The sequence below is a fragment of the Aethalodelphis obliquidens genome, unplaced genomic scaffold, assembly GCF_003676395.1.
Source record: "Aethalodelphis obliquidens isolate GAN/ISIS:26980383/991018 unplaced genomic scaffold, ASM367639v1 scaffold6, whole genome shotgun sequence".
Lineage (NCBI taxonomy): Eukaryota > Metazoa > Chordata > Mammalia > Artiodactyla > Delphinidae > Aethalodelphis > Aethalodelphis obliquidens.
In genome coordinates, this window is record NW_020837950.1 from 75,111,104 (window position 1) to 75,179,303 (window position 68,200).

The window sequence follows — 68,200 nt, forward strand, 5'->3', positions numbered from 1 at the left end:
TGACTCAGGTTCTAGAAGAATCACCCCGGCTACTGGCTTCTGCTTCACACCTACATTCTTGCAATGCTCTTAAGCACCAAGGAAATCGGTCTTCAGACTTGAGTTCTTGCTCTTCAGTGCTGTTAGTGTAAGCTGGTTCTTCCGTGTGAGTGTAACAAGGAGCCCATGGGCTGGGACTGAGGGGTCTTCATTCTTGACTCTCGTATGTTGAACCCAGAGGTGTCAGAACTCCATTACGTTTGTCCAGCATGATTAATTCTGCACGGTGCCAGGCTGGTCGCGATCTCGTTCCCAGTGGAGGTTCATTTTCCTGTCTCCTGAGTGCAGACGTGGGCAGCTTATCAGGGCTGTCATCCTCCATCCCCAACTCGCTTCCTTGCTGTGCCGTGACGTCGTCCTCTCCTGCCGGCCCGCCGGGATCCTGACATCAGGTTGCTGGTCCCTCGGCCTCTGAGAGGAAGATGGTGACAGGTCCTCCCAGGTGAGTCAGCAGCCCACCTGAAGCAAAAGGCTGCTCTTCCACCCGTGTGGGTGGCTCTTCTAGTTAACGGAGGGGTTACAGGAGCGTGGTTGCCCGTGTAGGCAAACTCGAAAAGCCGCTCAGGTAGAGTCATGTGACGCTACTTGACAAACCGGAAGTACCTTGCAGTTAATGTGTCTTCTTGGAACCTGGGTCGGGGGAGGGGGGACGTGTGCCTTTTCGATCGTCAGTCTGTATGTATATTTTACGTTTAAGCATCTTGAGGGGGGGACCTCCCTGGCGGTCCAGTGGTTAAGACTCAGCGCTTCCACTGCAGGGGGCTCGGGTTCGATCCCTGATTGGAGAACGAAGATCCTGCACGCCACGCAGCGCGACCAAAAAACAAAACAAAACAAAAGAGTCTTGAGGGTTTTTTATTTTGGAGTTTTGTTGCTCTGTCGTCATTGTTCGCTTTGTAACGTGCAGGCTTTAATGGGATCAAAGCCACTTTGTAAAACTCACATTTCGAAGATGCACATGAAGTTTTCCGGAAAAATGTTCCCTCAGTGTAGGGTGGAAGAAACAAAGCCTCTCGCTGGCACTGAGGCTCCGTGACTGACCTTCCAGAAGCCACCGACTCTGTACAGTGTAGCCAGAGCCTGTCGCCTGGCACATCACAGGCGCATTCAACGTGTGGCACGTGGGATGCGGCCCTGCCCTGCGGTGCCAGCTCTGCCTCTTCCGGCTGTGTGACGGGGCCTTCATGTCCCCGTGGATGAGACCTGGGTAGTGACAGCTACCTCCTAGGCTGGCTCTGAGGATTAGAGGAGAGAATGAATGCTGCGAGCCAATGATGCTGGGCGACGGCAGCAGTCGAGGTTGCCGAAGGCCCCATTTAAGGTGCCGACAAAACCCACGTGTCCGTTAACTCCCTCACTGACGGGAGGGCAGGGGTGGGCCTCAGGCACTGAGGAAGTGGGCGCCCACTGCACACGGGCATCGAAGCTGCTTCCCGGAGGCCTAGAGATGGTCAGCCTGCCCAGGGAGGGGCCCTGGAGCCAGTCCAGTGCTTGCCGCTCCCCTGCGTGAATGCCAAGCCATGCGAGGGGCACGTGGCGTGTGCGATCTTGAGGGGCTTTCCAGGTGTGGTGGCCATCGGTGCACTTGCTGTGCTCCTTAGGAAGAAGGCAGAGGAAGCCCCTTCCCTTCCCTGGGCGGGAGTGCCAAGTGGGGCCTTGCCACCGATGCGGGCAGGTGGCGCGAGCCATGTTGGTTACCTGCTGCTGTGGAACAGGTCACCCCAAACTTGTGGCTTACAAGACGGTACTTACCCCCAGCTTCTGTGGCTTGGTCGGGTCCTTGCATTCGAGGGGCTGCAGTCAAGGCGTCGGCTGGGGGGGGCTTCCCTGGTGGTCCGGTGGTTAAGTCTCCACGCGCCCAGTGCAGGGGGCCCGGCTTCGATCCCTGGTCAGGGGACTAGATCCCACCTGCCACAACTAAAGATCCCACGTGCCACATAGAAGACCCGGCGCAGCCAAATAAATAAATAAAATATTAAAAAAAAGAGGGCATCGGCTGGGGCTGGGTGTCATCTGAAGGCTCGACCTGGGAGGAGCCATGTCCACTGCTGTCGTCAGCGTGTGCCCCATGGGCCAGAGGTCGCCCTCACTCCTTGCCAGGTAGGCTTGCTTCACCAGAGCAGATGAGAGTACCAGCAGACACAGCATGGTGGGGGTCCCGTCTTGGGCTATGGTGCCAGCCCACCCTCAAGCACAGGGGCCATTGGAGCCACCTGGGGACATGCCGTGAGAGGCCCTGCTGGGCAGCTGGACGTCTGCCGGCACCTCAGTCTCCCGTTACATGAAAGTTAACTTAAAACGGACCGCAGACTTAAGTGTAAAGTGCAAAAGTATAAAACTTGTAGAAAACTGGGCTCTAGGGCGAGGCAGTGCTTAGACTGGACACCAGAAGCATGCGCCGCAAAAAGGAAAATGGTTAAACAAGACCTCATCACAATCAAAGACTTGCTCTGGGCAAGGCCCTGCTGAGAGGGCGGAAGGACAGGCGGTGGGCTCGGGGGACGTATCTGACAGGGGTTCGCCTGGGATAAAGGAGAACTCCCCAAAGTCACAGTGGAAAGCAGTCCAGCTAGAGGAGGAGCAGGGGGCGTGAGGAGGGAGGCAGGTCACGGAGAGGACACAGGGGCAGAGGATGTGTGAGAAGGTGTCCAGCGAGACTGCTCGTTAGGGAAACGTGGCTGAGAACCAGCCATCAGTGCTGACGTCAGCGAGGGGACACAGCGAGGGCTGGTGAACACCGGGTGGGGAGGTGGCGCAGCCCCTCTGGAAGGTACTCGGACAGTTACCACCCGAGCCGGTAACTGCTCCTGGGCATTTATCCCAGAACTGAAAACGCATGTTCACTAGAAACCTGGGTGTGAATGTTCCTAACGGTCGAGTGTGTAACAGCCCCAGACGAGAACCATCCACATGTCCTTCTACAGGCAGTGGCCAAGCAAACCCCGGGCCACCCCCAGTGTGGACGGGCGCTCACTGGTTCTGACAGTGCACTGGAGTTTTGCAAGACTTTATCCTGGGGGAGATGATCGTTCGTGACAATTTTCCTGGAATACAAAAGAGGCAAAATTACGTGTTGAAAGGGCACACCATGTTCCTGGATATATTGGCTCAGAATGACCAACACAGACACATTCTAGAAAAGTTACTGGACTTTAAAGAGAAAAGAAAAAAAAATCCTTTGGGCATCTTGAAAAAAGCACATTACTTATATAGGAAAGAATATTAGACTATCATACTTTTTTATTTTTTTATATTTTTTGTTTTTACTTTTTTAAAAAAATTCTATTTTTTGATTTTAGACTATCATACTTTTTGACAACAATACTTTATTCCAGAAGACAATGGAGTAACATGTTTCAGATATTTGAAGAAAGAAAGTGTACACCAAGGATTTTATATCCAAAAAACTCACTTGCAAGTACAAAGGGCACAGAAAAGTTGTCATCCATGTGGGAGAAGTCAGAATTCAGAGATCTTGTTCCTGTGAGCCCTTCCCGAGAATCTATGGGAAAATGATCTTCTGCAGCTGATGTGATCAGACGCGTCAGCGTGGGCACCAAGGACAGTGTCACACGTACAGCTACTTCGGGGCCCGGGCCGGCAAGGCTGCGATGGGAGAGTGGGGCGTGCAGCAGCCTGAAGGAGGGTAGGGAGAGAGGGCAGAGGTGCAAAAACACTTCATGTTTTTAGCGATCATATTGTTGGGAAAACTGAATGAGTAATTGTGGGATGGATCTTCCAGACGGCGCGTCTCCTGTGTGGTCCTCTGTGCTGAAGAAGAATGCACACGTCGAAAGTAGAGATCTTCCGGAACAGCTCTGGGTCTTGGGCTGCACGGGGAGCCCCGAGGGCACCATCGCACCTGTAACAGCCATGCCCGTAAGGACCCGGCGTTCTTTGTCGGGTGAGGGTAAATCCTCGGTGGCCCCAGCACCCAATACTCCACATCACAAAGGCACGGACTGTTAGGACAAGCAGCCCCGAGCACGTCTCCAGAGGGTCAGGCTGAGCAGAAACAGTTAACCTAAAAGGCTGTGTTCTATGTGCTTCCTCCTGTGTAACGTCGGGGGAGAGACAGTTACAGAAATGGAGCAGATCAGTGGTTGCCAGAGATCCTATGTATGTATTGTGTATCTATACGTCACCTATATTAACCGATATCTATATCATCCTTATCTCCCTCTAGCTCTGTGCTGAAGGTCTAGAAACAGTGAGCAACCTGGCAGTGCCCATCCCTTGCCCCCATGTCGTGGTTTTTTTTTTTTTTTTTTGTGGTACGCGGCCCTCTCACTGTTGTGGCCTCTCCCGTTGCGGAGCACAGGCTCCGGACGCGCAGGCTCAGCGGCCGTGGCTCACGGGCCCAGCCGCTCCGTGGCATGTGGGATCCTCCCGGACCGGGGCACGAACCCGTGTCCCCTGCATTGGCAGGCGGACTCTCAACCACTGCGCCACCAGGGAAGCCCCACATCGTCGTCTTGAAATAGCATTTCTCACGATGAGGGCCTCTTGGAGAAGTGGCCTGTCCGAGGCATGGGGCAGGAGTGTCCACCGTGAGCCTGGGCACGGCATCAGGCCGGGGGCCCTGCGTTTAGGTCCAGTAGCGTCATGTCCAAAGCAGCTGGCAGTGGCCTGGAGAGACCCCCTCACTGGCCAAGACTGTGACAACCTGATCTTCAATGGGGATAAGAAACGCCATGGATTAAAACCCATCAAAATGTTTAAGTTCACGAGTTCAGAATGGTACCTTGGAAAAAGAGAAACGGGCCACTTCTGGAGGCTGGTGGGAGCCACCTCACTCGTGAGAGCCGGTGGCGGGAGGGGATGATCCCAGCGTCTCTCCGGCGGCCACCGGACCAAGCTGCACCCTGCAGGGCCCACACTGGACGGTGTCTGCACGAGGACTCCGAAGATCAGTGACAGAGAAGGCAGTGGAGTGTCTCCCCTGGGACGGCCACTCAGACTTCCAAGTGACACAGCCAGGCATTTGAGCTGCCCCAGCCTTGCCCAGCACCACCTGTAGTTTGGTCAAAGTTACCGAAGCTGAGTCTGACTGAGGCTCTGGGACTGACTGCCGGTCGGCAGGAAACCCAGAGGAAGGAGCCAGCGCTGGGCTTTGCCCACAGGCCGCAGCAACCACATGCAGACCGTGGACCACTCCAGGGATAGCACGGTGGTCCCGGCTCTGCAACTGGGTGGAAAGGAAGAGAAAGGGATGGAGGATCTGGGATCAGAGATGCCAAAGGGACTCCAAGTAGGGAAACGGGCAGGACTGAGCTCCCGTGGGGTCTGGGCGCTGCCCCCAGGGTCCGTCAGCTGCTTCTAAAGTCCAGGAAAGGAGCGTTTCTGGTCCGGCTGGGGGAGGGTGTGCCTCTGGCCCTGACGAGCCCCCTGGGGAGGCTGCCTACGTCCCAATTTCTCTCTTTTTTAAGCAGCATTGTTGAGAACGGTTCACATACTGTGCAATTCACAAAGTGCACAATTCAGTGGCTTTTAGGGCCACTGAGTTGCGTGTTCCTCACCACAGTCAACGTTTCACATCCACAAAGAACCCTGCACGCCTCCGCTGTTCCCCGGCCCCCAGCCCTAGACAGCCAGTAACCCCCTTTCTGGTCTCTGTATGTCTGTCTCACCTCGTGATATTCCTCGAAGCCCACCCCTGACTTGGGGCTGGGCTGTCCCACCGCCGCCCCCAGCGCCCAGCCGTGGCCCGTGGTCTCTGCTTGGACCTCCTCAGAGCCCCCGTGCTGGCCTCCTGCCGCCCTGGCCCGATGACCGGCTCCACCCTGACCATCAGCTGCTCCCCTGGGGCTTCCCGACGGCCCAGCCAGGGGGGCAGGTCCCCCGCCCCACAGGGACACTCAGCCACCCCACGCGGCCTCCTCGCAGTGGCTGCTGGCTTGCCCTTCTCCCGACGCGAAGCCCAGAGCACCTCGGGGCCTGGGCACCGGCAGACCCCTCTGGAAGGAGGGAGGCCCCAGGGCCGCCAGGCGGCTCAAGGTGCATGAGCGGCACCCCGGAGTTGGGCTGCCTGACTTGCTGAGCCCCTCAGTCCAGACTACCCCGGTGGCTGTCAAGGCTGGTGCTGGGCCGGAGGAGGACCTGGACCCCAGCTCTGAGTGGCCGGTTTCCAGACCCATCTCTGGCACAAATGTCACAACCTCCCTGGGTCTCGGTTTTCTTATCTGAGAAGTGGGAGCTGAGCCTGAAGGGAAGGACTGGACCCAGGACTCTCTGGAAACAGGATGGCCGCACCCAGAGGCGGACACTGGTGGACGGCAGGCCAGGGCAGCCCAGGGTAGGCTCTCGCTACTGGAGGTTAGCCCCTGGGTCAAAAGAGGGGTTCCACTCCTGCCCTCCCATCAGAAAGCCATCCAGGCCCCTGGGGACCCCGAGAGGCTTGTCTGAAAGGCTCTCTCCTCAGCCCAGTCTGAGTGCTGGGCGTCAGCGAAGGGCACCCTGGGCCAGGAAGGCCAGGGAGGGATGGGGCGGGGCCCTGGGTGGAGGGTGGAAATGTCCCCTCAGGCTTTGGGGCCGAGAGGGGCCTCCTGGAGACTCTCCTTCCAGGGCTCACCTCCTGACTTTTGCCTGCTCCTCCTCTCACTTCCACTGGGCTTTAAACCCCCAAGGGACATCCCCTCCTCCAGGCCCTTCCTAGCCCAGATTAGGAGCTCTCCCACCAGCCCACCCGCCCTTGTATTCCTTAGCTCGCTCCACAGTGCATCGCGGCTGGGCGCCGGTTACTACCTTTTGTGCGTGGGTGTCTCCGGCCGGTGGCAGGTCCCGGGCCTCATGGCCCCTACGTAGGGCACAGCGTAGAGTGAGCATCTGCCCTCGTCCGCCCGTGTGCCCAGTGCCCAGCCCTGTGGCTCCTGGTGAAAGCATGAAAGCGCTGCTGGCTTTAAGGCAGCTCCGGCTCCGCCTCCTGGAGGGTGCCCCCGCACCTCCCACCCCCAGCAGAGGTCAAGAGCCGCTGTGCAAGCGGTGTGCCCCTTCTGCTGCTCTGGCCGCTCTGGGAGGGGTCATGGGCTGGGGGGGGGGGCTCGTCCTCACTCCTAACAAGGCTCCGGCAGAGGGAGGATGAGCACCGGGGTGGGACGAGTCCCTTTCCTCTGCGCCTCAGCCTCCTGATCTGAAAAGGTCGGTTCTAGCACCTTCCCTCCCTCGGGCTAATCCATGCAGGGCCTGACAAAGGGCGCTAGTGTGGGCCAAGCCCTCCTGATGGGACAGCCACAGCGGCAGGAGCCAGCAAGAGCTGGCAAGGACCTCTGGTCTGTAACTCCATCCCCACAACTTTGTCCCCGGTTGCAGGAGGGTTCTGAGATGCTTTTCAGTTTTATGTGAAATCATTAAATCCAATGAGAGACATTAATGGGGCACAGACTACCTCTCTTGATCCACTGGAAACCTTCAGTAAATATGCAGATAAGGGCTGAGCGGCAGGGGGATATAACTTAATCAGTCCGGAGGCTTCTGACAAACACAAAGGTGACCTTGGTGACTTGAGGTGGTCATCACGGGTCCAGATGGGCTACAGCAGAAGACCCAGCTCCCCTCCCCCCCCCCCCAGGTGCCCCCAGGTGTCTGTGTCCTGCTCCGTCCTGGATCACAGAGCCACTTGTCCTTGGGGAACCTGGCCAGCATCACTTGACTCTTGGAGGGGATTAAAGGATGGCGGTGTGGATGCCCGTGGAAGCGGCCTGGGCGCCCACATTGCCGTGCCCCCCGCCCCCGTCTATCGCTGGCCCTGCTCCCTGCACCAGCTATGCGGGGACTCCAGTTCTTCCAGGTGGCTGCAGGGGGACTCTTCCCTGCCAGTCCTGGTGACAGGTGGCTTGGCTCGGCTCTAAAACCTGTATAGGACAGGCCTCACCAGGCCCAGAAACTGCATGGAGGCCCTGGCCTGGCGCTTGGGCCACATCCCTGATGTCTCCCCCAACACCCAACCCCAGGAATGCCCAGGAGGCTTACATTCTCACCTCCTTCGGGTTTCTTCCCAATGCCACTCACTTTTCCACCTAAAAGAGCCACCACCCCATCCCTGTCATGCATTTGTCTGGCCTCAGGGCCCACTGCAGGGCCTGGTCAGCGTGGAGCCCCCTCGTCAATGCCCCTGCCCCCAGGCCAAGAGTGAGCACACAGGTGGCAGGTGGCTCTTTCCCATCTGACCCCTTCTCACCACCTGCACAAAGCTCAGCGCCTGGAGACTCAAGTGGGGGAACTGTGGACCACAGGGTCCCTAAGGTCTCTCCCAGCCCCAGTGACCCCTCCCACGGGTGAGGAGCGTTTGCCTGCCCTTACCCGTTTAATGAACCATCTCGTCTGAAACAAGCCCACGCAGACGCCCGGCCTCAGAGCTGCCCCCTGAGCTGGGCCGGCAGGGCGGGTCTGATGCGGGGGCCAGTGGGCCTGGGTCAGGACCCCAGCCGGCCCCCAGAATGGAAGGCTGGACGGCGAGGCAGGGCCCCTTCCAAGGGCCAGTACCCTGACCGCCAGCCTCACCTCCTGGAGACACCCCAGAGGTCCGGTCTCAGCCGCCACTGTGCTCGGACGAAGGCCCACCCTTCTCTCCTGCCAGGAGCGCTAACCACGGCCTCTGAGCCCCTGCCGCCCTGCCGGTCGCACAGGGCGGAGTCGCCGGGAGACCGGAGAAGGCAAGAGACTTGCTCGAGGTCACACAGCGGGTCATAGGCAGGGTGCGGTGGGCGGCGAGGCCGAACCAGGGCTCCGGGCCGTACGGTGTGGGGAGTGGGGACCCCGAACGGCCGGGCCGCCGGCGGGGCCGAGCCCTTCGCGCCGGGCAGGCCACTCGCCCCTGCGCCGAGCGTGCCCTCCCGCTGCCTTATGTCGCCGTCGCCGCCCGCCTTCGCCTTCCTGGACACTGGCTCACGCCCACCCCCCGCAGGCGCGCAGGTACGTGTGTGGGTGTAGCCCCGACCCCGGGGCCAGCACGGCGCACGCGCCGTTCGCCCGCCCGCTGCGGAAACAAGCCCCGGCATGCGCAGGCCCTGCCCCCTCAGCTGAAACCCCGCCCCACAAGGCACGCCCCTTCCGCCGTAAGTCCCCGCCCACCCGCCGACCGAGGCACCGCCCCCACGACATAGGCCCCGCCTCTCATGCGCTCGGAGCGGCGCGGCTGTGGGAAGGCGAGTGCCGGCCAGCTGATGGGCGGGGCGGCGGCGCGGGGCGGTGCCTGTGTCGTGGGGGCGGGGCGCCGGCCGCGGTCCTGTTGCCTCTGAGGCGCGACGTCCTTTGAGGGAGGAGCGCGGCCTCAGGGCCGGCGCCTCCCTCGTTCAGCCCGCCCGGCCGAGCTCAGGTGCAGGGCCCGGCGTGGCCCGCGAGAACCCGGGGCGTGCGTGCGCGCACCCGGGGCCGTGCGTGCGCCCGCCCGCGCGGAGCCGCGCGTGAACTTGGGCCAGAGGGTGCCCGCTCCTGTCAGCGCGCTCAGCCCGGCCCGCGCGGCCCGATGCTTTTCCACTCGCGTCGGTGCCGAGCGTTTTCGCCGCTGCACACGGAGAGTGCGGCGGGCGGGTCGCTGAGGGCGCGGGGACCCGGGGGCTCGCGACCTGGGGTTGGGACTCCTGCCGCGCGCACCACCCCCGGACCGGCCCGGGCCCCGGGCCCTCCACTCCCCGGTCCCCCTGCACCCCAAGACCCTGCGCACCTCGGGGCCCCCTGCGCGCCCCAAGAGCCCCGGGCCCCGGGCCCCCTGCGCCCCGAGAGCTCCGCGCACCCCGGGACCCCCGCGCTCCCCGAGAATCCCTGGCCTTGGGACTCCTGCGACCCGGAATCCCTGCTCCCCAAGAGCCCCGCGCCCCGGGACCCCCGCGCGCCCCGAGAGCCTGCGCACCCGGGGCCCCGTACACTCTACGCGCCCTTTGGCTGTAAGGGGCCCTGCCTGGGGCGCGCTGCCACTTGCTGAACCGACTTTGGGTGTCGCCTTTGCGAGCTGTCGTCGTTCCGGTACCGAGACGCGCGGCCTGAGCGGTTCCCGAGACTCATGTGCCTGTCATCTTGCAGCGAGAGAGAAGCAGGAAGTTGGACGTGATAAACTGCGTCAAGGGAGCCCAAAGGTGGACCCGCACGACGGGGGAGACCCGACCCTCCCCGGCGAACTGTGGAAGGTGATTGGAAGTGGATTCCGAAGCTGCTTTCTCTGCATAGACGAGGGTTGAGTCTCAGACTTTTCCTGGGAGTGGAGAGAGGTGCGTTAGGTAGACAGAGTGTGTTTTTCTTTATTTCTGCTTTATTTTCCCTTTACTCCAAGTACAGTCGCAGATCTGAAGTGTTATGTCTGTTAAATTGACTCTAGTTGTTTGCATTTGGTCACTCACTACTTAATTGAGTATAGGATGACCTCTCTGTATTGAGACCTTTTCTAGATAGGTTAGTTTGACTTCAAGAATGGCTTCAGTTTCACAGCACTTATGAAATTTAACTTGAGCTTATAGGTTCTGCTTCTTCATCTCACTGTCTTATCAAAGCAGGTCCGGACAGGAAAGCGCAGCCTTAGCAGTCTGATGGTAGAAGGCCGGGAAACTGTTTGATTTTGAAGTTCTGGAATATTACCCCCCAGTTGAAATTGAGATAGCAGTTGGTTAGGAACAGTGGCTTTTCTTTAAACTGGTCTCCTCCCATGGTTCACTGTCCAGAGAACCATTAGACCTTGGTTAAGGATCACGGGTGGGTGGCACGTGTGGTGTAAAGGGTTTGCTCTTTGGGTGGATCCCTACATTTTTTTGACTTACTTTGGATTTGGGGAGAGGAGAGGCGTTCTTGTAGCTGCTGGGAATGTGTAATGGAGAGGCTGCCAACGTTATTGTCTTTTTTTTCCTTTTTAAGTGGGTGCATCAGGACCTTTCCTGGTTATGGAGACATTTGCTCATGCGCACCTGGGTGCACCGGGAGCAGGCACATAGGAGGCCTGTTTGTTTGCTGGTAGATAAAAGAACCAGGGCAACAGTCCGGTGTTTTTTGTTTATTTTTGTGGTACGCGGGCCTCTCACTGTTGTGGCCTCTCCCGTTGAGGAGCACAGGCTCCAGACGTGCAGGCTCAGCGGCCACGGCTCACGGGCCCAGCCGCTCTGCGGCATGTGGGATCCTCCCGGACCGGGGCACGAACCCGCGTCCCCTGCATCGGCAGGCGGACTCCCAACCACTGCGCCACCAGGGAAGCCCCAGTCTGGTGTTTTTTACAGGTGCATTGCAGACATTCAAAAACAACTTTGTTTTTTTTTTTTAAAGCAAATTAAAATTTTTATATAAACCCTTTTGGCTTTTTCTGCTGTAATATTTTTGAAAGGCACGTGGACTTTGACAGTCTTTTAAGCGTTTGTTATAAGTGGTCGTAATTTAACACGTGTGCCGGGGACCCAGCACCTTCATGCGCGTTCCTTAATTTGATTCCCTGCAGCCTCATGATCTGGCTGGTTCTTTCCCAGAGAGGTGACGTCACGGACCTGGGAGAGCCCAGCTCGAAGCAGGCCAGCCGGGGTCTGACCCTGGGTCTTCTGTCCAGCCGATCAGAGCCCACCCTACATCCTTTCTCAGAACGAACTTTCTGGGTGTGGTGTCTCTTCTGCAGCGTGGTGCACGCTGCACGCACTAGCAGGGAGGTAACGGTCATAGTCTCCTTTTTATTGATATCATGTAAGTTTCTTCTCCTTGTTGCCTTGCAAAGGTCACAGTTCAAACATGGTTTCCGGGCAACTTTAAACTAAAACTCCTGTTGTCTAAACCCTCCAGTTGTGTATTTTAATATTAGCAAGATGTTGGTTAGTTAGGACAGGTGATTTCTGTCTTCTTTTCTCGTTTTGTTTTGAAGTCTTTTCGAAAAGACTTTGGTGGCCTTGCGCACAGTTTTTCGGTGGCACCGACACAGGGCTGTCTTTGCCTCAGACTTTCCCAGGGGTCATGAGTGTGGCACCGAATGTGCCCTGTTAGGGAAGGCACCGAACCCCTGACGTGGAGTCGTACCCCAGACCCCGCCAACTGAAAATCATCGGGCGTTTGCGGCGGCTGCAGTAACTTTTCCCTTGTGGCCTGTATGCAGCGTGGGGACATGGCCACTCCCCTTTCCTTCCCAGCCTCCATGTGATGCAGGAGTGGGGACCGTGACTGGCTCCAGCAGCTCGAGGGGGACGCTTGGCTCCCTTCGCTTTGCTAAGTGTCACTGCTTTGGTTACTATGACAGCACAACAAATTCACTCCAAAACTGGTGGCTTCCAACAGCAACGCTCATTTATTACTGCTCAGGGTCTCAGGGCCCGGAATTTGGAGGAGCTTGGCTGGCCGGGGGCTGGGGCTGAACGTCCCTTCGGGGGACAGCCTGGCTCCGGGGCTGGGAAGATGTGGGGAGCGGGGTGGCTGGCCTCTCCGTCACTGTGATCGCCCCGTGCGTGGTGCCTTCAGGGTGTGTCCCTAAAGGCACCAGGCCTCTGCAGCGCCCGGAGGTCACCTCGCCTCTGTCCGGTCGAGGGGCACCTCAGCTCCACCTTCTCCTGGGGGGCGCTGAGACCAGCACACAAATGGTGCTAGTTAATAACTCGTGTCCAGTCAGGTTCCAAGTTTTGTTCGAGTGTTCTTGGTGAGAAAATGAAAGAAAATCTCTGAGAAGCTGGAGGTGGTGCCGCTGTGCCGGCCTCGAGCTTGTGACTGCACGACGCGCCTGGAACTGGGGACACGCTGCTGGGTCTGTGGCGCCGGGGGCCCCGTGCTGTCTTTTCTGTGAAAACCCCGGAACCGATGCTTTTGGGTCTAAAGTGGCCTGGCTCTGGCCTCCCCGCGCTCTGGCACCACTGACTGAGCAGGTCCTGGAAACTTTTCTCCCCGTTTCGTGCGTCAGGAGCTGGCGGGGGAGCTGGAGCAGCCTGTCCAGAGCCCAGGCTCGGGCCCGGGGTCTGGGGTGCAGCCAGGGCTGGGTCCGGCTTGAGGGCCGGAGGGAGGCTGCATTTCCAGTGGCTCTGTCCCCCCGCCCCCAGCCCGGGCTGCTGCCGTCTGCAGCCTGCTGTCCACGCGGATCCACCTGTTCGGCGTGTCCTCACTGACCTCCCCGAGTGCCGGGTGGCCCTCGATGGAGATGCCGTGCAGGCCCCTCCCAGCGTGAAAGGGGAGCAGGGTGATGGGCACAGGGGACACCTCCGGCCTGATGCTGAGTCCAGCTGAGCAGAGTTGGCTGAGGGAACCGAGACACTATAGCAGGGACAGGACGAAGAAACTGTTAGGAGGAGAGCCCTGTGCTGGGTCAGAGCCTCATAGATGAGCACACACGGAGGCTCACGGCGCTCAGAGGCGCGCCGGGGCCCTCGGGTTAAACAGGGGAGCAGAAATAAACATGTCACTGGAAGGCGTGGAAGATGAGGTGTTGGCCATTGTGGAAACAGATCGACAGCAACAAAAACGAGACAGAGACGGACGATCAGGGAGGGCCAGCCCAGGAGCGCAGCGCAGAGCACCGGCTGTCCCTGAAACAGACCAGGGGCAGGGGGGATGGGAGGGGCTCGGCAGTGACGCTGTCGAACCTCTGAGGCCCCAGTGGCTCGGGTTCCTGGTTAAGAAGACCCTGCTCAAGGCCCTGTGTATGTTTCCCAGCCCTGGGAGACAGAAGAGTCAGAAAGTCCGGCAGGTATCCAGGGAGGAGAGAAGGGGCGCGGGCATCACACGCCCGCCAGGCACCCTGCTCAGGAAGCCACAAGGTGAGGGTGAGGCCCAGGGCCCAGCTGGCCAGCGCCACTCCGGCCTGAGCAGAGGCCGGGGGTCCAGGAGCACACGGCCTAACGGCTGTCCTGACATCTTTGACCAAATGAAGCTTGCTTGCCGAGTTGATAATTCTTTGGGGGAGTTTGAGGGAAGAGTTTGTATCGGGCAGAAACTTTGTGTAGGAGAAAAAGGAGGCAATTATTAACCTGAGGAAACGGGCTCCCTGTGTGGCTCAGCTGGGGATGCTGTTTACAATGACAGAGTGATGTCGGTGATGACTTACGGAAGTGTTGGTGGGCCGCACTGGGAGGCGGGGGAGGCGAGGGAGGCAGGGAGTTGGTGTGGGGACGTGCTGGCAAGACGTCAGCCCTGATGCTCCCCAAGTCAGAGACAACCAAGGACAGCTGTGCGCATGCACCGTCCAGCATGGACTCGGGGTACGAGTGCAGAGCTGCGGGGAAGTGCCCTGGCAGAGGCACTGCTGGTGCCCGTCCTCTGCATTACAGAAACGCAGCAGTGTTGGCTTTTAAACCTATGCGTTGCCGTGATACCATAGACGTGGCTTGTTGTAGGCTGAATTGTGTTGAAATCCTAAACCCCAGTGCCTTGGGAATAGGATTGTTGCATGTAATTAGTTAAGGTGAACTCATGCTGGAGGAGGGTGGCCCCTAGTCCGAAACGACCGGTGTCCTTATAATAAGGGGGGTTTCGGACACAGACACAGTGAGAGTGAGGCTGCCACAGGCCAAGGAGCGACCAGGAGCCGGGGCAGAGCCCGGAACAGACTCTTCCCCGGCGCCTTCAGGGGGAGCACAGCCTCCAGAGTCGGGAGACAGTAAGTGTCTGTTGCTTAAGCCCCCAGCGTGTGGCCGCCCTCAGACACTCATATGGCTCTACAAATGCTGTCTGACTCTATGTCAATAAACTGAAATGAAAAGAACAGAAAAGCAGAGCCACTTTGGCGCCCTTGTGGAGGGTGGAGTCCAGAGGATGAGATGGGCCAGAGCGGCCGGCCGAGAGGCCCTCAGAGTCTGGGTCGGGCCACGCGCGGGGCCGCCCGTTGGGCACTTACTGTGTGCGTGACACCCCTGGGCCTGGAGAGTGCCTGTGTGGGGACGTGAGGGGCCAGGAGGCCCAGAGTGAGCATTTTGGCCTCTGTCCCGCAGCCACGCAGGGTGTTTCTGGTGGTTGGAGCCCTGTGGCTACTTCTTGTTGCCAGCTGAGGGCTGCTGAGTGGACGGGAAGGGACAGCTTTGCTGCTGCGGCTGCCCAGGCTCACAGGGGTGGGCAGGCAGAGGAGCCCTGGGAGGTGGGCAGCCGGGTCACTGGTTTGCTTGTGAAGAAGGACCAGCGCCTTTGGAGGGAGGACAGCGGCTTTGAATTTCTCGCGGTAGGAAAAGTGGCGAGGCGTCCACAATCGGGCCTCCTCTGCGGCGGGTCCGCCTGACACGGGAGGAGACTGTCCCCTGGTCAGGGGATGCTCCAGTGTGTGTGCGCGGGGTCTTGGAGCTTCTGAACTGGGGCTGTGGGTGGAGTCAAAGGTCACCTGTGCTTCCAGGGGTGCCGAGGAGCCCTGGCCACACGTCTGCCTCAGTCGTCCTAGGGCTTGTGGGACGGAGCCTCTGTTCCCCGGTCCTCAGCGCCCGGCCGGCAGGGCCGGTTAGTTCTCTCACGTCTGGCGTCTGCGTCCACCTGGGCCCCCAGGGTCCTGGGTTTGTCCCTCTGTCCTGGTACCTCCTGCTCAGATTTCAGTGTTGGCTCCATCGTCCTCCCAACAGGCCACCCTGCCATGGATGGGGTCCTGCTCGCCTCCTTCTAGCACCTGCCACCAGCTGGCATTGTTCCCAAGGCGAGCTTGCCTCTCTCAGGGCCAGGACGCTGTCCTGAGCTGCTCCAGCCCCGGCTCATCATGCTGACTGTTGAGCAGGGACGTGCAGGGCATTATGCATTGTGCCCGTGAGGTTCCATCCTGATCGTTTGATTTCTTATAAGGGGAACTGGCGTGGCCTTGAGGGTTGACACAGTGTGTCCTTCCAAAAGGTCTGCTCAAGTCCTGACCCCACGACCTTTACATTAAGATGTAAATTAAGATATAGTCATACTGGGGACTTCCCTGGTGGCACAGTGGTTAAGAATCCGCCTGCCAATGCAGGGGACCCAGGCTCGAGCCCTGGTCCAGGAGGATCCCACATGCCGTGGAGCCACTAAGCCCATGTGCCTCAACTACTGAGCCTGCACTCTGGAGGCCGTGAGCCACAACTACTGAAGCCCGGGCACCTAGAGCCCGCGCACCACAACGGAGAGTAGACCCCGCTCACCACAGCTAGAGAAACCCTGAGCGCAGCAAAGGAGACCCGACACGGCCAAAAATAAGTAAATATTTTTAAAAAAGGAAAAAAAAAAGATGTAGTCATGCTGGATTAGGGTGGACCTCAACCCAATCACTGGTGTCCTGATAAGAAGAGATACAGAGATACAGGACACACAGGAGAGGCTGCCTGAGGACGGAGGCGGAGGTGGGTGTGATGCGACACAGCCGAGGATGCCAGGGACCGCTGGCCGCCACCAGAGGCCGGGAGGGAGACGGAGCAGACCCCCCCTGGAGGCCCCAGGAGGAGCCAACCCTGCCGACACCTCGACTTCTGGCTTTGGGTCTCAGAACCCGGAGGAAGTAGGTTTCTGCTGTCCTAAGCCCCCCGTTTTCGGTTCTTCATGGGGGCAGCTCCGGGGAGCTGGGATTTGAATCTGCATGTTAACAACTGTGAGTGGCACGCGTTCCTTCCCCAAGACGACAATGAAAACGTTACCCAGGACGGTCGTTCTCCTCTGCCCGGTGCTCAGCCCCACCCCCAGCCCCGGGCGGGCAGCTGGGCGTCCCCACTGGGCGGCTCTTGCTTTGTCCACAGCTGCTGCGCCCTGCGCGCACCGGCCCGCAGCAGCCGGGAGCCGTGTTTGCGCTGACACTGTTTTGTTGCCTTTCTTGCACGTCTGCAGTGGTGGCGGAGGACCATTCCACGTGGAAGCTGGCCGTGCCCCCTGGGGGCCGCGTGGCTCCTGGCGTCCGTGTCGGACGTGGCGCAGCGCGAGGGTCGGATCGGGACCCGAGGTGCTGTCTCTGACCGCTGTGCTGATGCAGATGTCAGGCGTTGTCCCCTGGAGCCCTTTTTCTGACCCAGGACCTCGTGTCCTCCCAGGGTCGTCAGCAGGGCAGGACCCCCTCGTGTGCGTCTCTCCCGGCCCTGACACTGCTGATCGCTGCCCGTCACTTCGCACAGTTCACCTCATTTGGGTTTGTCTGATTTTTCCTCACAGCTAAATCTAGCTTCTGTGTTTCTGACAGGAATCCCGTGTCCCATGCTGTCACTGTGCCCTGGAACAGGCTGTGCTCACCTTGGCCTCTGGCTTTCACGGTGGCCTCCAGGCTCCTGTGCTGTGTGGTTCACGACGGAGAGCCTTGCAGGGAGACCCTTTGGGGCCCCGTGAGGCCTCCAGGCTCCTGTGCTGTGCGGTCCACGATGGAGCGCCTTGCAGGGAGACCCTTGGGGCCCCGTGATACCCTGCCTCTCCTCGTGCTTCCACCCACTGGCTTTAGCTTCAGCGATGATTCTTGCCTGGAACTTTATGCGGTGCTTTTCAGGTGGTGATTTAAAAGACATTCCATCCTTCCATCTACATGTCTTAGTTGGCATTCTACCAAAAGGAAGAGCTTCCCCCTCCCCAATTTCCTTACCTTTTCAATTATTATTTATTTATTTTTTTTGCGGTACGCGGGCCTCTCACTGTTGCGGCCTCTCCCGTTGCGGAGCACAGGCTCCGGACGCGCAGGCTCAGCGGCCGTGGCTCACGGGCCCAGCCGCTCCACGGCATGTGGGATCTTCCCGGACCGGGGCACGAACCCGCGTCCCCTGCACCAGCAGGCGGACTCTCCACCACGGCGCCACCAGGGAAGCCCCCCTTTCAATTATTGACTTCAGCGTGGATTTGTGCGTCTTACTCTTCTGTGGAGTAGAGTCCACTTGCCTCGTTCGCTTCGCAGCTGCCCTGGGGGCCCTGTCACCACTCTCTGCTCCTGTCCTGATGCTCTGGCACCTGGAGATGCCCAGCCTCCTCTGGTCGTTTCCCTGCCCCAGCCCTGGACATCAGCCATCTCTCCAAGGACCGTGGGGCCTGTTTTTAAAGTACTAGTTGTTTTATTATTTTTTTCAAATTTTGCTGTGGCTGCTGTTCCCTTTCTAGGGTTTTGTGTGCCGTGGGCCACGAAGAGGGTTTGACAGGAGGGTCTGAGAGACCCCCGAGCGGTCGGCTCGGGGCAGAGGGCAGAGGAGGACGCTGCCCCCTTGCCGTCTGTCAGAGGGCAGTGCCGTGGGCGTCGGGGGGTTGCAGCAAGGGAGGCTGATCTGTCACGTGTCGGGATGAAGGGGCCCTCGTAAAGCCCCTCTCCTGTGAGGGGTTTCTGAGTGGGGCCCAGGTGGCTTTGTGGGGAGCGGCAGGGGGAGCTGTTCTGTGGCTTGGCTGGTCCTGCCCAGGGACTGGGGGCTGGCGGTGGGCGTGTGGTGTGGCCAGGTCTGATCCGGTTCCCAGGTTCGCAACGCATTGAAGCAGAACCACTGCCGGTGCAGAGCTGCCCCCTGGGGAACTGCTGGCCCTGACCCTCCTGTCTGGGCCTTGGGGTCCCCGGCTGTGCTGGAAGAGATGGCCATCTCTACTTAGGACAGGGGGAGCCCAGGGGTGCTGTCAGCGCCAAGCATGCTGGGTGCCGAAGACCCCGTGGACGGGCTTCAGGCTGAGGGGCACAGACGTGGGCGCTGTGGATGGAGAGCAGCTCTCCTGGCCTAGAACCAGTCCTGGGTGTGGATGGGGCCTCTGGTCGGGGCGAGCTCACGGCCTCTGGGAGGCAGTTAGGAGCCGGGCTCTGAAGATTATGGAGGTTCCATCACTGCTGTCGTGTTTAATTTCCAACAGCTCTTTGAGTTTCCTCTAAATGTTCCCTTTTAGCGATCTTACTGTGTAGATATGGCGCCTTCTCGCTCGGAAGCTCTCGTCCTCTGGCGTCATCTGTTTTCTCCAGCTGCTGGGGTCTTCCTGTCTGTCCGCCTCTGTCTGTGGCTTCCTGGGCTGGGGGCCCTCAGCAGCTGCTCACGGGCGGCAGCGGGCCACTGAGAAGGGGGTGCCTGCGTGGCGGGCGGGTGGCCGGCCCTCTCCCGTCGGCGTCTGCGGGGAGCCGGGTCCTCCGAGTGTCCCCCCCGGGCCGCCGCCAGCTGGGTCTGCTGCCAACTCTGCACCCCCGCCCCCCTCCCAGGAGGGAACCCCAGCTTCAGTTGGGGGCGGGGCTCTCACTGGCCAGGTGGGGCGGAGGGGTGTCTAACTGCTGCGGTCAGTGGTCAGCGGTGACTGGTCAGTGGCCAGGTGGGTCCGGCCGTTCATGGCCAGCTCGTTTCCGGGGTCTCGCTGCCGCTGGCTGAGGACTAGGTTTCCAGCAGCTTCTCGAGTCCGAAGCGTGGCGGTCGCGCCTCCTCCCGTCTGGCGCCTGTGTTTGGAGCAGGGGTGGGGAGGCCTCCCTCGCTGGCTCTCATGCGTGTCCACCTGCCATCCTTCACCCAGACCGCTGCTTTCATTACATTTTCCAGGAGAGAGCTCTTGTGGTAGTTTTCACGCGGGAGGGTCTTTGTTAGGCAGTGAGATGAGAATATTCACACACGCAGTCCTGGCGGGTGACAGAGTCATTAGCTGAATGGCTTTGCCTGTAATCCTTATGATGGTTTGTTTCTCTTTGCCAGAAACAGGCACGAGGCTCTGAAGAACCCTCGGGAATGGATCGCTCGTCTTTAAAATGGAAACGTACCCTTGAGGGTTAGCTCAGAGCCAGCAGCGGGCCGGGCCTCCTGAAGCCTGATGTTCCAGAACCCCAGGGCCTGTCGGCACGGACAGAGGGCACGGGCCCCGGACCATGGTCACCCTCATCACCGAGAAGCTGCAGAACCAGAGCCTGGATGACCTTGCCCGCAAGAGCTACGATGCCGGCCCGGTGAGCTGCCCGGCCCATGTTGGGGGCGCTGCCTGGGCTGGGCCCCAGCTGGGGGAGAGGATGGGGGGAGGTGAGGAGGGAGGGGGCGGTGTCCCAGGGAGGCTGCGGCGCCTTCGCAGCCCCCAGAGCCCGTCAGCGTCGTGATGGTGGGTCCTCAGCCTCATTAAAAACAAACTTGGAAAGCCTAAGCTACACATACACGCGTACGGTCCTGGGCGCTGAGTGGGCAAACGCCCACCCTGGTCGGCAGCCGGGCCCACCAGACGCTGCCCGTGCCTCCGGGCGCCGCCCCTCCTGAGAGCTCCTCTTGAATTCTGTCTCTGTGGCTTAGCTTTGCCCGAGGTGGAGCCGATTTCTGGGGCCGTGTTGCCATGACCTTCAGCTCACACCCTGCCTGGGTAAACTGGAGGTCCAGAGGGAGGCGGCTGAGCGTCCGCACCTGCCTGGTGCTGGGGGCCGTGCCTGAGCGTCTCCCCAGGCGGGTGCTCAGCGCCGTCGTGTCGCCCGCACCCAACCCTTGGCCTGTTGTCGCCTGTGGTGTCCTGCAGGGGAGGGGGCACGCGAGCGGGTTTCGCTGTAGAGAGAGCATGACAAGAAAAGTCCCACTTACAACTCTTCCCGTTGTGACACGTCATTTCACCTTGTGTGACTTCCCCACACGTCCTTCTGTACAGGATGCGCGTGTGTGGGAAATAATGCCTTTCTGTACCCGTGGGCATTTCACTGAGCTCCTGGTGAGGCTCCGTGGGGTTCCTGTGCTGTGGGTGCATAGACGTGGCTTAGAGCACCTGCTCTAACATTCACTTAAAAAAAAAAGAGGAGGGAATTCCCTGGTGGCCTAGTGGTTGGAATTGGGCGCTTTGACTGCCCCAGGGCCTCGGTTCAGGGAACTGAGATCCTGCTAGCTGCCCAGCCAGAAAAAAAAGAAAATAAGAGTGTAATTTACATAGTGAAAGACACAAATTAGTGTATCTTTCTGAGCAAGAAAGTCCCCGTCATCTCTATCACTGTTTGATTTTGGGCTCGGGGCGCCCCAGAGAGCAGGGCAGCTGTTCTCGATGCTGGGGTCGAGGCGAAGCAGATGATGTGCTGGGGACAAGTAGAGTGGGGAGGGGCATTGGGAGTTGACACAGGGCTGGAATTCGGTGGAGCAGAGGCTGTGGGCGGTGAGCCAGCTGGAGCCTGGGCCGGACGCGGGAGTGAGAGGGTAGCAGGGCCCACAGGCCCCAGAGCTTGGTGGGGACGCAAGCCCTGTGGGGACAGGAGCCGGTGGGGACACGAGCCTGGTGGGGACAGGTGCTTGGCGTCCGTTCTCAGTGAGGGCCAGGGCGGGAGCAGAGGCCATGACTCGGGTCAGGGGAGCAGGCCCCCTCTGCTGCAGGGCTGTGCTGGGGGCCTGGGAAGGGTGCCAGGTGGAGGAGTGAGGGGGGGTGCAAGGTCAGGGAGGGTCAGCGTGTGCTGGCCCCCGTGGACGTAGCCTTAGCGTGCTGTGTGTGTCCTCCAGCACGTCCGGCTGTGCAGGTATAGTTGGGTTGGCAGAGAGCTCAGCTTTTAAAGCCTTGAGTTTAAAAAATACTTTTTTATTGAGGTGTACGTTTCATCTAGTGAAATGCGCAGATGGGGTTTGGTGTGGATTGGGTGAGTTTTCCAGTCGTGTACGCGGTAACCTTGTCACCGTCACTGCAAACCTCTCCACCGCCCCGGGAAGTCCCCTGTGGCCCCACGTGGCTTTGCTGTCCCAGAAGTGCCGACACGCAGCGTGTACTCCTGGAGACTGGCTTCTCCACTCAAGGCGAGTGAGCGCCCCTGGGTTCACTGTGTGGACGGTGCATCAGGAGCTGTTCCTTCACTCTGTTGAATGGTCCGCGTCTCCTGTTGCCAGACACTTGGGATGTGTCCACGACTGGCTGTTAAGAATGACACTGCTGACTGCGTTCGCGTGCAGGCCTCTTGTGGAAGTCTGTTCCCACTGTGTTAAGCGAAGCCCTGCCCAGAGGCCCGTCAGTGCCCCAGCCGTGCCGTCTCCCTGGTCGGGAATGGTGGCGTCTGCTCACGACTCTGACCGCGTGTCCCTGATGACCAGTGAGATCAGGGCCATTTCCTGTACTTGCTGGGTGTCTGTATGTCCTTTTTGCTGTCCTTTTGCTCATCTTTCTTTTGGGTTGTGTGCATTTTTCTCACTGGTTTGTAGGAACTCTTTGTATATTCTGGATACGAGTCTTTTCTTGGATGTGTGTTTTGCCAATGTTTTCTCCTATCCCATGGTTTGCCTTGTCACTTTCTTTCTTTTTTTTAAAAAACTTTTATTTACTTTTGGCTGCGTTGGGTCTCATTGCTGCATGTGGGCTTTCTCTAGTTGCGGCAAGCAGGGGCTGCTCTTCGTTGTAGTGTGTGGGCTTCTCATTGCGGTGGCTTCTCTTGTTGTGGTGCACAGGCTCTAGGCGCACAGGCTTCAGTAGTTGCAGCATGCAGGCTCAGTAGTTGTGGCACATGGGCCCTAGAGCACACGAGCTTCAGTAGTTGCGGCGCATGGGCTCTAGGGCATGTGGGCTTCAGTAGTTGTGGCTCACGGGCTTTAGAGCGCAGGCTCAGTAGTTGTGGCACACAGGCTTAGTTGCTGCGTGGCATGCGGGATCTTTCTGGACCAGGGATTGAACCCGTGTCCCCTGCATTGGCAGGCGGATTCTTAACCCCTGCGCCACCAGGGAAGTCCGCTTGTGGCCCTCTATGTCCTTTACTTAACTGAATAACTGTGAGGCTTTTAAAAATCCTGATTAAGAAAAGAAATGTATTCGGGGCCCATGTTTTTCTTTTTAATCACCAAGAAGGACAGTGTTGGGGACAAACAAGTTTATTGCAGGGATAAAAACAGGCCTGTTTCTTGAGTTGGAACTCTTTCTGAATCCGCACGTGTAAACCCACAGTACTGAAACTTCTTTCTCTTCACTTTCAGTATTCTGCCCAGAAACTGAACACAAGTGGCCACTCGTTCCCTTCTGAGACCGACGGTAAGTATTTAAAAGCGTCAGCGGGTCTTCCTGGGCTGCTGTGGGCCAGGACCCCGTGAGCAGGGCCGGACGGGGAGGCTGACACGGAGCGCAGGGCCCCTGCTGCGCCCCCTCCTCTGCTGGCCTCTCCCTCCTCTGGGCAGTGGTGCGGGTTGGAGAGCTTCCTTTCTGGAGGCGGCCTGGCAGTGCAGACCTGAAAGGCCCGCCCGGTGGGGTCTTGTGGCCACCAGGGAAAGGACGGGGGTCCGGCGGTACGCACGGCCTGTGCCGCAGCGCTGGTGTGGCGCACACCCGGCCAGCGGTGGGAGCCGGGGTTGTGCGTGCCTGGAGGGCCTGGGTCTGCCGGACCCCTTCCCTGCACCGCACGCCCCTGCCACGTGTGCCCTGTGGTCTGAATGGGCCTAGGAGGCTTGGCCGCCCGAGCGTAAGTCTGTTTGCGTGAGTGTGAGTGTGGGCGCCGTGGCCCCTGTGACGAACTGTGGCTGGTGTCCGTGGTCGCCGTGAGGTGCTAGTGGTGCGACTTCAGGCCGGACAGTCCAAGTGGCATCCAGGTCTTCCCCTGCGGCCCTGCTCACCTCCACGGGGACGCTGTGCTCGGCTCCCTCCGGGCTGCTCGGGTGCAGCTGTCACCAGGGTCTCGGGTGGTATGGGCCCGCACGTGGCCCTGGGCACCGTCTCCGTCCCACACAGGGCCAGTCCTGGCTCAGAGCCCCTCGGGCTTCCCGTAGGCCACGGAGCCAGCCCTGCCGTCCTTTCTGACTGACTGTGCGTCCTCGTGACCCGGGGTCACCTAGGGCCTTTGCTTGTGCCTCTCCCAGCGGCGGGTCCTGGCCTCCATGCCAAGGCCCCTCAGCTGGGGGTGACCACAGAGCAGCTGGGCTGGAGGGGCTGCTGGCCGCCCCCGGGCCAGGTCATCAGGGCTCTGGGCTCCCCCAGCCCTGGCCCCACTCCCCTGGCTGCCCCCGTGCCCAGGTATGCTGCCTGCGTGAGCCCATCTGTGTCGAGCTGCTGACCCCTGTACGCTCGGCCTCTCGAGTGACCCTTATGCCCCCGTCTGATGACGAGGAAGCTGGGTCTGTGGTGTCGGGTTCCCGTGCCCCTAGGCGTCCCCACTGTGGTGTGAGCTGCGACTGTGCAGGGCAGGGGCGGGGAGGAGGGGCATCCCACGAGCAGGGCTGGGCCCACCCTGAGGCCAGGTAGGGCTGAGGGCGCGGGGGGCGTGCGCCCCTCACCCGTCTCTCCTTCGTGTTTCCCCAGAAGACAAGCACCCCTGGAAGGTCGTCGGTGGAGGACAGCCCGTTGGAAGCCAGGGGGCCGCGGGCCCTGCCATCCCCTTCCCTCCTGGCCCCTGCAGCCCGAGCGCCAGCCTGGGTGCGGTCAGTGCCAGGGACCTCAGGGACGGCGCAGGGCCGCCCTCAGCACCCCCCACCAAGCGACACTGCCGCTCCCTGTCGGAGCCCGACGAGCTGGCGCGCTGCCGGTCCCCGTGGCGCCCCGGCGGCTCCAGAGTCTGGGCTCCTGTCTCCAAGCGGCGCTGCCACAGTGGCGGGAGCGCCACGCTGCAGGCCGGGGGCGCCTGGTCGCCGGGCCGAGCCCTCCCCGCTGCCAGCTCCGCCTCACCCCCCGCGCCCCGGCCGGCCTCGGCTTTGGCCAGCAGCGGCCTCCTGGCCCTGGGCCCGGCTCGGCAACCCACCGGACCTTGCTGGCCCTCGCCGCGCCGCCGCCTGTCCCTGTCACAGGAGCACCTGTTGCCAGTGGACGCGGCCCCACCCTCAGCGGGCAGCACGCCCGCGTCCACGCCTGCGTCCACGCCCGCGTCCACGCCCGAGCTGGGCCGCCGCCGGGGCCTGCTCCGCTGCCGCTCTCAGCCGTGTGTGCGCGCGGGCGGGAAGGGCCAGCGGAAGCGCAGGCGTGAGGAGGATGCCCGCTGGCCGCGCCCGGCCCTGGACTTCCTGAAAATGACGCGGGTGAGGCTCCCTCTTGCATCCAGTGCAGACGCCCCCTCCATGGGGCGGGGCGCTTATGGGGGGATCCGCCCCCCACGCGGGCCTGGGCTGCCCTTTGCAGGGTGGAGACAGGAGCCGTTGGTCAGGGCGTCGAGGCTGAGCGGGCGCCGTCCGCCACCAAGCCTTTCCTTGCCGTCCTTCGCGGAGCCCGCCACCAATGACGCCTCTTTGGAGAAGGTGTTGTTCAGAGTTTGGGTTGTGAACCAGCTTGAAGATTCTGGTGTCCGGGGTCACCGCCTGCCCCTCCCATGCTGTTTTCTGATCGCGGGCAGTTCAGAGCAGAGTTAAAGGAAAGAGCCGGTTTCCAGAGGTCTGACCTGTGCATCTTTGCAGGGGGATGGCAGGACCTTCTGGGGGTGCTGAGGAGCAAGGACGGGGCTCTGGCGTGAGAAAAGGGAGAGGACGGCCTGCCAGGCCCCCTCATCACAGAGGCGGCTGTGCCTGGGGTCCTGGCGGGGGCGCAGGAGCCCGCAGGGTGGGACTGAGGTCTCCGTGGTCCACAGAACCCAGGTGGGATCCAGGCTGCACGATGCCGTCTACACCCACTCTCAACCTCACTGTCAGCTTTACCTTTCCTGACTGGTGGGTTTTCTGGAAGGTTCTTCCCAGTGGTGGGGTGGGAGCTCCCAACCTACACTTGCTGGCTGTGAAGCTTCCGCGGAGAGCTGGGGTTTAGGAAGGGGATGTTCCAAGCTTTGCCACGTGCCGCGGAGGAAAGCTGGCCGTGAGCCCGATACGCACCCCCCAGCTCCGAGTACTGCAGCGTCTGCGGGCCCCGAGGGGGCAGGACTGTGGGGACGTTCCCACCAGGGACTCCAGAGTAGGCAGGGGGAGCCCTCACTGCTGGGTGGGCGTGCCAACCCCTCAGACCAGGGAGGGGGCAGGGATAGGGTGAGGAGGAGGGTGTCAGGACCACTGACCACAGATGTGTGTGGACCCAGCCTGGCAACTTGCGGGTTGCTGAGCTCTGGGCCAAGCATGGTCGTGATCGCCTTGTGATGGAGAGGCTGCCGTGCAGGGCGGCTGGTGGGGGAGCAGAGAGGAGACGGGAGCTGGGGTGTGGGCAGGACAGGGACAAGCCTGGGGAGGGCAGAGGCTCCTCCTGTTACGGGCACGTGGCTGTGGTCCTAGAGCTAGCTCCCCTGCGCCCCTACCACGCAATTCCCGGGCCCAGCAGTCTCGTCCTGTGTCCCCTTCCTTCTCCAGCCATTCTGCCCCAGGCTCCTGGCAACCTCTCTCGTGCTCATGGGTGTCTGCCTCTGATTCAACCCTGATGTCCCCAGCAGAGCCATCTCTGAAATGAAAGCATAAGATAGTGTATCAGTCATCTGTTGCCTCGTAACAAACAACCCACATCTAGCAGCGTAAACAGCACACGTCTGTGCTATGTTCTCGTGGGTTGGGCACCCAGGAGCGGCTCAGCTGGCCGGTTCTGCTCAGGGACTCTCCGAGGTCACGGCCATGCTGTCGGCCAGGGCTGTGGGCACCTAAGGCTGGACTGGGGCTGGGGGAGCCACCTCCCAGCTCCCTCACGTGGCGGAGGTTTGGTGGGATTGCTGGAAAGCCATCTGGGCCTGGGGTGGATGTGGATTTAAACAGACCTGCACCCACTTTCTCCAGTCAGGATCTAGTAGGGTTTTCTGTTTCTTCAGTTTGTTTTGAGTATTTCTGGGGACTTGTCTGTTACAGTTAAGGTTTCAGTTTTGGGTACAAAGTTGCTCATTGTACTTCTCAGGCCTTTATAATTTGTAGTCTGTACTTTTTTATCTTTAATGTGAATGATGAAGTGTGTGTGGCTAGGAACATTGCAAACAGATCACAACGGCCACCTGTTGAAAAGCATCTGGTGAAGAACCTTCCCCCCGTGCCAGTTCAGATCCCCATTTTGAGGCGTGGGGTCAGTTCCGGGCCGGGTGCAGAGGTCAGTGCCCAAGCGGGCCCCTCGGCCGGTCGGCAGCCCCTCCGTCCCTCACCAGACGACGTGACTGTGACCTGTGTGGACTCACACCGCCTCTGAAACTGAATGCCTGGGTTTTCCCACCACACACCTGCTGTTCTCTGCAGACACCAGCCGAGTGTCCAACAACTCACTTCACTTCTGAGACGAACTACCTGGGGTTAGTGCAGACCCTGCAGGTCAACACTCAGCCCCACAAGACGGCCCCACTTCAGGCACCAGCCCCAAGTCCAGGGCCTCCTGTACCTATAAATAGGGGGCTCCCACGACCCCTCCTCAGGGTCCATCATTTGCTATAATGGCTCACAGAACTCGGGAAAGCACCTTATTTACGACACCCGTTTATCATAAAGGCTTCAACACAGGAACTGCCAGATGGAAGGGATGCGTAGGGCAAGGCATAGGGAGGGCGCAGAACCTCCACACCCTCTCCAGGTGCACCACGCTCCCGGCACCTTGACGAGCTCACCTAGGAACCCCACCGTTGAGGGGATTTTATGGAGGTTCCGTTACATCGGTGTGATTGATTAAGCCATTGGCCACTGGTGATTAACTGGGTCCCTGGAGGTGGAGGTGGGGTGGGCTGAAAGTCCGACCCTGGAATCCCAGGCTTGGTTCCGCTGGTGACCAGCCCCCACCCTGAGGCTGCTGTGGGGTCGAGTCGTGTGGCGTGAACTCGGGTGTGGTTGGAAGGGGCTCCCCCGCCCCCGTCACTCAGGGAACCCCGAGGAGTTTAGAGCTCTGAGCCAGGCACCCGCAAGAAGACCAAGTATGTTCCGTACTCCATCACGATGTTACAACGTACCTAGAAAACGCGATTATTTCAAACGTCAGGGGAGTGAGGTGACAGTGGCCAAGCGGTCACGGGGTCTGAGTGGCGAGGTTCGGGCCTCCCTGCGTTTGGGGTGTGGGGCCTGTAGGGTGGCAGGCCCGCTGTGGCGCGCTGCGCAGGGAGCGAGCTGAGTGTCGTGGGTGTTTGCTGCGGGGCTGCAAGCAGGAGGGCCAAGCACCGTCTGCAGGAGTGACTTGAGTCCCTGGTCCTGGTCCCTCCCTTGGGCTGGCCGCGGCGGTCACGGGGCTCTGCGGGCGGCTGGGGCATAGAGGACCCGCCGTCACCAGGCGTCCCCTCCGTGCAGGACGTCGCCTCGGGGAAATGCCCGTCGCTCAGCCTGGACACCTGGCGAATTCTGTCCGTTTGTACCTGGAGACCCCCAGGTTTCCTGTCCCTTAGTCTGTCTCCCTTCCACGAGGCTTCCTAGGCGCGGGAGGAGCCCCGAGAGGTCAGAGTGCACAGGCTCCTGGACACAGCGCTGGGGCTCCACGCTGTCCAAGGCCGGCTCCCACCCGGGCCTGCCGCCCGCAGCTGCCCGGAGCCGCCAGGCCTGGGAGCTTGTTGGTCAGCTGGTTCCCACTGCTTTCTCACAGAAGCAGCCTCTTGGTTCTTGTCCTTATTTTTGTGTCATGCACACAGTGCCTTAGAGATTGTGGCCGGAATGTGGCTGTGAGCTTTCCCTGGGGAGGGCCCCCCACGAGGCCAGGGCGCTGACGTGCCTCCCCAGTGGCCACAGGGACGGCCGGGCCCTGACTCCCAAGTCTTGTGTGGATGTCACTGGGCCGATGAGAGGGCGGGGGGCCCGGCACCGAGAGGTCAGGCAGTCGTGGCCTTTTCACGGCCTCCTGGACTGAGGGGGGCAGAGGGTGAGCAGGTGGGGCTGGGGGCCTCGCCCTGGCCGTCCGTCCACCAGCCCAGGGTGGGGGAGGGCACCATGGGAGGGTCCGGCAGAGGCGGGGAAGACCCGGGGCGGTGGTGGTTGACCTGCAGCTTCTGTATTTGTGAGGCTAGTTCCCTGTCCACGTGTTTCAAGTTCGTTTTCTGAGCAGCTCGTGTCTGCCTTTCATTTCGTCCTTTTTATTCGTGCTTTAGTTTCCCCCAAGTTGAATAAACAGACCGTGTCATGGTAGATGTACTGTCTAGTCTGCTTTAACCTGTTCGCTTCTCCGATCGACTGTCGCATGAGCGTGTTGCTTTAGACGGACGTGGAAGGTGATGCATGTAAAAACCGCGCGTGGCGGGTACACCCATCTCTCTTGCGGAGGAGACGCTGTGACCGCTGTGGGTGGCACTGTGGGTGGAGGTGTGCCCAGCGGCCTCGGGGCCACGCTCTCTCCCCTCTTCTGAGAAGGTCAGTGCCGGGGTCAGGCGAGGTGCCAGACACGCAGGGCCCAGGGCACGAGGCGTGAGAGAGACTGTGTGCGTAAGGCCCCCGTGCCCTGTCGCTGAGGTCACCACGGGGCTCTCGCTGGTGAAATGAGGGTCCCCGGGCACTGCAGGCCCCCCAGCAGGAGACACCGCAGTGGTACCATCCTGGCTGTGCGACCTGGTGACGGCCCCCCCGGCCGGTGTCTGGACCTCCAGAGAGACCCAGAGACAGATGGCCGTCCACTGCAGAGTGGACTCGCCAACCTCGAGACCCAGGGGTCAGCCTTCCTTGTCACCATCTCTTTCGCGCACGGCTTCTTGAGGAAGGAGGGGGGTGGCATGGATTCAGAGGGCTTGCACGTCCTCTCCCGTTGCTCAGGACCGGCCCCTTCACACTCCAGACGCTGCCCTCAGCTTCCGGGCCCCGCACCATCCCGTCTGGTCCTGGTTCCCCAGTCTCCTCTCTGTCCTCCAAGCATTTCGTGAGGACAGACCTCGTGTGTCTGTGTTTGTCGGTTGTGCCGGGTCCTTGGGGGTCAGTCGGGTGCAGGGGGCCCCCGCATTGCTGGGGAGATGATTTTGGGGTGTGATATTCTTCAGTCTGCCTTCTGGGGCCCCCGGCCTCAGAGGGTGGGCCTCCTGACTGGTCCCCTCTTTCCCTTTGCCGGTTCACAGATGGAGGATCTTATCCCTGGGTGTTGGGGGTCTGGTTTTGGGGACGTTTTCTTTGTCTTGCATCGCCTGTTTCCTCCAAACTGCTTCCTCTTTTGGGTTGTCCTCACTGCTGCCTTACATAGAAGATGCTGTCCCCGGGTGTTTGGTAACGTTGGGACGCCTGCCTGCGTTTAAGACGGGGACCCAAAGGCCGATCGGCGGCCCCATGTGCCTGGGTGTGGCCCTTCGGCCGTGAGCTTTTTGTGGGGTGCTGGGACCCCCCCAAGTCTTCACCCCCAGTTCCACAGGAGAGGCCTCTTCCAGTGCTGCCTGGGGAGGCTGGGAGTCCAGACGGGGTGCCGACCCTCAGGCGGCCCCCGTTTCCGCATGTGTCCTGCTCGTGGTGGACAGCCCCGTCCCCCCAGTCCTGTGGTGTCCACCGGGCCGGCCTCCGCCCGTGGTGGGTGAGGAGGGCCTTGGCTCGGCCAGGTCGGCCGCGGTGCGTGTCCAGGTTCCTCTCCTCGGCTGGAGCCCAGGCTGGACCTGCGCCTGGGTGCTGGGCTCCAGGGGCTCCGGGCAGCCGGAGGCTCCCGCCTGGGCTGTGGCCGTGGCCTGTGGGCAGGGCCAGCTCTGGTCTGGAGCATGGACTCCAGGGCTGTGCTTCCAGGAAGAGACCTGACGAGCCTGCGGCTGGGCCGGGCCGGCCGTTTGCTGGCAGGATGGTGTCAGTCTCACGGGGCCTCTTCACTCCAGCCGCGGAGGGTTGAGCGCGAGCTCTTGCCCGCGTCAGTTGGGTGGTCTGTGGTGGGCGCATCCCCCAGGCTGTTTTGCACACAAGGTGAAAGACCCTCTAAAACTGAGGGCCCCTGATTCAGAACTCAAAGTTTTGACCTTTGATTGTTTTTGTAAAATAAATAAATTTATTTATTTATTTATTTATGTTTAGCTGCGTTGGGTCTTCGTTGCTGCGCGCGGGCTCTCTCTAGTTGCGGCGAGCAGACCCTACTCTTCGTTGCGGTGCACAGGCTTTTCATTGCGGGGGCTTCTCTTGTTGTGGAGCATGGGCTCTAGGTGTGCAGGCTTCAGTAGTTGTAGCACGTGAGCTCAGTAGTTGTGGCGCACGGGCTTAGTTGCCCCACCGCCTGTGGAATCTTCCTGGACCAGGGATCGAACCTGTGTCCTCTGCATTGGCAGGCGGTTTCCTAACCGCTGTGCCACCAGGGAAGTCCTGACCTTTGATTTTGAAAAGATATTTTCTGTTCATCTGCTTAGATGCAGGTCACCGTCAGACCAGAGCAGGCCCGTCCGGCAGCGAGGGTCACACGTGTCAGGTCAGGCCCTCTGGAGCTTTGTGACGCCCCCTTTGGGCTCTTCAGTGTGGAGAGTCAGTGGCTTCGAGCTGTGCGTGGCCTGAGCCGGGAGTGTCCAGAGCTGCCGCATTCACGCTTGAGCCGCAGTTGTGGTCGTAGGCGGGCCTCCGTCCTGGCCACCGAGAGGACCTGTGGGCCGTGGTCCTCCCGCCAGCTGTCAGGTTACTACCGTCTGGGTAGGGCTTCGACTTCCGTGCTGTGAATCAAAAGGAGAATTTTGTAGGTGGAGATGTGAGGAAGGACACGTTGGCTTCTGCTGCTGTGGGTGCAGGGCTGGGCCCGCCGTGCTGTGGGGTCTGCGTACGGAAGTGACCTTGACTGTGGCGTCCACCTTGATTTGAATGAAGAAGAAATTATCTCACGCGTCCTCATTTTGTGACCAGGGCTTGTGGCCAGTTGTCAGATCTTCAGGGACTTGACTCTTCAGTGTTACTTCTTGGCGGCTCACTCTTTACAGTAGGACAACAGCCGAAATAAGGCCGTTGGTCTGGTGGACCTGAGTGGCACCCCCGAAAGCGCTGGTTCCAGAGGGAGCTGCGTGTGTGGTTCTGGGGGGCCTGTTCCAGGGAGACGTGTGTCCAGGAGCCTGACCGCGGGAGGCCTGGGGGCACCCTCGCCCCGTGGCTGCCACCCCCACACACACGTCGCCATGTCGGATTCTGCCAAAGCCCTGAGAAGCCCCAAAACACGTGGTGACGTGTCTGCGGGGCAGGGCGGGCAGCCCAGGGGTGACGCCTGGACGCGCCGTGGACAGCACGTGGCGCTGCACGAAGCTGCGGGACCAGGAGTTCAGGGAGGGACCAGGGGCAGACCATCGGCAGAGCGGCTCTCAGCTGGGCGCTCTGGGCCGGCCGTCCGGGGGCGCGGGGTGGGGAGATGCCCGCCAGGCTGGAGGGGTGGAGGCTCAGGGGAGGTCCCCTGTGTAGGGTGTGCGTCTCAGGCGTTCTAAGGTGAGGACAGTCGCGGCGTGTCGGTGTTGAAAGCGGAACCATTGGAAGAGGGAGGGCTGAGGGGAGAGGAAGGTGGGCACCGGTGGTGGCTGTGGGGCTCGCCTGGCAGGAGCTGGGGGCCCTGGCGGGGGTCCCCCGAGGCAGGCTGTGGAGGCGGGCGCCGGCAGGGATGACAAGCGGGGCCGTTGTTGCGCGAGGACCCCGGACCTCCGGCCAGTCCTTCCGCAGGTATTTGATGGGATCGTGGACACACCTCCGGCCTCGAGTCCCCGGGCCCCTGTCCCCCATGCGCCGAGTCTCAGTGGGGCCATGGCCCTGGGCAAGGAAGGGGCGCGGGCAGGCAGGGCTCTAAGAAAGTGGCCCCGAGGGTGGGAGGGCGTGTGGCGGGGCCCAGGGGACCGAGGACGCCTTCTGTGACCTCGGGGACCCCTCTTGGTGGGATGCCACCTCCTCTGTGGCCTCCTGGAGATGCTTCAAGCCCGTGTCTTTTCTGTTGCAGACGTTAAAGAATTCAAAAAGCCTTTGCTCCCTCGATTACGAAGACGAGGATGAGGAAGACGCCCAAGTGAAGACAGCCGTGTCCTCCCCGTGCGACCCGCACGGCCCCATGAGCACCGCTGCGCCCAGCCCCGGCGACGCCGGCCCCAGCCCGGGGGGCTGGCGGGGGTGGGTGGCCGGTGAGGGCGAGGGCGGGAGTGGCGGGGACCCAAGTGACTGGGACAGCGCTGGGGAGGAGGGCATCTTCCCCCTGGGCCGCGGCGAGCTGGACCTGGAGCAGATCGAGAACAACTGACCGGCAGGCAGGGGAGCCCTGGCTCTTCCCCGCGAACGCGCTGTTTTGAACTCGAGGTGTCGCTTTGATCCAGTCTTTCCTAAAGAAGTGTTCTGCGTTTTTACGGCGTTTACGGTTCCGAGAAAGCGTCTCTATTTTGAAGTGAATTTTCGTGAGGGCATTCTGTTAACAGGGTCTGTGCACAGACCCTGGGGTGGGTTTGGTGAAACGCCTGCTGTGAAGGGCACTGCGCGTGGTCAGCTGCTCGGAAACACCGGGCGCGTGGCCCGCCCCTCTGTGGACGCGGTCGTCGTGTGCCGGGCTGTTTGGAGCAGGGTCGCGTCGCTGAGGACTTGGGACGGGCCGTGAGGACGTGGTCCTGGCAGCCCTGCTCTGTCACTTCAATAAAAGGCATTCATTTGCTTTGCGGTGTGGCTTCTGCCGCTCGCTTTCCGCCCCAGGTCACGTAGGCCTGGCTGGCCTCGCGTCTCTTTTTGTTCATTCTAACAATAAAATCATAGGCTTTCTACCAAACACGTTGATCTAAGGAACTTTGGGTAAGAGGAAGGATTTGCGATAGCGAAAGGAGACGTTTATAATCTTTGGAGAAATATTCTTGCTTTTCTTTCCTGAGAAAATGGTCGTGGGGCCCTGTTGTTAACTGGAAGCGCCTTCTGAACTGGTTTGGGCTTAGCTGGGGGCCGGGCAAGGCTGGGAAGCGTGCTCTTCCCCATGGGCCCCCCATTGGCCCTGCCCTGCGAGGTGGGGGGCAGGGTCTTTGAGCGCTGCGCGGCTGCCTGCCGGGCACCCACCCACCTCGTGCCTCTTGGGAAACTCAGCAGCACCTGTTCTGACACAGTTACTTGCAGAACTGAAGTGGCGGTAAAGGCTTCTTTTCCCATCAGTGTCGAAGAGGTCTTTCTTCTCTTAAAACCTCGGCGGCAGCCTGAGGGCCCCGCTGTCCTCAGAGGCACAGTTCGGCTCCTGGTTGCTCTCCTGGGGAAGTAGGGGGATGGATGTCTGTGCCGCAGACAGATGCAGAGGGGCCTCCTGCCTTTTCTGAACAGTCCACGTGTCCAGTCAGAGGCCCCTGCCACTGGCTGGGCCCGTTTGGGGTGTCACCTGGACAGCAGGGATTTGGAAGCTGCCTGGGTTTTTTTGTTTTTTTTGTTTTGTTTTTGCGGTACGCGGGCCTCTCACTGTTGTGGCCTCTCCCGTTGCGGAGCACAGGCTCTGGACGCGCAGGCTCAGCGGCCATGGCTCACGGGCCCAGCCGCTCCGCAGCATGTGGGATCTTCCCGGACCGGGGCACGAACCCGCGTCCCCTTTATCGGCAGGCGGACTCTCAACCGCTGCGCCACCAGGGAAGCCCTTTTTTGGGCTTTTTTTGGCGACGCTGCGCAGCATGTGGTATCTTAGTTTCTTGACAGGGATTGAACCCTTGTCCCATGCAGTGGAAGCGTGGAGTCTTAACCAGTGGACCTCCAGGGAAGCCCTGGAAGCTGCCCAGGTTTAGCTGAAAGAGGAAAGAACAAAAATAAGTTGCCGAGGGGGCCGGGGGGGCGGCGAGACGGGAAGGTGGCTGCAGGGGACGTGGTGCTGGTGGTGTCGGGACGGCTGGAGAGCCCCCAGGATGGCTCTTCAGCAGGGGCTGGAGGAGGGGACCCTGGCCTGGCAAAGGCTACTGTAGGGCCCAGGCGGGGAAGCGCGGGAGAGAGTCGGCGACGGCAGGGGCAGCGCTGTGTGCAGGAGTGAGCCCAGCCAGGCCCAGCCCCGGGGGGCCCTGGGCAGGTGGCGGGCGGGCAGGGGAGAGCTCCCCACAACCCTGTCCAGCTGGGCCGGCCGTGGGTCTCCAGGCTGAGCACATCTGTGTCACTCCAAGCTGCTCGGGGTCAGCCTGCAGGTCTGGGCGGCTGCGGAGGGGCGTCTTAGGAGCCCAGGTGAGCACCGCTGCTCCGCAGCTCCCAGCCTCCTGACCTCTTCCAGGTGAGTGCCTTGTGACCCCCATGCTGGTTGCCCCCAGATAGTAAATACCTTGGATTTGGAGGGTCACGTACAGTCTTCTCCCCGCAGAAGTGGAAAATCCATCTGAGCTCTCTCGGGCGGTCACCGTTCAGGGGTCGCTTGCTGGTGCCTGAATTCAGGGAATTAAAGGATAAAGTCAAAGACAGAAGGAGGAATCGATGGTAAAGTAAGAGCAGAAACGATGGAAGCGGACAGAGCCAGAGCGAGGAGACGGGAGTCTTGCCTCTGATGGACTAAGGTGACGGGCCGAGCGGGATGGAGCCCAGAGGGACAGTCAGGGGCGACAAGAGGACAGAGCCTGAGGGCAGCAGGGCCCCTGCCGATGGTGAGAGGGCGAGGTGGGCGGCGGGGAGGAAAGGGCGAGTTCCCAGGAAAATAGTGCAGAAACCGGTGCCGCAAGTCAGAACCCAGGGCTCGTCCTGCAACCACTGAACAAGACGGGCTGAGCATCTTCCTGCAAAGACCACACCCACCCCAGACGACTTCGGGCAAATCCTGCAAAATACACAAGATGGAGGAGATTCCAGTTGGAGAAGACACGCCCCCGAGAATCCAGTGTGGCCAGGGAGGCCCTGACATGACGGCGTGGAGGGGCGGTGGGGGTGGGGTGGAGCTCGGCGGTGGTTGGGGTCAAGGGTCAGAGTGGTCAGGGTCGAGGGCAAGCAGGGTCCGTCTCCTGGCCTCCACCCCAGGCCTCCGGACAGCAGGGAGAGGGCCCTGGTCCCCTCACAGTGGCCACCAGCCTGTAGGTGCCAAGCCCCTCCTCCCTTTCCCCGGGCCCCCTGACCTTGACCCCCTCCCCCACCCCACTGCTCAGCCGGGCCCCCCTCCCGGGGTGCCCGCAGCCCATCCCGACCGTGGGCCTCTGCCCTGGTGTCGAGTGGGAGGGGAAGTGACTGCCCATCATGCACCTTTTCCTATTTTTCTGCAGCTGTGGATATAGCTTTTAAAAACCTATTTAAGTTGATTTTGGTAATTTATATTGTCTTCGAACGGTGTCAGTTTCATCAAGAATATCCCATGTACTAACCTGTTGCTTTTAATCCGGGCTCTCTGTCCCCTCTTCTGGGCCCGCACGGCGTCTGGGTTCTCTCGCTCTGTTGATTAGCCTGGCCAGACGTTTGTTTATTTTATTTATTTATTTTGAGGAACCAGCGCTTGGATTTACTTTTGAGTTCCCCCATTTTCCTCGTTTCCAATTCATTAGTCCGCCTTTATCTGTACTCCTCGCTCCTGCCTCCCGCGGATTTACTTTATTGTTCTGTTTTCCCTCCTTGTGTCGAATGTTGAGTTCATTTATTTTCAGTCTCTCTTGCTCAGTAATAAAAACATTTAAGGTTGCGAATTCCCTGACAACCGTTCCTGAAGCTGGCCCCGGGGATGTGCAGTCTCTCTCCCAACACCTGTAAAATCGTCTGTCACAGCTACTTTCATTTGCTCTCTGACCGAGGAGTTACTTAGGAGAGTAGCTTTGAATTTCCAAATCATCTGGCTTCCTTTTTAGATCCTTTTAGCAATTTTGCGTGTCACTGCATTGGTTTAAACAATGAGGCGTATAAATGTTTCACCGTTTGGAATGTGGTGAGGCATGCTTGCATGTGTGTGCATGTGTGTACCTACGTGCACACCCACGTGCCCACACATGAACCTGCGTGCACCCGCACGTGTGTACCTGTGGGCCCACGTGTGTGTATGTGCATGCATGGGTCTGTGTGCCTGCCCATGTACGGCCATATACATGTGGAATGTGTGTGTGCATGCATGGGCGTGTATATGCACGTGTGGGGCTGTGCCCACGTGCACGTGTGTGCATGCACACATGTGGGGAATGTTATGTGGTTTCTGGCCGGGCGAGGGCTGTCCAGTCAAGGGCGTCCAGGAGGGGACTCGGGCCTCGTCCACCTTCCAGTTTTGTCCACCCGGTCCTGGGTCTCTGGCTGAGGTCTGGGCGCTGGAGCTGGCTTCCCCAGATGCTCACGGCGACATCCCTGATCTCGCGCCCTTTGCTGGGTCTCGATGGCCAGGACTGCTTGTTAACAGGCTGAAAAGACACCTTGGAGGCCCCCGGGCGGGCGGCCTGGGAAGGGCTTGTTGGGGATCCTTGTGCTGGTGGCAGAGGGTGGGGCTCGTCCTGTGGCCCCAGGTCTTCCCTCCAACCCCAAAGACAAGGAGCAGAGCGCGGGGAAGACCCGGGAGATTCACAGGAAGTCCAATTTTATTCCTAGTTTGCTAATGATAAAAAATCATGAACGAATGTTGAATTTTCGTTTATTCGTCAGTTGAGATGATCATACGATGTTTCTCCTTTAATCTGTACATGAGTTTTCTAGGGCAGCTGCAGCAAATACTACAGACTGGGGAGGGTGCGTTGGGGGCCTCAGACAACAGGCATTTGCTCGCCCCAGTCCTGGGGGCTGCAAGTCCCATTTCAGGGTGTGCACGGGGCTGGGTCCTCCTGAGGCGGCCTCTCCTGGGCGTGCAGACGGCCACCTCCTCCCCGTGTCCTCACAGGGTCGTCCCTCTGTGTGTGTCTGTGTCCTAATCTCCTCCTCCTATAAGGACACCAGTCAGATTGGATCAGGGCCCACCCTTGGGACCTCATTTTACATTGTTCACCTCTTTAAAGACCCTGTCTCCAATTTTTTTTTTATTGTGGTAAAATACATATAACATAACATTTACCACGTTAACCATTAAAAAAATTTTTTTATTGGGGTATAGTTGATTTACAACGTTGTGTTAGTTTCAGGTGTACAGCACAGTGAATCAGTTACACCTATACATATATCCACTCTTTTAGGCCATATAGGCCATTACAGAGTATTGAGTAGAGTTCCCTGTGCGCTACAGTAGGCCCTTATGAGTTACCTATTTTATATATAGTAGTGTGTCTATGCCCATCCCAGTCTCCCAATTGATCCCTCCCCCCCTTACCCGCTGGTAACCATAAATTTGTTTTCTACATCCATGACTCTACTTCTGTTTTTAAGTGCACAGTTCAGTGGCATTAAGTACATTCGCGTTGCTGTGCAGCCGTCACCATCCATCTCCAGAACTTTTCCATCTTCCCAAACTGAGCTCTGCACCCATTAAACACTAACCTTCCGTCCCCCTCCCCCAGCCCCCACCATCTGCTCTCTGTCTCTATGGATCTGACTCCTCTAGGGACACATATAAGTGGAATCACACAGTACTTTTGTTTTAACTGACTTATGTCACTGAGGATACTGTCCTCAACGTTCATCCATGTTGTAGCAGGTGTCAGAATCTCCTTCCCTTTTAAGGCTGAATAACATTCCACCGTGTGAATGGACACTTGGGTCGTGTCTACCTTTTGCCTGTTGTGAGTAACGCTGCTATGAACATGGGGGTACAAATACCCCACTGAGACCCTGCTGTCAGTTCTTTTGAGCATGTGACCAGAAATGGAATTGCCGGGTTCAGTGGTGACTGTTTAGTTTTTTGAGGAACCTCCACACTGTTCTCCAGCAGCTGCGCCATTTCACGTTCTGCCAGCCGTGCACAGGGCTCCAGTTTCTCCACATCCTGGCTGACACTTGTTTTCTGTTGTTTTTTTTGTTTGTTTTGTTTTTTTTTAATGTTGAGCCTTCTTTTAATTTATTTATTTTTATTTTTGGCTGTGTTGGGTCTTTGTTTCTGTGCGAGGGCTTTCTCTAGTTGTGTCAAGCGGGGGCCACTCTTCATCGCGGTGCACGGGCCTCTCACTATCTTGGCTTCTCTTGTTGCGGAGCACAGGCTCCAGATGCGCAGACTCAGTAGTTGTGGCTCACAGGCCCAGTTGCTCCGCGGCATGTGGGATTTTCCCGGACCGGGGCACGAACCCACGTCCCCTGCATCGGCAGGCGGACTCTCAACCACTGCGCCACCAGGGAAGCCCTCGCCTTTATTTTTGAAGGATAGTTTTGCCATACATGGAATTCTAGTTTGTCTCGTTCCTTCTTTAAAGAAACAATTCCATTGTCTTCGGGCTTGCATAGTTTTTGGTGAGGGGTCAGAAGTGATTTTATGGTTGAATCCCTGTAAGTGGTGTGTCTTTTTTTTTCCGGAAGCGTTTGAGATGTTCTCTTTAGTTTTGGTTTTCAGCAGTTGGCCACGCCTGGGAATGGTTCTTCTTTGTCTTTATCTTGCACCGTTGCTGCTGTTTTAGCCAGCTTCTGAACTCAGTGGGCTGTTAGATTTTCTGCTGTAGTCTTCTCTCTTCTGCCCTCTGGGCCTCCAGCTCCATGCCTGTTAAACACTTGGTAGTTTGGACTGTTGACCAAGCCCGCTGACCCCCCACCGCTGCAGGCAGACCCACCGTGCCAGACAGGTGCCCACCCCAGGTGCCCATGAGGAAAGGCTCGTCTCTCTGTGCAACCAGTTCTTCAAGCTGCCCTGCAGGCGCTCCTTCTCCTGCATCCCTGGCTTTAATGTGATGAGTTTTCTTGTCAGGCGCCGAGGGTTTCAACATCCTCTGCATTCTGACCAGAAGCGGACGTCACTGGGTGTATATTTTTACATCCTTTTGTGTTAAATCTTTCAGTAGCCTTGTATGTTAGGTCTTTGGTGAACAGACCAGAGTGGTTTTCTTAATCCCACCTCCAGCTTTACCTGGAGAATTAGGTGTTTTTTCGCTTATTGTAGGTCTTCTGTCACTGGGTTCTGTGGCTTCTCCCTCTCCTGGTCGTGATGTTAGAGTTCTGTTTCTGCTCTGTAGTGGGTGCCCTGCCGTGATAATGAGCGTCCTTACCTCGCAAAGTCTGAAGCTCACCCAGGTCTTTGCCTCCCCCCAACACCAGGACCTTGGTCACTTTAATTCCGGCCCTGCCCTTTTGGCTTTCTGTCCTCGTCTTGTGCACGGGCAGCCTCGTTTTGCCCCCAGGCCATTGGCAGTCCTGTCATGTGCTGTCAGTGGCCGTGGGTGTCCCCACATACGTCCCACCCTGATGGCTCTTCGTCGCCCTTTGCACCGCACATGTTTCCTCGGAGTCACCCTCGGTCCTGCCGCCGGGGCTTCTCCAAGGAAACTTGCAAGCAGCCGGCTTCCTTCGGTGGGCCAGCTAGCCACAGCACACCCACCATCTGCGGAGCCTGATGGAAGCGTGCGTGTGGCCCACAGTGGCGTGAACCCAGGAGGTGGGGGTCATGGGGTGTCTCAGAGGCCGCCCTCTGCTCAATTAACACCCTTTCAGCTCAGGGGAACTTTCTCTGGGTCTTGCATGTGCCCCGTGCTGGGACCCCTCCCCAGGGAGCTCCCCTTCAGCTGGGAACTTGCTCCAGGAACAAGAAACCACAGTAACAGATGACAAATGAGACCCCACAGCATTGCACGGACTGCAGCGGAGAGAGCGTGCTGTGGCATCTGGGATGAACACCAGCCTTGCCGCTCCCAGGCCGAGACCTGGGACGTGTGGGGTGACAGAGACGCTTGCTGTGGGTGCCGCCGTGCAGGAGGGTCATGTCGTCCACACCTGCGCAGCCAGGAGCTCCCTGGGGCGATGCTGTGGGGAGCCCGGGCGGGCACAGGTGAGGGGGCTAGAGGGGGGCTGGGGCCAGGCAGATGCAGCGGCCCCAGGACCAAAGCCTTCCCTCTCCGGTGTTATTATTTTAAAGTCTTACACAATTAACTGCAAGCATCTTTTTACTGTTAGTGTATGAGATTTATTGATTTAGGTATTAATTTCATATATTACTATACATCCAAGTTATCGCATTGTCTTTTTTCTTTTAAATATGGAACGCTTCGCGAATTTGCGGGTCATCCTTGCGCAGGGACCATGCTGATCGTCTCTGTATCCTTCCAGTCTAATTGTCTTTTTGAAACTTGCTTTGAGGTGCAATTCACATGACATAAAATTAACCATCTTAAAGTGGCAGTTACGACATTGACAGGGGTGTGCAGCCACCACGTCCCTCCAGTTCCGAGGCGTTTCACGCCGTGGCCGCAAAGAAACGCCCTGCCCTTGGCCGCCACCCCACCAACCTGCTCTGCCTCTGTGGATTTACCCATTCTGGACATTTCACGGAAATGGAATCCCACATCAGGGCCCTTCGTGCAGGAGAGGAAGAGGCCCCGGGAGGCGGGGGACGGGTCCTGGGCTGAGTGTCCCCACGAGATCAAGGCTCAGCGCCTGGCAGCCCTCGGGCCTGGCTGTTTCCGAAGTGAGGCGCGTCGGGCGGCAGAGGTGAGCAGGGACCGCAGAGGCCGTCTGGCCCACAAGGGGGAAACGCTGCCTCTGGTGCTTTATGGAATCTGCGGACCCCGCCGTCGGTGCCCAGTTCTCCCAGTCTCCCAGCCCCGCCACCGACGCCTGGCTGGATGCGTGGCCGCCGCTAGCCTGGTTGTGCTCGCCGTCGACAGAAGGACACAGGGTGCTGGACCAGGGTAGGGAGGTCCAGGGCCCGGCCCCCGGGAGCCCCAGTTCTTTGGGCCCCAGCGTAGCATCCGTCCACTGGGGATTGACGCCCATTCTCCTGGCTTCCTGGGAGCACGGCCGCCTCGTGGGTGCAGCTCGGCTCAGGGCGGCTGGCAGGGGTGGCTGATGCCCTTGTACGTGAGGCGTGGGTCCTCTGTCGTGGCACAGACCTCCACCAGCCCTGGCGGGCGGGCGGCAGGACACCCTGTCCGTTAACAGATACCAAGGCCTCCTCCTTCAGGGGTGCTGGGGACACAGGGCGCAGGGGGTCCTCACTCAGGCCCAGGGCCTGGCTTCCCCTCCCAGCATGGTACCTCCTCTGTCTGAATGGACCCGGGGCGTGAGGGCGAGGCGGACTGAGCGGGGCAGGGTGTTGAGCGGCCGCGGTTTTTGCCCCTCTGTCGTGGTTTTGGCCTTTGAGGGGGGGGGCCTGATCTCAGAGCTGCCTTGGGTGGCCCAGGTGGGTCTGTGTGGTGAGGACAGCCACGGCAGCCCTGGGACTACCAGGGACTCAGGGCTGGCTCCCCCTTCCCGGGGGGCTGGCTTGGGCCTGAGACACTTGCCCTCCATGAAAGCCGGGTGTGGGCAGGGCTGCCCTGGGCGTTGGGCTCCCATCTGCCGAGGGTCCGCTCTGTGCCGGGCCCGGGTGGTTCTCCACGGCTCAGAGACCCCGGACCAGGGCAGGGAGGGGCGGGGCTGCCCCGGGGCTCTGCAGCCATACAGGCCCCCCCCAGCCAGGGCTCTGGCGCAGACGGCCTGCCGCAGATGTCCCGGCTGCTCACACTGGGATGCGGGTGCGCCCAGAGCCGCTGGGATCACGGGCCGGGGCCGGCGGGGGCGCCTCCCTCCCCATCCTCCTGAGGGTGTGGGCTGGGGCCGAGGGCCCGAGGGGAGCGGCTGCGCAAGCTGGGCGGGGGGCTTGGACCGAGGCCTGTTTCTCAGCTGGAAGCCTGAGGGTCCAGACGCCGGACGCTCTCAGCGTGTGGGGCTAGGGGTCCTGGCCTCACGGGGCGACCGGGGCGCTCGTGCAGGAACTGGAGGATGGATGCTAACTTCCCCACAGCGGGCGGGGCCAGGTGGCCCTAGACCGAGGCAGTGGCTGCTCTGCCCAGAACGCAGCCCCACCCCCTTGGTCCCCAGCTGCCCTCTGGCTGGGCCTCTGGGGTGCATGGTCCAGGCCCAAAGAGGGGCTCTACTTCCACTGGCCAGCTCCTGGAGGCCCCAGGTCACTCACCGTGGGGCTGGGTGGTCCTGCGGTGGCCGGCGGCGCCACCTGCACTGCCCCTAGCGGCCGCTGGGTGGCAGCAAAGATTGCCCCGGCAGTGGCTGAGACCTCAGCCTGCCCGGCGTGTGGGCAAACCTGCGGGGGTGGGTGGGTGGAGGGCGGTCTGGAACCTGGGGTGGGAGTGGAGGTGGCGCAGACCCTGGGGCCCCGGGTGTGGTGGCGATGGTGTCCCCCAGTGAGTCCCCCCACTTCAGTGTCCTCAGGGCTTCAGGTGGCTCCTTCTACTTCCCAGAGAGGGCTGAGTCCAGGAAGGGGATCAATGCCGTTCCCCAAAGAGCGCTGGCCACCCTGGGGAGTGTGGACAAGATGAGATGCCCCCTCCCCAGGGAGGCCAGCCATCCAGGAGGCGTGTCAGGAGCGCAGGAGCCCAGGGTCGGATGGGGCAGGCGAGCTGTGGGTGTGGCCCCGGTGGCTGTGGGTGTGGCCCCAGTGGCTGTGAGCGTGGCCCCAGGGCTTACTGAACCCAGCGCTGGTCCCTGGACACTGCAATTTACAGATGGGGCTCTGAGCCCAGAGAGGGTGCGGGACTCGCCTAAGGCCACAGAGCTCACACAGCCGAATCCCCCAGGGGCCACTCCACGGTGGGTGGGTTGCCAGGGGGAGCCCGGGGGAATTGAGGTTCGAGCCCCAGGCTCCCACCAACCTGCTGCGTGACCTTGGGAGCAGCCACCCCACTGAGTGGAGGGCCTGGGAGGGACCAGCGCCCAAAGGTGAGGGCCTGGGACCCCCTTCTTCTGGGCTCTCTCCGTCACCCCCTCTCTCCACGTCCCGGCCTCGGCTGGCTGCAGCCCTTGGCTGCTGGGCCCAGCCTAGACCCTGGCTCTCTCTGGCCAGTGAGTTTGGCACAGGTGATGGGAGGGCAAGTAGCCTATGGGACCCAGGCCCGGTGGGGGGGGTGGGAGGGGCGGAGGGCGGGGTGGGCCCCCCAGGGTCCCTCGGTCTGGGGCCCCTGGTACCATCGATCCTGCAGTTGTTGGAGGAGTGATGTCGGCACGTACCTCTCCTGGGAAACGTGCGTCTGCAGACATTTCAACTGCACCAGCTGTCGCCAGTGGGGGGATTAGTCAGCAGCAGTGGCACCTGCTGAGCAGCTGCCGTGGCCTCGGCAGTGCCCTGGGGTCAGAGGTGGGGCTTGTGTCCCCTCCACCTGCTGGGCCAGGTGGGCCCTTCGTCCCTGGTACTTGACCCACGGGGACCTGGGTGGCTGGGCTTCCCGGCCGGGCACTGACCAGGAGGCCTGGGGGCGCGAGAGGTAACAGCTGGGTCGGGGGGACCCTTGGGGGCTCGGGGCCTAACAGTGCACGGGCAGAAGTGGCTGGGGGACATGAGGCCCCCCTCCTACACCAGGCCCGGGAGAGGCAGCGGGCCCTCCCCTTGAAGGTGGGCTGGGTGGGGGTGACTGTCCAGGTCTCCCCAGAACGCTGGTGGTGCCCCAGTGCTGACTGCAAACACCACCAGAACCCGAAGCCCAGGGATAGCCCCCACCGGTCCCCAGTCCCCAGCCCGAGATGCCCACCCAGCCCTCCCCATCACGTCTCACCCTGACTTGCCCCCCCCCGCCCCGTGAAATCACTTGAACTTGGCACTGACAGCCTCCTGGCTGCCTCCGAGGGTCCTGACCCCTCCTCACTGCCCCCCCGCCCCCCGCCAGCCTCCCACCTCCTCTCCAATCCCCACGTCGCCTCGGGCTCCCCCGGCCCTGACCGCACGCGCTGAGACCCTGGATGGCGGGTTCCTCTCAGCCGTGGGCGATGTCCCCGAGCAGTTCCTGCAGAAAAGGTGCTGGGTGAGAGTCCATGGCAAGGAATGTTCCGCCTGGCATCTGGGACCCAGCCCCGGGGCCAGCCTTCCCTTGGAGAGGTCCGCAGACGGCCGGTGCCCTGCAGCGGGGCCGGGGGGCCAGGCCAGCCTGGCTCTGTCGCCTCCCTCCTTTTTGGAGGGCTCTGTTATTGCTTCTGAGGATGTAAAAAGTCCCGTCTGCGGGGGCCTGCGGTGGGCATCTCCCTGAGGGTCCTGCCCGGAATCCTGATTCCCCCAGACCCCGCTCTGGCAGCTGAACGGTTTGCCAGTGCCCCTGGGCTGTGGCGTCTGCTCTCGAGCTCCATTCCCTCACTGAGTGGCGGGTCCCCGTGTGTCCCTGGAGCCCTGCTCCCCTGTCGCCTGGGGCCTTGGAAGCTTTTCCCAGTGCCGCACGGCTGAGAGGGACACTGTACAGCTCACACTCCAGCTGCCTGGCTGTAGCGGGGCTGCGCTCTGGGGACCTGCCCTCTCTCTCTGTATGTGGAAGACAATTCACTGGCCCTCCCGAGGGGCCTTGGGGCGCCCCGGCCTGCAGCACCCTGGGCGGGGGTTGCCGCCACCCCCTTTCACGGACAAGGAGATGAGGCCTGAGGGGGTGGGCGGACGTCCAGGCATAGACCCGAGCGGACGGTGGCTCACCCGCCCTCGCCCCGCCAGCCGCTCCCCGTCCCGCGGGCAAAGGGGTTTCTCTGCTCCTTGGTGACCAGGGGGGGACCCGGCAGGAGGTGGCTGGCTATCCCTGCAGACAGGGATCCGGACAGTCCGACAGGCTGCCCGCAGCTGACCGGGAGCTGCCGAGGCAGGGAGGCCGGGCCTCACACCCCTTCCCTGGGTCCTCGGGTGTCCTGGGGTCCCTGGGAGGGGATGCCCCGTCTGCCGGGCCGGGGGCTGTACCAGTCGGGCACCAAGCTTCTCAGCGGCCACCGGAGACGGAGCCCGTCAGCGCTGCCCCCTCGACTTTTTTCTCCTCCCCAATTAATTAATTTAAATTGACCATTAAGTCAGCTGAGTTTTTGATTGATATTTTCATTAGCAGCCCTGTCCGACGCCCCAGGAATGTATGGTAATGTCCAATCTGCAGCGGCCGCGCTTCTCCAGCGGCACTGAGTTATGGCTGGCACGGCGCGCGTCTCCCAGGGTAATTTGAATTCAGATGAGCTGCCGCAGCGTTCCGGAGCCTGGCGGCCGGCCGCTGACGGATGGCACTCGGGTTACCACAAGGTCACTGGCGCAGCCACCACCCGCTGCGGGAGGGGCCGGCGGGCCTTGGGCGCCGGGGAAGGTGGGCGGCCAAGCGGACTCCGCGAAACTGGCGGACGGGAGCGCCTTCGGGAGAGCGCGGCCGCCGGCCTTCTGCCTGCTGTCCGCGGAGGGCGGGGTGGGGGCAGCTAGACGCCCGCCCTCACTGGCACCAAGGCTGCCCCTCCGCGGGAGGGCAGGGCGGGGCCCTCGTCCCTGGAGAGCTCTGACCAGCAGGTCCCGGAGAGCTCGGCCGGCCCCCTGGAGCTGCTGATAGAGGCTGGGATCTGCCTGCAGCCGTGCAACCCTGTCCTGCAGCCGGCGCTCCCAGGCCTGGTCACCGCCAGTCCCGAGAGCTGGACTTGCCTTACCCCATGCTTCTCAGGGCGGGGAAGGGATGCCGAGCTGGTGGCCACGGCGGGAGGCCGTCCAGCTACGTGGCTGGAGCAGCTCACCTCTCTGCTCTGTGCCTCAGTTTCCTCTTCGGTACCGCGGGATGACATGGGGCCTTCTCCTCGGCCTGGGGCGAGGGGCTCAGGCAAAGCGCGACTCCTCTCCAGGCCTCTCCTCCCGCCTCCTGCTGACCTGCCGGGGAGGGGGTAGGACCTCCTGACCGGCCCCTCTCCTGGGCCCTCCAGGGCTAGGGTGCTGCCTGCTGACCCCAGGCCTAGGCAGGGGCTCCCAGGGGCTCTCGAGGAGCTTGGAAACATGGTGCCCGACACAGAGACCCCGAGGGCTGGCGTCTGGGCTGGGCCAGAGCGGGGCAGGGCATGCGTGGGTGGGATCTGCATGGCCGTCCTGGGGGACCACTGGGTCAGGGAGCAGGCCATGAGCAGGGGCTGAGAAGGAGCCCCACTGAAGGGCCGCTCCAGACAGATCTGCCTCTGGTCCAGGCGTCCAGGCCCAAGCTTGGACCATCACAAGGGCTGGACAACGCGACCCAAGGCTGAGCTGTGTCCTGAGTCAGTGGACTGCAGAGGGATGGCTGGACCTCGCCCCAGGCACCGTGACAGAGACGGTGCGAGATCAGAAGTTTGCCCCCATCCGTGGGTCCTGCTGGTCCCTGAAGACCCTGCTGGGGTCTCGGAGCTGTGGAGGCGGGGCCTTGGGACAGCCAGGGAGGGGGCATGAGTCCCGCCCAAGTCCCGCAGGGAGGAGTTAGCACTGGTCTGTGTCCTTGGCCGGAACTCTGTGGGGCTCATCCTGGCCCCTGTCCTCGCTCTCTGCTGGGTTGGGGGGCAGACTTGCCCCACAGGGCTCCCCCATCCCAAGTTTCTGGGCCTTCACCATCCTGGCCGAGCCAGATATCCCCTCTGGACCCCATTTCCTGATATTCCTTGCAGCTGTGTACAGCCAAATAACGAAGGTCTGGCAAAGGAGATGTGAGTAAAAGTGCTGGACAGAGCTTTGGGCGGGCTCCTTGAAAGTAGCTGACTCGCCTGGGAAAAGCACCCCCTGTCCTTCGCGTTGCTTTTTTTCTGCTTCCTGAACAGAGGCGTGATGGCTGGGGCTCTGGCAACAGCTTGAACCATGAGGCGACCTTGAGACAGAAAGCCATGTGCAAGGAGCTGCAGAAGAAGGACAGAGATGCCTGGGTCTCCGATGACTGTGGAGACCCAGACCGCCCTGGCTGGCCACCTGCAACTCTTGTCTCATGAGAGACATGTGAACGCCTGACTTACCAAAGCCACTTTTGTTGTTGCTGGTGGTGTTTCGGTGGTGTGTGCAGCCAGCGCAATTCCTGAGTGAGGCAGGAACCAAGGAGGATCCACCGTGTGTGGAAGCAGCTGCTAGGGAGGCCTCGCTTGTTCCGGGACAGAGCAGAGGCTCGCAGGGCCAGTCCTGTGGGGCGTTCTACAGTGGGAGGGTCTGTTTCACCCAACAGCTGAGGTCAAGGTTACTTGGCTGTGCTCTATTACTGGCAAACACAGTGGCTTTTATGAGGCATTGACTTGTTTTTTAATACAATGTAAGGAAACGTGGGGACAGAGAAAAGGGGGCGGAGACAGGACGGTGGGTGGGAGAGGACAAGTGACGTGGAGCTTCCCCCGAGCCAGCTGGGGAGGAAGGGCCCCCCTCACCGGGTCCGCTCCGGCCTCCCCACCCAGCCCGCCCATCTGGGCTCAGCCTGGCTGAGAGCGCCGCGCTCTGCAGTGTCCCCGCCCCATCCCCGCTCCCAGGACCACGTGGGTCGCCCGCACGCGTTTGGATGTGGGAGCTTCCGTCTCCAAATCACTTCCTCATGGGTCAGGGAGATGCCGGGGTCACCAGCCTGCCGGGTCTTCCCCGAGGTGCCGCATCCCCTCCCGGGGGTGCACTTCCAGGAGGGGTCCTCCTTTGTTCAGGTGCAGAGAGCAAGGCGCTGTCAGCCTCACGGTGCAGGGGAAGCGAGGGGGGGTTGCGCCGGCCGCCTGCCCTAGAAGATGTGCCAAAGGAAATCCTCGCAACAGACCAGAGGAGCCCGGGACCTCAGCAGGAGGAGCGACGGGGACAGCCCAGCAGAGGTGGGCGAACATGAAGGGCCCCGTCCCCCGCGTCCTCTGAATTCTGAGTGATGGTTGGAGCCAAACTGCACGCGGCCCACGCGGCTCCCAGTGAGCGGGAAGGAAACAGTGAAGATGACAGTGTCACAAAGGGGGCAGGAGAGGACAGAAGGGGGCAAGGCTTGCACACGTCTTGGGGGTACCCTGTGTCTGAATAACACCCCAGAAGCTCTGGAAAGGGACCCCCTCAAAATCACCAAGGTGAATCCGTAAACGACCCCCGAAGTCGAGGAGCAGCTCTCCTGCGCTTTTCCTAAACCAGTAGCCTTGGCTTTCGGGTTAGACCCGTGACCTGTGTGGCATTCATTTGGGGTGTGCTACGAGGAAGGAGGGGAGTCCGTCTGTTTCCAAAGACTTTCCTTCCCCCATTAATAAGCATTGGTGTCTTGTCAAAAGTAAACACGCCACGTTTCTACACGTCCACTTCTGGATTCTGTTCTGTCCTGCTGTCTGTTGGTCCGTCTGTCTCACTGCAAAGCTGACATCAGCCTTTCCCTTCCCTTCAAAAATTTCAGGCCAGGTTTCAAACATGTTTTACAAAAGATGCCATTGGCACTTTGACTGGGATTTTGTGCTAAAGCTACACCAGTTTGGGGAGAATTTCCATCCTGATGGGACTGAATTTTCCAACCCACAGACACAGTCGGTGTCTCCATTTACTTGTCTTTAATTTCTCTCCGTTATCCATGTGGAGGTCTTGCACATGCGTGTTTTGTTAAATTTATTCTCATGTTTTTGTTTTTTTTTTTTTTGCCGAATGCGGGCCTCTCACTGTTGTGGCCTCTCCCGTTGCGGAGCACAGGCTCCGGACGCACAGGCTCAGCGGCCACAGCTCACGGGCCCAGCCGCTCCGCGGCATGTGGGATCCTCCCGGACCAGGGCACGAACCCGTGTCCCCTGCATCGGCAGGCGGACTCTCAACCACTGCGCCACCAGGGAAGCCCTATTCTCATGTATTTTATTTTTGGTGCTAATTTAAATAGATTAAAATTTTTCATTTTCTAATTGTTTACTAGTAGCTTGCAGAAATACAATTGCATTTTGTGTATTGACCTTGTGACCTTGCTAACTCTATTTGTCAGTTCTAGGAGCTGTTTTCGGGATCCCTTCACGTATTAGTTACCTGTTGCTGTGTAACAAATTACCCCTAAAACCTGTTTGCTTTAAGCTTTTTATGATCTCACGGCTTCTGAGGGTCAGTAGTCTGTGTGTGGCTTAACTGGGGGCCTCTGGCTCGAGGGCTCACAAGGTTGTAGCCAAGCTGCTGGCTGGGGCTGTGGTCTCACCTGACTCCCCCCGCCACCAGGCATGGCAGCTGTGCCCCCGGCGTGAGTGGGCCAGTTCGGAGGGGAAGGCGGGCGCCCCACAACGGAGGCCAGTCTTTTACAGCCGAATCTCGGAAGTGGCGTATTTCTGGTCCCCACATCCAGCCCACACCGAAGGTGTGAGCGTCGGGAGCCACCTGGGAGGCTCCCTCCAGGGTAGGGCTGTGCGTAAGGAATTTCATCCTTGAATAAGCTGTCAGGTTTTGAAACAAGATTATGACGTGATCGTTCTAGGCAGAGCTGTTTCCCAAAACGTAAAGATACTGAAACACATTCTGAAATATGAAAGGACCCCGAGAAAAATCCCTCCCCCTACGTCTTCTTCCTTTAAAAACTACTGAAGGATGTTCACCTGAGAAATGAATCAAGTTAGGAATAATCGAGAGATGGAGAAATGGAGGTTTCTCTTTCAGGCTCCGTTGCTCTTTAACAGCTCTGATGGGATGCGAGGGGCTCGAGGACAGCGCCCTCTTGTGGCGTTTCTCTGGCTGGCACCCGCTTCCGGCCGGCACATCCCGGTGGGATAACGGCCCGGTCCTGACAGCAGTCCTGCCGGGGCCTCGGCTGCTGGGTGAGCGTCTCGGAGCAGGTCTGCCTGCTGCTCTCACTGTCCCTGGGCCGACAGGCCTCAGCCTTTCCGGGGTGGTGTGGCCGGTGTCCTGGAGACTCTGTAGCCTCCTCCCCATTGCGTTTCTGCCTCAAACATGTACGAGACATCCCTTCCCTGCACTCAGTGATGTCCACACCGACGGGACTCCCGGGGTCCTACACCCCTCGCACAGGGGTCGCGGCCAGTCCACGGGGAGGTGGGAGGCCTGGGGCAGGTAGGTGGTGGGGCTGGGCACGGGCTTGGGGTACACGTCCTCGTGCCCTCCGTCAGCCCGAGTCAGGCTCTCAGCCTCCATCCCCGGCCTCCAATCCAGTTCACGTTTTTAATGCAAATATAACCAACATATAAATTTAAAAACACAGTAAATCAACTATACTCCAATGAAAACTTTTTAAAAGTTAAAAAAATAAAAATAAAACAAAAACAAACGAAAATGAAAACACAGGATGCCCGTTTATGAGTCACGAATGAGAAAAAAGCAAAGACGCCGTAACTCCTAAGCCAAACGACAGAAGCAGAGAGACCAGGAAGCAGCATAAACGGCACCTGCAGAACACTGTGGATGTGAGAGCAAATACACGTCACGACCGTGAGTGTGAACGAGCCACGCGCCCTGTGGAAACGTAACGGCCGTGTCTGTGTCCGACGCCGGGACCGTCTGCCAGTGCAGCTGTTGCAGGGGGCAACCCGCGCTGGGCAGCCTGCCCCGACCCGCTCTCGGCCGCCAGGCGCTGCGCTCGCGTCCTCCTTCCCGCTGTTCTGTTGGTGCTGGGGCCGCCATCTGCTTCCTGCTGGAATCCCGACGTTACACCTGCAATGAACTTCAGGGAGAGGTTACACGTGAAGGAGAGTAAAACCATGCTGGGTGAGCACTGAGCCACAACGGGAGGTCAGGTAAGATAACGGTACCCAGCCGGATGCGTTGTCCTTTTCTGTGTAATAAGTCACCCCAAACCGAGCAGCTGGAGGAACAGCCATTACCTCATGGCTTCCGAGGGGCAGGGGTCGGGGGGGGGGCAGCTTGGCTGGTGGTTCTGGGCTGGGCCAGAGCGAGGCGGGACAAGCGTGGGTGGGATCTGCGTCGCCCAAAGGCTTGAGTGGGGTGGGGTCTCCCAGGCCCCTCGCTCCCCTGCTGCTTCCGCCCACGTGGGCCTCGGCAGGGGCTGGAGGCCGCCCTCTCCTTCGCTCTCCGGTCTCCACGTCCGGGCCACCCTCCGGCCTGGGGGGGGGCGGGTAGGTACCCTGTCCGGAGCAGGAGAGTCTGCAGGCCTGTACAAATGTCCATAGGCCAAGTATGATTAAAGGTAGGAAGCATGAGAATGGAGCAAAAGTAAACTTATATTGACCAGAGGTAAACTCCACAATGAAGAGACTGGAGCGGTAAACTTCTATGGGGTGAGCAATATAGCATCAAAGTATTTAAAGAACCCTTATAACAACCGCAAAGAAAACACGATAGGGGGCTTCCCTGGTGGCGCAGCGGTTGAGAGTCCGCCTGCCGATGCAGGGGACACGGGTTCGTGCCCCGGTCCGGGAAGATCCCACATGCCGCGGAGCGGCTGGGCCCGTGAGCCATGGCCGCTGAGCCTGCGCGTCCGGAGCCTGTGCTCCGCAACGGGAGAGGCCACAACAGTGAGAGGCCCGCGTAACGCAAAAAAAAGAAAAACAAAACACACGATAGGGACACAATTGTGATGAAAGTCTTTGACCAGATCAGGGCATAAAAATTCACACGTGTACATAGGAGTCGAATAAAATTACCCAGAGGTAATTTAACACACACATATATATGCATCAAACTTCCTACTCTACATTCAGAAGACCCTCATTTCAAGCGATTAGGGAACATTTACTAAACGGAGGTATCTAGGGGCCCACGAAGACCATCTCAATACATTCCTCAAACAGAAGAGACCCCGTTTATAGTCTCTGGCTGCAGTGTAACACTCGGAGTCACTAACAGAAGCTGAAACGACTCAACACGCTCACACCATCGAACAAGCTCATCTCTTTCTTTCTCCCCTAAGTATCCACTGACTCAAAGAGGAAACAAAAGCCCATCGTTAAGGGCAGTTTAGAACATGGTGACACTGAGACGGTTACACATCAAAACTCAGGAGCTCGGGTGTTTGACGAGGATCTTTTAAACAGAAAAGGACAGTAACGCACTGCCCTCGAAGCCCTCCTGTGCGCCCCCCCGCCGGGCGCCCCGGCCAGCTCACGCGCTGCAGCGTTTGCGGCGCCCTGCTCAGCCCCGGATGCCCCCGCGCCCCGCCCCGTGGCATTTCCAGCCTCGGATGCGGAGCTGAGTGAGTCTCCCGTGCAGTGCAAGGAGCTTCTCCTTCCCGGTCGGTGCGAGGCCTGCCTCTTATATTTTACTTTATTTTATTTTGTCTCATTTTTCTCTTTGGTCTCACTGTCCCCTGATAACCAGTCTCTCCTTCTTCCCTTGTTGGAGCCCGTCTCCCCGCCTTCCTGGGGTCCGGGTGGGGCGCCCCCAGGTCCAGCGCTCCAGGGAGGGTGAACGGCAGAGCCAGGAGCCTGGCCCGATGGCCGGAGGCCCAGCAGCTCGAGCCTTGAGTTGCGGTCAGCTGGTCTCTGTCCTTCAAATGCCGGCCCCCGGCCCCTCCCCAGCCTGGGCACCTGCTGGCCTGTGTCTTCGCTGTGTGGCCAGCTCGGAGGGGCAGGGCGAGGCGCTGGTTCTGGACAGATGGCGGTCTTCGGTATTCGCGGAGCCTGTCTTCGCGAGTCCGCCTGCTGGCGAAGACCCGCTTGTCCCACCGTCGGCAACGCTCGCGGCGCCTTCGAGGCTGTCCGCGGATGGACGTGCGCGGATGGACGGGCCCTGCCTTCTCGCTTCTGCTCACCCGTGAGCGAGCCCTCTTCCTGCCCCTCCGGGGCCGCGTTTCCGCTCTTGTGCTTTCGGTGGTGATTCTGCGGCTTCCGCGGCCCCCGGCCGAGGGCTCTTCACATCCAGAGTCCTGAGCGCGCGAGGCCGGGACGTGCCCCGCGGAGGAACCCGTGTGCCGGGCAAGCTCCGTCCGGGCCGAGGGACAGCGCTGCTGGCCGGGTCAGTGCTTAACGAGCCAACGACGGTGTCTGTTCACTAAGTGGTCTTTTGTGTTGACCCATCGGGGAAAACGCCATGACGAGAGGCTGGCAGGAAGCATCCCGGTGTTTCCCGGGAGCGGCGGGTGAGTGCTTGCGGGTCCAGAGATTCCGAGCTTCCGGGGACGATAGAGCACGCTGGCCACGAGCAGCGAGGAGGCCACGAGCAGCGAGGAGGCCACGAGCAGCGAGGAGGCCACGAGCAGCGAGGAGGCCACGAGCAGCGAGGAGGGGCCACTTTGGCTCAGATGTGGCCTCTGGCACGTCCCTCCTTTCCCACGGCCTTTGTGGTGACGATCCACCTGTGGCTGCGTTCCCCCCGCCCCCGGTGTTCTGGGACGACTTCCACTGCCCTCATTCCTTCCCCTGGTGGCAGACGTCTGGCTGCTCCGACTCCGCAAACGTCAAGCCCACCCGTGGCGGGGCTCCCGGGACCCTGGCGGTGCGGGCCCAGGAGTGGGGCTGCAGGCCCGGCATCCGCACGGGCTCTGGGACCTGCTGCGCAGCTGCTCCGGTGGCCGGGCTCTGCCAGCGTCGGCTCTGGGCTGACCTCAGAAGCCCACCATTCCGCAGGGCACCGGGTGTGTCCGATTCTGCGTTTATCTGGTTCCTGGCTGGGGCGACCTCTTGGTGAGCGGCTTAGCCTACCGGCTCTCCCCTACGTCATTTGTCTGCCCAGTTATTCTGTTGGGTTCTCCAGCTTTTTCGCATCAATTTCCAAAGCTTGCTGGCGTGGCCTCAGCCCCTAGATCTTTGCGTCTGGCCTGAGCTGGGAACGCAGCTCTATTCTTCTCTGTATAATAATCCAATCCCCTTTCATACCTAGTTTTTAAGCGATTTAACAAAACAGTAAATAGATGTTGAACTTTACCAAACACACTTCCTGATCCTTTGAGATGCTCGTGTCATTTTTCTCCCTTTGGCCCTCGATGGAGCTGAGTCACTGTGACACACGAAGTACGAGGTGTCATTTAGAACACGCCACTGGGTTCGGTTAGAAGAGCTTCATCTAAAATGAAAATGTACTTGTGGTCCATACATGTATGCCTGTGTGTGCACACACACATCTGCACACATACACGCGTCTGTATAGGCACACACACCTGTATAGGCACACACATCTGTACACGTATGTGCCGGCCCATGCACACACAGATCTGTATACATACATGCACCTGTACAAATGTGTACACACGTCTGCACACACACACGCACCTGTACGCACGTGCCTGTGCACACACAAATCTGTATACGTACATACGTCTGTACACACGTGTACACACATCCACACGTACACACATCTGAACATACACACAGGTACACACACATGCCTGCACACATCCCCTCCACATCTGATTTTTTTCAGAGCCGTCTGTGTGCCCTTATTTTGGTGTAGGGCCATCACCTCGGTTCACAAGGTAGGGACTGCCCTCTTCTGTTTCCAGAACGGCCTGTGTCAGGCAGTGAGAGAGGCCTGGGGGGTTCGGGGTCTTTGGTGGGGGGGTGCCAGCCTCTGGATAAGGGTCTGGAGCTCTGGCCCCACCCCTCCCCCCAGCCTTGGTCTCCCAATCTAATGTTCCCGACACTCACATCACCGGGTGACGGTGCTTTCTGTGGCCCTTCCTTGGGGATCCGCTGCTGCTCGCGGGCAGCAAAGCCCCCTCCAGCCCAAGTGGTCAGCTGAGGGCCGGGAGCCCTTGGGGCTTGCCAGTGGGCATGGATGGAGGCCAGGCACAGATGCCCCAAGAGAGTTTCTAGAAGGGTTGGTCCATGCAAGACATGCCCGCTGGCCTGGAGCCCAAACCAGGGGCGGAAGACTGTGCTCATCCCCTGGGCTCAGCACTGGTGTCGCCTCCCCCAGGAAGCCTTCCTGGATGCCCAGCTGGCATCTGTAATGACTCAGAGGCTCCTGGTGCCTGGCCTGCCTCTTCCTGGAGGTCATGTAGGTGTGAGGAGGCTAGGTGCCAGGCACGGGCAGCAGCCGGGAGCTCAGAACCGCGATGGGGAGGCTTCTCTCCGCTCCCAGAACCAGACCAGGTCGGGTGGAGCCCACAGCGCTGAGAAGATGCTGCGACTCGAGGAGAGAGCCTGGCGTGGCCTGAGCCCTCGGGTCCTGGGGAGAGCCTTGAGGTGAGTGCGTGTGTGCGTGTGCATTCCTGTGATATCGGATTTGTGCCGTTGTGCACGTGTGTGTGTCTGGCATGTTTGTTGCAGGACAGCATGCGTACATGTGGGGTGCTGCGTGCTCATGTGTCTGTGTGTACAGGTGGGCGTCTGCGATGGTGTGGGGTGATGTCCACGTGTGCGAATCTACTGTGTGTGCACGTGCCGTGTGCGTGTGCTAGTGCGTGCATGCGTGTTCATGCCTGTGCACAGGCGGCACACGTACCCACCTGCTCCAACATCTGTGCACGTGGGTCACTCAAGCACGCTCAGACGCACAGGCACCTTTGTGCCGTGTACATTTTCACGTGTGTATGCATGCACGTGTGTTCACGTGAGCATGATTACGTGTGCTGTGTGTGCATGAGCGTCGAGGAGCCTGGCCGTGGGCACTGGTGGGCGCCCGGGCTGGGCGTCACCTGGCCCCTCGTGGGCTTCTCTGGAGGGACCTTGCGTGGGACCCCACGGCACAGAGACCTTCACCTTCACGAGCAGTGCCGTCTGACGCCCTGCGTGACCTGGTGTAAATGCAGCGATCCCCACTTCAGATAAACACAAGATGCGTCACAAGATTTAAGGCACCTGCTGTGTATTTAAAAGAATTATATCTTGTTTATGGTTGCGTATAAAACGCACATCTGATTTATACGGCGGCTGGTCCATCGCGGAGGAAATCTCATTTCAATCATAGACGGCAGGATTTGATTTAAGAATTCATTCTTTAATGGGTCCGCAATGTTCAAATTTAAACCCATTCAATTCATCAGCCAACTGTTCAATATGGGCACAGGGAACTCATTTGGGCAAACAGAGACTTTTAATATAAATTTTCCGGGAGATTTCTCCATCGATTCCGCAGTTTAGTGCAAAATGATTTGTGCGATACATTCTCGGGGATCAATGCTACTGGTCAATGGCTCCTATAAAACGCCTCCCCCGCCCAGCGCGGGTCAAGGAGCTCTGGTTCTCGGGGAGCTGTTCCCACGGCAGGCACGGCTGAGTCATCCCACCTCTGTGCTGTGCCCACTGCCAGCCCACTGGGGGGCCGCCTCCCCATGCGCCCACCCCGGGTGGGCGGGGGCCCCCTCTCCGCTCCGCACTGGCCTGCCGTCCCCTGAGCTGAGGAGACCCCCTCGGTGGACCTGCTCTGCTTGGTGTAGCCACTGTCCCCTTGGGCCCTTGTGCCCCTCTGTCTCGGTGCCCAGCAGGGGTGCACACAGCCAGGGAAGCCGGCCGCCCACTCACGGGCCCAGGCCACCTGTGCCGGCCAGCGGTCACCCCCCTGGGAGCTGTGAAAGGCATTTAGGGCCAGGCCAGAGCTGCCCTTCGTAGCCAGTGTCTGGGTCTGGGGGACAGACGGTGGGGTAGGTGGCTCGCTGGCAACAAGGCATCAGACTAGGGTGGCCTGGACTGGAGCTGCCAGCAAGAGGGTCTCGGGGGGCGCAGGGGCTGGACCCCGCAGCCCCCATACCCTGGCCCAGTCTGAGCAAGTAAACGGGGGTGCCCCCTTCCACACGCCTGGCCGGGCTGAGTGCCAGACCGCTCGCTGGACAGCACGGGGGTCTTTTCCTGTGCCCCCACGTCCCAGGCGAGGGGCTGGGCCTCAAGGACCTGCCCAAGGTCACAGGCAGGTTTCAGAGCCACGCCGCAGGCACGAGGGGCTCTGACCTCTGGGCGGCTGAGAGGGCCCTGCTGAACGCTGCTGCCGAGGGTTAGGGGTAGCTCCCGGGGGGTGGGGCAGAGGTGGGCAGTGTGCAGGCCGGTGTGCTGAGTAGGACGGGGCAGGAAAGCCAGCCCAGCACCCAGACAGCTGCAACGTGGGCAGCTGGGAGGGCATGTCCTGCTGGGGCTCTGCGATGGCTGAGGGGTGGGTGGGACATGGCGGTGGCCCCTCGCTGACGGCTGACCGTGAGCACTGAGGGCCGGACGTGGTGAGCCCTGGGGGCAGGTCCTCAGGCCTGGCGCCCCTTCCCCTAACCTGCCCCACCCCGCCTGGGGGGTCCTGCTGCCCAACCCTCTGCTCCCTGTGTCCTCCAGACCCCTCCCCAGCCTAGCGTTGGGGTGTCCCTTGCTGCTCCGGTCCCCCACACTGGGGATCCCCTGGGTCCTCAGGTCACTCCCCCGTGGACGCTGGGCAGCTCTCACGTCCTTCCTGAGAGCCCAGTTCATCCCCCCGTCCCTTCACCTGTTCCTTCCCTGGCTGGGTCAGCCCACACTCATCCCTGCTCCCTCTGCCCTGGGATGAGGCAGCAGGCCTCCCCTCAAGCAGCTCTGGGCCTGGGGGCGTTGGAACTGCAGGACTAACCCCACCCCTCCCTGACCAGGAGCGGAGAGCTGGCAGGCTGAGCGGGGAGCGGGCTTCGGGGGAGCTGCGCGGGCGCGGTTGCCCCTGGGCTCTGTTCACTGGGGGTGGGCAGTGGTCCGGCCCTGGGAGGGTCCTGGGGAAGGACGGGCCCCTGCGTGCTGCAGCGAGGAAGGGCACGGACGGGCTGGCAGGGAGCCCAGCAGCCATGATCTGGGGGTCACGGGTGACCACAGCTCAGGGAGGCCACGGTGAACGCGGCTGGGCCTCAGCGAAAATCCAGGCTTCGAGGGAGGCTGGGTGGGTGCAGATCCGGGCCTCCCGGTGAGGGCGAGGGATATAGGGAGATGTGGCCCTGCGTCCTGGGGTGGGTGGGCCCCAGGCAGGGGACAGACAGTCCCTGCAAGGAGCCCAGGCGAAGGTCCTGGCCATTCACTAGCTCAGGCGCTGGCCCCGCAGCCCTGTGATCTTCCCGCTACCGCAGAGCTCGAGGTGAGTACCAGTCAGGCCAGCAGACGCGTGGAGGCCACCCCGGCCCCGCCCGTGGCCCTAGGCACGGGGATACTCCAGGGAGAGCTCGAGGTGAGTACCAGTCAGGCCAGCAGACGCGTGGAGGCCGCCGCGGCCCCGCCCGTGGCCCTAGGCACGGGGATACTCCAGGAATGAAAAGCACAGCCGTATCGATTTCATTTCCAAATTATTAATCAACTTCACAGCTCAACAGGAACATTGTATTGTTCAGCTTGGGCAGGTCCAAATGGCTCTCCCTCAGGCGAGGCGCAGGGGCCGGTGGAGGACACGGTGATAAACGTCCCGGCCCCCACAGAGGCCGCTGTGTGCCCACCGGGCCAGGTGGGCGCTGGGAGGGGCCTGGGATCGGAGCAGTGCAGGTGGCACTGCCAGACCATTGGCATGGGACCCCGACCGGGGGCTTCTGTCCCCTTTCGGAAACCTGGGCGGGTGGGTGGAAAGGCCCCGCTAAGTGCCTCGTGCCCCAGAACCCTGCCGGCTGCCCTGGTGTGCCGCCCGCCCTCCGTGTCCCGCCGGCCTCCGTGGCCGGGCTTGGGGGCCTCTCTGTCCCCCTGTCTGCCCGTCTGGGTTCTGTCTGACTCTCCTTCTCTCCCGGCCTGTGGTTCTCAGAGGGTCACGTGGCACCTGCTGTGTCGTCACAGACCCCTGCCCCTGGGGTGGACTCAGCATCGGCTCACCGAGCCCCGTTCCCAGGAAGCAGGGCCTCCACCAACCCCGCGGAGCGGAGGGCATACGGGGCAGGGGCCCCGGACACAGCGGCAGCAACGATTCAGGGTGGGACGGGGCGGGGCCCCGGGCGGAGGCGGGAGCGGGGTGGGGGGACAGGGGGGCTTGGGGCGACTCGATTTCCCCACGGCGTGTGAATCAGGAGACCATCAATTTCGGCCTTATGTGAACACACCAGGTCCTGGGAAACACCAGTCTGTCAGGAATTGGCGGTCGTCATTTCTAGCGATTTTGTTTTGTTGAAAGTCTCCTTGGCGGTTAGCAATACAACCGGAAGCACATCCGAATGAAAGGCTTTGTGTGGAGAATTCACTCTCGGATAACCTGCGGGTGAGGGTAGAGACGAAACCAGATTCCTGAATTGATAGCTGTTGAAGGGCGATGGGTACCTGGGGTCCTTTATACAGAGCTTGCTACTTTTATGTGTGTGTTAACATTTCCATAATAATGCAAATAAACGCAAATCAAAACCCCTCTGACATACCACTCATGCCCAGGAGGATGGCCACTGTCAAAAACAAAAACAAAAACAGGGAATTCCCTGGCAGTCCAGTGGTAAGGACGCAGAGCTCTCACTACCGTGGCCCCGGGTTCAGTCCCTGGTCGAGGAACTGAGATCCCGCAAGCCGTGTGGTGCAGCCCAAAACACAAACAAACACCCTCCCCAAAAAACCCAAACCCCAAAAGCCCAAAAAACAGAGAACAGCAAGTTCTGACGAGGAAATGGAGAAATTGACACCCTTGGCGCTGTCGGCGGGAATGTAAATGGTGCAGCCGCTGAGGAAAACGGTACGGAGGTTCCTCGAAACATTAAACATAGAATTAACATACGATCCAGTAATCCCACTCTGTGGTTTATACCCCAAAGAATTGGAAGCAGGGTCTTGAAGAGACGCCCGTACACCTGTTTCATGGCAGCATTGTTCACAACAGCTAAGACATGGAAGCCACCCACGTGTCCAGGGAGGGATGGGTGTAGTCCGTCCACATGGTGGAATAGGATTCACACTCAAAAGGAAGGGAACTCCGACACCTGCTGTGACACGGATAAACCTGAGGACATTCTGCCCTGGTATCTAGAGGAGTCAAATTCATAGAGACAAGAGTGCACTGTGGGCGCCAGGGGCTGAGGGAGAGGAGGGGGAGTTAGCGTTTGCTAAGTACAGAGGTGTTAATGAGAGGGTGAAACAAGTTCTGTGGGGACTTCCCTGGTGGCGCAGTGGTTAAGAATCCGCCTGCCCATGCAGGGGACACGGGTTCGAGCCCTGGTCCGGGAAGATCCCACGTGCCACGGAGCAACTAAGCCCGTGCACCACAACCACTGAGCCTGCACTCTAGAGCCCATGAGCCACAACTACTGAAGCCCGTGTGCCACAGCTACTGAAGCCCGTGTGCCACAACTACTGAAGCCCATGTGCCTAGGGGCCAGGTGGGGCTGGGGGGTGGTGTCTGCACACCAGGAGGAGGGTCTGGCTGAGGAGAGGCGGAGGCGGGAGGAAGCAGAACCTGCCCAGGAGCCCAGAGAGCAGGTGCAGCCCGAGGGGCGTGGGCTCAGCCCAGGGGCGTGTGGCGTGGGGGTGGATGCCAGCCCCCCTCCATGTGGCTTTAGGCGGAGACTCTAGGGCATGCCTTGCACTTCCTGGGGCCTCCCGGGGTCCGGCGGGGATGTGCTGGCCTGGGAGGCTGGGGGTGATTCTTCCTCTGGAGGCCTCGCCTCGACCCCGGGACCAGCCGAGCTCTCTGCCTCCCTGGGCACCCCCTCCTGCCTGCAGTGACTTCCGTGTCCTCCTCCGTGTGAATTCGGGGCTGCGGCACCCCTGGCCCCAGAGGCCCCTTCCAGGAGAGACCCTCCCCTGCTGGAGCCCCACCTGGCCCCGCCCTCCCCTGCCTGCACAGTGGGGTCTTCCAGAGGAGGTGGAAGCCGGGGTGGTGCTGGACCCGGAGCGGTCCAGGGCGTGTGGCCTGGATGACACACCTGCTGGGGCGATACGGGCAGCGGCGGGGGCGCTGGGGTGCCACAGGCCTGGAGGCTTCTGCCCTGGGCGGGGGCCCTTGGTCCAGCATCGGGGGGGCACATGTTGTGACTTCTCTTCTTACTCTTCAGGTTGCTTCAACCCTTTCTTCTGAGGGGCCCTCTGGGTCACATCGCGTGGCGGCAGAGGTGTGCAGAGCGTTGTGCGCGAAGGACGCCCACCCCGCGGGATGGCCTGAGCCTCCCACCGGGACTGCTGCCGGGAGGTGGGTCCCACCCGCCGAAGCAAAGCCAGACTGTCCCAAGCCTGGGGGGGGGGCCCAAGACCACTCTCTCAGGGCTGCCCCGTACTCGGGGGGGCGGAAGTGTCTCTGCCTGGCCGGCCTCACGGTGGGGCTGCCCAGGGGTGCCGGGATGCAGGGGACCACGGCTGGCAGGAGGTGCAGTGGAGGAAGATGCTATGCTGTGCGTGGCCACAGGCTCGGCCCTGCCCCCAGGACCCCTGGGTCCTGCCCGTCCGGCCTCCCTGCCACGCAGGTGGCAGAGCCCGAGGCTCTGGCCACCACAGGCCTCGGCGGCGGCTCTCTCTCCCGCCCGCTGTGCCCGCGGCCCTGACCCCGAGGGGCCCCTTGTCCCCTGCAGAGGGGCGCCCCCCCCCCCCCCGGCTGCGTGGCCGGCCTGGCAGGTGCTCGTGGGTGAGGCGGGGCCGGGTTCAGCCGACTCTGCTTCCCTGGGTGCGACAGATGGGGTTCAAGGGAACACCGTCGCCCAGCACTTTCTGCTCAAGCCCCACGCCCGCGTCCTTCCCGGGACGCCGGCCCGTCATCCCCAGGCCCCCCCAGCCCCTGTTGGAGAGCTCAGCTTCTGCAGATGGGAGGGACTTCCTCTCGGCCCTGAGAGCCCACCTGTGCAGTTCCAGTGGGTCCTGGAAGGCAGCAGGCTGAGGGGCCGGAGCAGCAGAAGGGCGGCCGCGGCCAGGCCATCCCCGAGGACTTGGGCTGAAAGGCGCCCCCTCCTGCAGCCTCCCTCCTGCCGCCCCAGGGGAGGGGCCGAAACCGTTCCCTCTCCCCCACCCCCAGTGTTGAAGCGAGTCAATTTTTTCAAACCACATTTGCTGTCTTATTGTTTATTTTCGGGCAGCAGCAGCAATTTTCGATACCCACCTCAGATATGGCTCGGGTCACCTGTCATTCCAGAAAGGTCAGCGATTCATTTAAAGTTTCATCACTCTTCCCATAAGCAGGCAAACCCCATTTCACCTGCCACAGCCTTCGTGTGGGCCACAGACCGGCTGGTTGTCTCCTTCCTGTCCCGCAAGTGCACAGCAAGGCCATCACCCACGCGGGGGGGCTGCACCCACGCCCGCCCCGGGCTCCCCCAAACACGCTTTCACTTAGAGGCAGCTCTGGGGCCGGGCCCCAGCCTGGCCCTTCCCGCGCCGGCTCTTAAGATGGAATCGTCCAACTGTGAGCCCCTCAGCCCGCTGCCCTGAGGCAGGTGCCGGGGTGGAGCCCACAGACTGCCCGTGGACCAGCCATCCACCCTCGGGCCCAGGATGTGACGGGAGGCTGACGCAGGTGGGACTGGGGTCCGGGGCTCCGAGGGCCATGGAGCCTCCCGAGGTACTCAGTGGAGGCCCAGCGTCATCGTGGCGACTGGGGCAGGGCTGTGCTGACGGCCCCACGGTCAGGTCAAGGACGGGGCTGGGGGGGCGGCTCTCGCGTCCCAGAGGACAGGCAGCCCCAGGCCTGGGTGGCCCTTGTCTGGCTGCCCCCAGGTGTGGCACTGGGTGTTCTCTGGAGGCCTCTGGGCTCTTCCCGCATCTGGGAGCTTCCTGCCCCCTCTCCACCTCCCTGTAGGGTGGGGCCCCCAAGGGCAGGCTATGTCCTGGAGTGCCCAGTGTGCAGAGCCCCGCACAGCCTGAGCCTGACAGATCTCTGTCCATCTGTCTTGTTTACGCCCCACCTGCTGCAGGAGGACAGCACGAGACAGGAAGGTTCGACGTAAGTGGTGGGCGCGCGCTGGGGCAGTGGGGCCGTGGTGAGCACGTGGGCCACGGCGGCCGGAGAGTAAAGGGAACCCAGCAGGCTGCTCTCCGTGCGCCCCCAGGGCCACTCCGGCGGCTGGGCAGCTAGACTCGGCCTGCGCGCCTGCCTGGTGGGGTAGGCTTTGCATCCCAGGGCCGCCCGGTCCTGAGGCGCGGTGGATGGGGGTGCTTGTGAGTGGGGGACCCCGGGACGGCAGTGCCTCCCCGCATCCTTCACCGAGGCCCTCCTGGACTGGGGGCCGTGTTGGGGGGGTTGCTCCCCTCCTGGCCCTGCCCGCCGGTACAGGTGGTGTTTCCGGCTCCTTCTGGCTTGGCGGGCTGCCACGCCCACCTGTCCACACAAGGGGCCGCCTCCTTGGTGGGCTCCTGGGAGGGTGGTGAACACACAGCCCATGCCCGCCCCGCCCAGGCCACAGCCCTTCCCTACAGAGGACCCACCCCCTCCCCCGACTCCAACTCCTTCTGGGGTCCTGTGGCCTCCCCCCACGTCTATGCCCCAGACCCCCGCTCCCTGATGCCCCAACTCCCCGGGCATGGCCCCCCCAGCTAGAGCCAGCCCCCCGCCCTCACCTGCTGGATCGTCCCTTCGCCTCCAATGAGGAGCTGATCAATGTGGCCTCGGCCGCCAGGCTGGGCCACTGACATGGGCCACGAATCGTGGTCGCTGGGCCTGGCCTTCTGCCCCTGGGCTGCCTGGGGCTCAGAGGCCAGCTGCCAGTGCCCCGCGGTCTGGGGAGGCAGGCGAGAGCTTTTCCTGTCACCTGTTCTGGGGAGTCGGGGGAGCCCACCCTGAGATACGGGTTCCACCCACCGTTCCTGACTGGCCCGGGGTGGGGCCGCACCCCCCGGCCCTTGGCCTCGTCTGGCCTGGTCCCCACAGGCGGCTTTCTGCCCCTCCTCACGGGGCTGCCACTCAGAGGGGCTGGGGTGGGGGGCCGGGCAGAAGGAGCGGCCTTACAGCCCCCGGGCTGGGGTCACAGAGGCCGAGCCGGGCCCCTCCTGGTGCCTTACGGTCCCCAGGAGGCCTCAGCTTGGCTCTCCTCCCTCTGCCCACACCCACCCAGCCACCCCTGGCTCCTTGCTGCTGCAGGGACCCCCATGGAGCTTCTCCTTCTGGGGCAAATGGCAGGAAACCATGGGGTCCAAAAAGTTAGCTGAGGAGCGAAAGACGTGATATCCCCACGGGGGCAGACACCTGGGGTGGGGGGATTTGGGGGGAGGTGGAGGCCTGGGCATGGCGGGGGCCTCATGTGGAGGTGGCTGAGGCCTGGCTGAGAGCAGGTGGCTGTGCTTGGTGAGAACGGAGCCGGGGCCCTGCAACAAGGGCGGGGGGGAGGTGTGTGAGCTTGGTGTGTGCCTGGTGAGCGCCCGGCGTGAGCCTGGTGTGTGCCCGGTGTGAGCCTGCTGAGTGCCCGGTGTGAGCCTGGTGTGTGCCCTTGTGAGCCTTGTGTGTGCCCTTGTGAGCCTGGTGTGTGCCTGGTGAGAGCCTGGTGTGTGCCTGATGAGCGCCCGGTGTGTGCCCGGTGTGAGCCTGGTGAGCGCCCGGTGTGAGCCTGGTGAGCGTCTGGTGTGTGCCCGGTGTGAGCCTGGTGAGCGCCTGGTGTGAGCCTGGTGAGCGCCCGGTGTGTGTCTGGTGTGAGCCTGGTGAGCGTCTGGTGTGTGCCCGGTGTGTGTCTGGTGTGAGCCTGGTGTGTGCCCTTGTGAGCCTGGTGTGTGCCCAGTGAGTGCCCGGTGTGTTCGTGTGAGGAGCACGGCTGCTGAGCTGAGTGTGCTGGCGATGCCACTCCTGGTCTCGCGGAGGGACAGTGGGGTGTGAGCCCTGAGTCACCCAGGGCGAGGCTGGAGGATTCCTTTTAAATATCCCGCCATCAGCAGTTGTTTCCATTCAGAGGTCAGTCTGCTGCCGGCTAAGGCCTTCGCCTCTAAGCGGTCCGCCGGGGTTCTGAGCGCTGCCCCGCCCCCTGCCGCGCCCTGGCCCGCCCCCTGCCGCGCCCTGGCCCCTCTGGGCCTGGCTTCCTCATCTGTGAAATGGGCTTGTGTTCCCATCAGCATCCCTCTGCAGCCCAGGGGACAATCCAGGCAGCGGGGCTCCCGGTTTGCGGGCCCATCCCCCCGTAGGGTGGAGCTTCCAGAAGATTACAAGTACCCCTCTGGGGCCTGGGGGTGTGGTATGCTCCACTGACCACTCCCACCCTCACTGACCACTCCCACCCTCACCTGCCCCACGCTCGTCTCTCCGCGTGTGGCCCGACCAGCCCCTCCTCTCCACCTGCTCCACAGGCCAGCGAGCCCCTTCCCCACACAGCCGGCCCTGAGCCCCTGAACCCCCTTGGGTGCCCCAGTCTGTCCCTGCCGGGATCCCTGGTCCTGGATCGTACGCATCTGCTTCCCCGGGGGCTGGGGGCAAGACGAGAGCCTGGGTAGTTGGGGGGTGGTCTACGAGTGAAGGCTGCAGAGCCGACTCCCAGCGGGGTGGGGACTGGGGACGGGGAAAACTGAGACCCCGGAGGGGGTGTGAGACCTTGGGGAGAAGGCCCCTGCCCCGGGGGGAAGGCGAGCCCCTCCTGGCCTGAATCAAGGCCCCCCAACCCTCCCGCCTCACACAGAGGCTCCCCGCCACGTGCTGCTCCAGGTGGCCCTACGTGCTTCGTGGGTCACACACCCTCCTGCCACCCACCCACCCAAATATCCACCCCCCACCCTTATACCCATCCGTCCATCGGTGTGTCCACTAACACGCACAAGACACTGAGGGGGCCAGGCCATGGCCCGGTCACTGGGGACCCCAGAGAACACAGCAGGCCCCACAAGTCCACCTCCCCTGCACGGACAGGTGACTGGGGGGTGGGGGGCAGCTCGGGGGCAGGGCTGGGGTCCCTCCTGGGGTCCCATCTGAGCTCCAGTTCAGCTCCAGGGTGCCTCCCTGGCATATGCAGCGCCCACCCCCGCCTGGGACGCCCCCCAGAGCAGAGGAGGGAAGGCCCACCCGCCTCCCCCGGCTCGCCCGCTGGTCAGAGCCTCACGGGCACCCCCGCCCTCTTACTACCTGTCCTTGGGGACGTCCGCGCACAGCGTGCTCCCTGCCCGAGGGACCCCTACCCCGTGTGTCCTGCTGGGGGTTTGGGCGGCTGCCTCTGCCCCCTGCCCTCCAGACCCTCTGGTCTCAGTGATGCAGAGCCGGCCAGGCGAGGAGGGGACAGAGGGAAGCGGCAGGGGGCCCCTGCACGCACCCCCGCACACGCAGAGAGGAGAAGGAAGATAAGTGATGGGTAGTATTTTAAAGCATATTAACCCAATTACAAGTATATTTTTACAATCGTGGCTCCAACATTTATCACGCGGCGTTATTAGCCCCCGGAGCTGGGCTGTGTCAGATGGAGGCTGTGAAACAGGAGCGTTTCATTACGTTCTGCCCGCGTCAGGCGCTCCAGCCTGCGACTCTTAAACCGCATGATTTTATCAAAATCTTCGGAAATTGAAGCAATCACTAAAAGGTGTCGGGGAATTAAAATGTTCTGTCTCGGTGAAAGAGATACACTTCTTGTAACATATATCAGGGGTCTTTTTTTTAAAGACACATTACTATGCAGAGAAAAGGCATCAAACGTAGGAGGGGGCGTTCCAGAACGATCCTGCGACACGATTCTTCACGCTTAAAAGTCGTCTCTGAGGGATGCGCTGCCAGAGCCTCTCTCCAGTGCCTCCCTCTCCCTGCCGGCTTTTACGGTTTTGTTTCTCACCCTCACTAGACGTCTGGGGGTCAAGTCAGCCCCCATCAGCCTCAGGCCTGAGGAATGAAATCCAGGCAGCCCGGGCACTCGAGCGGGGGTCCCAGCCCCTGTCTGCACTCCCCTGGGCTGGGGAGGCTGGCGGGAGGGCTGAGGTTTGGAATCTGCCCCCAAATTTCTCAAAGACACTCAAATGCGGCCGCCCTTCTGGGCCAAGGTCAGTGGGCAGAGCAATGGCCTTGGTGCTGACCAGGGCTGTGCTGCTCCCCGCATTCCGGGCCTTGAGTGGGGCTGTTTTCCCGTCTCCCTGGGCACAGCGGGGACCGCCCCAGGGCTTGGAGGGCCCCAGAGCCAAGGAGCGGCCCTCGGTCAGCCGCGTGAGATCCTCAGCTTCGCCGGGGGACCCCTGTGACCTGGAGGGCTGTGGGGGTCTCTGCAGAAGCACAGGCCCTGGGCGGTGACGGCTGCTTCCTCCACGCCCGCCCTGCTCACAAGTTCCGAGGAGGGGCTGGGGGCCGATGCCCGCATGGGGCCCCATGGTCAGCGCCAGCTCAGACCCTGCCACACGCGGGGTCTGCGGGGTCTGGCCGGCCTGCGAGGAGAAGCCCTGAGCTAGCGGAAGACAGGCCAGTGGTGGTGCAGTGTCAGGAGGGGGGCAGGTGGGGGACGCTGGCCGGCCTCAGGGATGTCATTGACCTGGGGTCTGCAGCAGAGGCTGGACCGGGGGTAGTGGTGGGAGACGCCTGTGGAGGGGCGGCGGGAGGACAGAGCAGGGAGCAGGGACGGGGGATCTGGGTAGCCCGGGCCTGGCCTCGGCCCCGCAGAGGTCACGCAGGAGCTGGGCGTTGCCAGGACACGGGGCTGCCTGGGCGCCTCTGGGCCTTGGGGCTCCAGGGTCCAGCCGAGGTTCCCGCCCAGCACCAGGCCCTTGGCTGCTGTCAAAGAGCTGCGTTGCCCTCTCGAGCCTCTTGATGGACGCTGGACTGAGGCTCCCAGCACCAGCTTTCCAAGGCCACTGACGGGTCTGTCTCTGTCTGTCTCTCCTTTTAGAAGGAGTGCTAGGGCTTCCCTGGTGGCGCAGTGGTTAAGAATCCGCCTGCCAGAGCAGGGGACACGGGTTCGAGCCCTGGTCCGGGAGGATCCCACATGCCACGGAGCAACTAAGCCTGTGCACCACAACTACTGAAGCCCACGCGCCTAGAGCCCGCGAGCCACATCTACTGCAGCACATTGTATCCATGCGCCACGACTACTGAGCCCGTGTGCCTAGAGTCCGTGCTCCACCACAAGAGAAGCCACCGCAATGAGAAGCCCGCGCACTGCAACGAAGAGTAGCCCCTGCTCGCCGCAACTAGAGAAAGCCAGCGTGCAGCAACGAAGATGCAACACCGCCAAAAATAAATAAATGAAATAAATTAATTTAAGAAAAGAAAAAGAAGTGCTATTTCAGAAGCACCGTGGTTGAAAAGCTGGGAGCGGCTGGATGTCGTCCAGTGGCTAAAGGGCCACACCCACCCTAGTGGGAAGGGGTGATGGGTGCCGGCGGTGCCGGACGGTGGGAGCGCCCAGGGACTCGGGCAGCGCCGGCTGGTCCACCGACAACTGCAGGCTGTGTGCGCTGCAGGGGCATGGGGACGGGGGACACGAGGGACCCGGGGTGGCGGCTGCGTGTTGGTTGATGCTGGTATCCTGGCTGCGATCAGC

The 68,200-nt window shown here is 61.0% G+C and overlaps 1 protein-coding gene, 1 long non-coding RNA gene and 1 pseudogene across 4 annotated transcripts; 1 reads left to right on the forward strand and 2 right to left on the reverse strand.

Moving 5' to 3' along the window:
- Window positions 1-1,945: 1,945 nt before the first annotated feature.
- Window positions 1,946-8,331, reverse strand: LOC113619189 (uncharacterized). The gene is made up of 3 exons (XR_003432319.1): window positions 4,784-8,331; window positions 3,452-4,092; window positions 1,946-3,083 (listed from the first exon to the last, which is right to left on the reverse strand). It is a non-coding gene; the product is annotated as an uncharacterized LOC113619189 (long non-coding RNA).
- A 939-nt stretch (window positions 8,332-9,270) lies between these two features.
- FAM53A (family with sequence similarity 53 member A) lies at window positions 9,271-33,099 on the forward strand. Of its 3 annotated transcripts, none has more exons than XM_027103964.1 (5): window positions 9,271-10,250; window positions 19,512-19,759; window positions 22,713-22,767; window positions 24,025-24,734; window positions 32,404-33,099. In XM_027103964.1, exons 2-5 carry the CDS (start codon window positions 19,682-19,684, stop codon window positions 32,695-32,697), a joined length of 1,137 nt encoding a protein of 378 aa, XP_026959765.1. In that variant the 5' UTR covers window positions 9,271-10,250; window positions 19,512-19,681; the 3' UTR covers window positions 32,698-33,099. The 3 variants fall into 3 exon arrangements, with proteins under 3 accessions (XP_026959765.1, XP_026959763.1, XP_026959764.1); XM_027103962.1 differs by having other exon boundaries at window positions 9,271-10,241; XM_027103963.1 differs by having other exon boundaries at window positions 9,271-10,160.
- A 7,329-nt stretch (window positions 33,100-40,428) lies between these two features.
- Window positions 40,429-40,524, reverse strand: LOC113619324 (uncharacterized; annotated as a pseudogene).
- Window positions 40,525-68,200: the final 27,676 nt, after the last annotated feature.

Excerpts from the sequence above, each read along its gene's own strand:
- FAM53A (XM_027103964.1), top strand. The coding sequence starts at position 19,682 with ATGGTCACCCTCATCACCGAGAAGCTGCAGAACCAGAGCCTGGATGAC. Across the intron at positions 19,760-22,712 it reads AGAGCTACGATGCCGGCCCG|TATTCTGCCCAGAAACTGAA; the intron begins GTGAGCTGCCCG and ends CTTCACTTTCAG. Across the intron at positions 24,735-32,403 it reads ACTTCCTGAAAATGACGCGG|ACGTTAAAGAATTCAAAAAG; the intron begins GTGAGGCTCCCT and ends TTTCTGTTGCAG.